Source organism: Salvia miltiorrhiza, chromosome 3, assembly GCF_028751815.1.
Source record: "Salvia miltiorrhiza cultivar Shanhuang (shh) chromosome 3, IMPLAD_Smil_shh, whole genome shotgun sequence".
Taxonomy (NCBI): domain Eukaryota; kingdom Viridiplantae; phylum Streptophyta; class Magnoliopsida; order Lamiales; family Lamiaceae; genus Salvia; species Salvia miltiorrhiza.
In genome coordinates this window covers 40,798,956-40,859,903 of record NC_080389.1, presented here as the reverse complement: position 1 = coordinate 40,859,903, position 60,948 = coordinate 40,798,956, and the positions used below count along the sequence as shown (strand labels likewise).

General features: G+C 36.6%; 5 protein-coding genes and 2 long non-coding RNA genes across 16 annotated transcripts in view; 2 read left to right on the top strand and 5 right to left on the bottom strand.

Annotated features, from left to right (window-relative positions):
• Positions 1 to 712: 712 nt before the first annotated feature.
• On the bottom strand, positions 713 to 1,127 carry LOC131016727 (uncharacterized). The gene is made up of 2 exons (XR_009099198.1): positions 1,066 to 1,127; positions 713 to 974 (listed from the first exon to the last, which is right to left on the bottom strand). It is a non-coding gene; the product is annotated as an uncharacterized LOC131016727 (long non-coding RNA).
• Positions 1,128 to 3,711: 2,584 nt separating this feature from the next.
• Positions 3,712 to 8,795, bottom strand: LOC131016725 (mitotic-spindle organizing protein 1B-like). Of its 5 annotated transcripts, none has more exons than XM_057945432.1 (6): positions 8,443 to 8,788; positions 6,970 to 7,315; positions 6,781 to 6,894; positions 5,573 to 5,740; positions 4,622 to 4,838; positions 3,712 to 4,006 (listed from the first exon to the last, which is right to left on the bottom strand). In XM_057945432.1, exon 5 carries the CDS (start codon positions 4,833 to 4,835, stop codon positions 4,626 to 4,628), a length of 210 nt encoding a protein of 69 aa, XP_057801415.1. In that variant the 5' UTR covers positions 4,836 to 4,838; positions 5,573 to 5,740; positions 6,781 to 6,894; positions 6,970 to 7,315; positions 8,443 to 8,788; the 3' UTR covers positions 3,712 to 4,006; positions 4,622 to 4,625. The 5 variants fall into 5 exon arrangements, 4 of the variants coding, with proteins under 4 accessions (XP_057801415.1, XP_057801413.1, XP_057801414.1 ...); XM_057945430.1 differs by having other exon boundaries at positions 6,970 to 7,320; positions 8,443 to 8,785; XR_009099197.1 differs by lacking the exon at positions 5,573 to 5,740 and having other exon boundaries at positions 8,443 to 8,795.
• A 1,792-nt stretch (positions 8,796 to 10,587) lies between these two features.
• Positions 10,588 to 11,535, top strand: LOC131016724 (uncharacterized). Its single transcript, XR_009099196.1, has 3 exons — positions 10,588 to 10,900; positions 10,992 to 11,101; positions 11,172 to 11,535. It is a non-coding gene; the product is annotated as an uncharacterized LOC131016724 (long non-coding RNA).
• Positions 11,536 to 20,193: 8,658 nt separating this feature from the next.
• LOC131016723 (protein ALP1-like) lies at positions 20,194 to 23,088 on the bottom strand. Of its 2 annotated transcripts, XM_057945428.1 has the most exons (6): positions 22,927 to 23,088; positions 22,766 to 22,829; positions 22,528 to 22,631; positions 21,789 to 22,317; positions 21,473 to 21,698; positions 20,823 to 21,380 (listed from the first exon to the last, which is right to left on the bottom strand). In XM_057945428.1, the coding sequence occupies exons 4-6, from the start codon at positions 22,311 to 22,313 to the stop codon at positions 20,920 to 20,922; spliced, it is 1,212 nt and encodes a 403-aa protein (XP_057801411.1). In that variant the 5' UTR covers positions 22,314 to 22,317; positions 22,528 to 22,631; positions 22,766 to 22,829; positions 22,927 to 23,088; the 3' UTR covers positions 20,823 to 20,919. The 2 variants fall into 2 exon arrangements, 1 of the variants encoding a protein (XP_057801411.1); XR_009099195.1 differs by lacking the exons at positions 20,823 to 21,380; positions 21,473 to 21,698; positions 21,789 to 22,317; positions 22,927 to 23,088 and adding an exon at positions 20,194 to 20,724 and having other exon boundaries at positions 22,766 to 22,917.
• Positions 23,089 to 24,967: 1,879 nt separating this feature from the next.
• On the top strand, positions 24,968 to 27,861 carry LOC131016722 (ankyrin repeat-containing protein At5g02620-like). Of its 3 annotated transcripts, none has more exons than XM_057945426.1 (4): positions 24,968 to 25,196; positions 25,314 to 25,908; positions 26,196 to 26,605; positions 26,872 to 27,861. In XM_057945426.1, exons 2-4 carry the CDS (start codon positions 25,587 to 25,589, stop codon positions 27,733 to 27,735), a joined length of 1,596 nt encoding a protein of 531 aa, XP_057801409.1. In that variant the 5' UTR covers positions 24,968 to 25,196; positions 25,314 to 25,586; the 3' UTR covers positions 27,736 to 27,861. The 3 variants fall into 3 exon arrangements, with proteins under 3 accessions (XP_057801409.1, XP_057801410.1, XP_057801408.1); XM_057945427.1 differs by having other exon boundaries at positions 25,033 to 25,196; positions 25,362 to 25,908; XM_057945425.1 differs by having other exon boundaries at positions 25,033 to 25,908.
• A 10,202-nt stretch (positions 27,862 to 38,063) lies between these two features.
• LOC131016721 (probable membrane-associated kinase regulator 4) lies at positions 38,064 to 39,266 on the bottom strand. The gene has a single exon (XM_057945424.1). The coding sequence runs from the start codon at positions 38,817 to 38,819 to the stop codon at positions 38,166 to 38,168; it is 654 nt and encodes a 217-aa protein (XP_057801407.1). The 5' UTR covers positions 38,820 to 39,266; the 3' UTR covers positions 38,064 to 38,165.
• An 18,461-nt stretch (positions 39,267 to 57,727) lies between these two features.
• LOC131016720 (phosphatidate phosphatase PAH1-like) overlaps positions 57,728 to 60,948 on the bottom strand; it is a 6,071-nt gene continuing 2,850 nt past the window's right edge. For all 3 annotated transcript variants that reach the window (XM_057945422.1, XM_057945420.1, XM_057945421.1), the window contains exons 3-10: positions 60,718 to 60,948; positions 60,353 to 60,437; positions 59,384 to 59,470; positions 58,956 to 59,028; positions 58,560 to 58,603; positions 58,330 to 58,458; positions 58,135 to 58,233; positions 57,728 to 58,028 (exon numbers count right to left, since the gene is read on the bottom strand). The exon at positions 60,718 to 60,948 is cut by the window's right edge and continues 436 nt beyond it. In XM_057945422.1, coding sequence (XP_057801405.1) covers positions 57,969 to 58,028; positions 58,135 to 58,233; positions 58,330 to 58,458; positions 58,560 to 58,603; positions 58,956 to 59,028; positions 59,384 to 59,470; positions 60,353 to 60,437; positions 60,718 to 60,948 — 808 coding nt within the window. In that variant the 3' untranslated portion in view covers positions 57,728 to 57,968. The remainder of the gene's footprint in view (positions 58,029 to 58,134; positions 58,234 to 58,329; positions 58,459 to 58,559; positions 58,604 to 58,955; positions 59,029 to 59,383; positions 59,471 to 60,352; positions 60,438 to 60,717) is intronic.

Below are 60,948 nucleotides of genomic sequence, written 5' to 3'. Positions count from 1 at the left end.
GCTAAAAACCGTCATCTATGACATCTGAAAACTGTCAAGTATAGTGGTTTAGTGTATAGTACCTATTATAGATGACGGTTATAAACCGTCATGTATACTCAATATTTATGACGGTCACATAATTATACTTGACGGTTTTTGACCGTCAAGTATAATGTTATACATGACGCTAGTAGTATTATTCTTGACAGTTTCAAACCGTCATGAATAACATAATATATGACGTTTTATGTAATTATTTTTGTCATGTATGTAACATTCTTGAGGTGTTTTTATATATATATATATATATATATATATAGGGGAGGGCTAGAATAAAAACACTCTTAAGTGTATAAAATATAAATGATTTTCAGCCCTTAGATCATTAAGATCTACGGTTGATTCGTAACCCTGTTGGATGAATTCGTGGTCCTGAATTCGAATCCCAAAGGTAACAAAAATTTATTTTTCGTAATTCGTAACTCTGTTGGATAAATTCATACGTGTTCTACATAAAATTCATACATTAAGAAACGTTTATATTTTATACACTTAAGAGTGTTTTTATTCTAGCCCACCCCTATATATATATATATATATATACTTGACACTTTCAACCATCATCTATGCTCTTACAAAATTTAAAATATGTATTTCTCTATTTTATTTATTTTTCTCTATTTTAAATTTATAAATGCCAATAAATAATATAAAATAAAAAATTTACACATATTGAAGATGCCCATTTCAACATTGATAATAATCAACCATCCAACATTTACAAATAAGATCCATTACAACATCTCCAACATCTAAAAAGCTACAACATTCTTCAAAACACACTAATATCATCCTCCAAATGAAAATCCTACATACAACACCAACATATCAAAATATTTCTATAAGGCTTTCAAATTAAAGGACATCACCACGCATGAACTTCTCCATACCTTCATCAGAGTTCCTTGCTCCTTGTCATGTAGGCCTTCATCCTGTCATATTGAAAGCTCAAAGTTATATAAGAAAAATCTAGTAACTGATTAAAAACTAGATTAAATAATATCATACAATATTTTCAACGACCTTCTCAATTCTTCAATCTCAACGCTCCCATTTACCAAAAAAAGAGGGGGAGTAGAATTAGGGGTGAGCAAAATAACCGAAATCCGAATATCCGATCCGAACCAAACCGAATTTTAAAATTTGGTTCGGATTTTTCGGATTTTCGGATCGGATCGGATTGAATTTTAAGCAAATTTCGGATTTTCGGATCGGATCGGATTGGCAGCTTAAAAATCCGAAAAAATCCGAAATCCGAATTATATTTATAATATAATTAATATTATAATATTATAAATAAATATATATAGTTATTAGTTTTTAAATAGTTAAATATTTCTAAATTCTAACCCTATACTCCCATTTTGGTTGATTATAATTAATGGCTTGTTAATTATGACCTTAATTTAATTGTAATTATCTAATATGTTAGGTTGACATCTATTTCGGATTTTTCGGATTTTTTCGGTTTTCGGATTTTTTTTTACATTTCGAATTTTTTTTCACATTTCGGATTTTTCGGTTCGGATCGGATTTTATCCGAAATATTTTGGATTTTCGGATTCGGATTTTCGGATAATACGGTTCGGATCGGATTTAATTTTAGGAAAATTTCGGATTTTCGGATCGGATCGGATCAGGCAAAAATCCGATCCGAAATCCGAATGCTCACCCCTAAGTAGAATAAGCCATGTAGCTACAGAAGAACAGTGGTAATGTTAAATAAGCAAACAAGTACTCGTCTATGCTTGTAATCATTCAAAAAATAAGAGCACAACTTCTTAAAAATAATTGTAAGCACTCAAGTTGTAAGTAAATGACTAAGTGAGTAATAAAAGAATACGTAAAACTAATTAAGCATAGATCTTACGCAACATGACATACACACCATCATTTGTCTAGTATAAAACAAAGTTAGGAAATCTTTTCATCACTTCATGCATGGTCCATGCTAATTGGTCTTGTAGTTCCCTTAAGTCAAATGTTACTAAGAAGCTAAAATTGAGAAAGATGTGATTGAAAAGTGCACCTTTAAATGCAAGATCAAGACTCGCCTTCTTCTAGGTCAAAATTTCTCCGTTGAAGCTCTTGAGAAGCCATTCCCTATCATGCAGCAATCCTGAATTTTTTGTGGAAATACAGAGTTCAGAATCATGCTGCCAAACAAATATATACTCAATATATATTTACTGGAGGAAGGAAAGTATATGTTAAGGACCTAATTAAATCAGATAATTAGATTGCCATTTACCCTAATTATATTTTCTACAAATAATTTATTAGTAAGATAACTTAGTAACAAGCATAAAACTTTTCATCATGTTATAATCCGGTTACAAAGTTAGCACGAAGAGTGCAAAAACTAAAGTCAATGTCAAATATGCTGCATAAGAGTGCAAAAAATGAAAATACCTTCCATTTCACTACGAAGTCAGCCTATGCATATATTTGATTCTTAGATTTAAGCATTTCAAAAGGAGAATTCCCTGAAGGCAGGAACTGATTTTAGCACTTTATCCATTACAAGATTTTATGAAAGGCGATTTCTGGCTTAAGTTCAATCTAGCTAGTGATTAATTCTTTGAAAACATGACGATTCATCTCAAATAATATAGTGAAAAATGTATTTTCAAAATGAACTTATCAATCATCTCAGAACACTACAAAAAAAAATTGAAATTAACTACGGAAAATTCCGTAGCTAAACCGTAGCAAAAAACGATTAACTACGGAAATTTCAAAATTTACCACGGAATGACGAGCGTCGCGATATGCTTGGTCGTACTGTTCACCTGCTACGGGTAATTCAGTCGTTAAATTTAACAACGGTTTAATAACGGAAAATACCGTCGTTATTTTACTTTTTCATTTTTGTAATTTTTTTACATTCCGTCATAAAGCCGTAACCATAAACATATTTTATTTTCATTTTTTTTAAAAGCCGTCGTAAAGCCGTAGCCATAAAGATATTATATTTCATTTTTTTAATAATCCGTAGTAAATCCGTAGCTATATACAAGTATTTTTTTCTATTTTTTTTAACCTTTCGTAGTAAAACCGTAGCTATATATAGATTTCTTTTATATTTTTTGAATAATCCGTAGCAAAACCGTAGCTACATATAGGTATTTTTTTATTTTTTGTAAATATCCGTAGTAAATCCGTAGCTATATACAAGTATATATATATATATATTTTTAATATTCCGTAGTAAAACCGTAGCTATATATAGTATTTTTTTATTTTTTTTAATATTCTGTAGCAAAACCGTAGCTATATACAGATACTTTCTTTTATTTTTTTTCTGTTCCGTAGCAAAACCGTAGCTACATACCGGTATTGTTTTTAGTATTCAGTAGTAAAACCGTAGCAATATATATATACTTTTTATTTTTTTTATATTTCACAGTAAAACCTGTTTCTAATAAATACAAAATCAATGCAATATTTAAATTAATAATCATCTCAAAATCAAACTAATAAAATATCATAAAGGATACCTGTTTCGTATTAGAGAATGTGCCTGCAAATGATCACAAACTATAGAGCATTCGATGCTCATCCTATCTTCTTCTACTGCAAATTCTTATTCCCATCTTTTATTTTAAAACATTTGCATATATATATATACACACCTTAAATGCTGCATTAATAACAAATAATATCATCTTCAAGAAATCGCATTAAATTTTTATATAGTAGTATTAGAATATTTTCAGAATACATTATCTGAAGCCTATTACGTTGCCAACCATCTATACTAGTATATCATTGATTACATGTTAAATTTGTAATCCAAAATAATAGGACACGGCGGCTGTAGCATAAAAATTTGCCTTGTTTTTTCATTCTTACTACATTACAAAAAAACTTAAACCATTGCAAAGTAAAATGCAGCAGAGTAACCTTTGCTTCCAAGTCATCTTCTTCTTCATAGAACAATCAAGAGGCCATGTTTACAACCCTGCAATTTGGACGAAAAACAGAAGGAAAGTCAAATGCATGCTACTACAACTACAACTAAGAAATGGAACTATTGGTGTCATTCAACTTTAGCAATCACAGTTTCCAAGTAGCAATCCTCAATTTCCTATCGGTGTCACGCCTAAATATTTTCGAATGAAACTTACTAGGTTTTACACACGTCATCTTGGAAGTGGCTGTCTGTGGCAGAACACAAATTTTGATTGCTCAGATGATCGGCAATGGATCTAGGAACTTCATATAACTATTGTTGTGTTTCTCTTAGAAAACTATGGATTTTGTTTTCTAGAAAAACTTGTTCGAAATGTGCAAAAGTAACACCAGGGATGTGAGAGCTAATAGCAGCAAGGCCACATTGGGACAATATTTTGGATAATATTAAGCATAATCCGTCCCAATATTTTGATTTCTTCATCAAGTATAGATGCAAATAGAAAATTTAGGCGCAATAAAATTTACTCAAAATCATCAAACATCCTTCCTCACATTGGGACGGATTATGCTTAATAGTATGGACATATAACAAAACTAATCTACCCCTTTAAAATACACACGCAAAAGAAAAATAAAATAAAAAAAACTAATTCAGCAATACCTGGTTATGTTGCTGTCTCGGCTGAAGAAGGAGGCGGCAATTCTCTACGAAGCTCCTTAACTACGGCGGCCAAAGATTCTGGGTTGATACCCATTTCACAGAGAGCGATCAGAATCGAAAGAGTGTGGCGATCCAAACCAGTTTCGAGAATGTTAGACATGTGAAACGCTAAGTCCAGAGAATCCCGTGCAGTTCTTGCTGCTTCTTGATCCATGCCCTACGCCAATTTTTTTTTTGCTTTTTAGACTTTTACACAATCAATCAAAACCTTTTTAAAACTCGATCTACCAGTGTGAGCAAGAATGAAGATTCGGTTTATGCAACCGAGAATTCATCTTTTGGGGGAAATTCGAGTTCGGCAATGTAGTGGGCCGAAAAATCATGGCCCATTTGTGGAAAACAATGGATACACATAAGTTCAACAAATCCAAAATGACAGGGAGAGTGGAGGGCTGGCAAACGAAGGAGAGGGAACAAAAGTGCCCTTCTACATTTTAACAACATATGCATACACGTATATGTCATGCATGTGCCAACTTACATATATTATAGATTGTTATTTTGGGCTACTGAAGCAAAGGTAGAAAACAATACACCTCTTTTGTCACCTCTATAGTCTTGTAATCACATTTATCAGAAACATGGCTACAATGTAGCGATCCACTAATTTACAGAACCTAAAATTTCACTGGAACTTCATATCATAAATCATGATTATAGTTTGGGGGTGAGTTCATTCTGAGCAATCATGTTGTCATTCCCCTTTTTCACTTAAACTGGAAACACTTGATGTCCCTTACAAAATAGTCTTTTATAACCTCATATTCAAGCAAATTTACCTATGTGAAGCCCTTAAGCGGCTTAAGTTACTCATATAATCTTATTTTCATCAGACCAATGTTATGTCATAAGAATGAAGAAACATATGAAACTTCCATGACAAGCACTTACGAATTATGTGGCTTCCCAAGAACTATTATGCATCAATGATTGTGTTGATGTCCTCATCTTTATTTCATTCAGTGTTTACAGAATAACAAAAGAGAGTTCCTCAGTTATGAAATAAAATTTATCTAAGTTGGCCGGTTTCAACGAAATTGAGTGAGTTGTATGACGTTCCTGCAAGTAAAATTGAACATGTACCTTTCTTTAGAATGAAGCATATACCCTTAACTATTTGTTCTACAAAAACACACGCCACATTTTAGTTGAAATGGCTGAGAAGCAGATTCTAAAAATATAACATAAGAATTTATCTATACATTAGGAGTCTGTTACAGTACTTAACCCCAACATAATGAGCTACATTTCCCTAATTAGGACAACAGCAAGATGCTAGAAAAACCAATAGACTAAATATTCTAAAAGAGAGTTGATGTAATTTCTTTATAATATTACAGCAAATGAACCGATTAGATAATACAGCACAAGCCACTGCTTAGAGATCATCTTAACCAATTCCATTTAGAGACACCCATTTTCTGCTTTAATAGTAAGGAAGAGCATAAGAAAGCAGTTATTATCAACAGAGAGCTTCTTAGGAAATAAAGGCAGTGACAAAATTACAATTCCAAAGCACTAACTAATCCCCATTATGGTGAGATTCTCATTTCAGTTATAATCATTATAGAATCAATTGGAGATAACAACAATAGATATTACTTAATCTACTTAACTTTGGACTTTATTATCAGGTTGTGTTTCATCTGTAATCAACTAGCCCTACAATAAGTTCCAAGCTGATCTATCTCTAAACACAGGAGCATAAATTAGTCCTGCAACAGGTTCGCAGTTCAAGACAATTCGATTTACAGAGCAGTTCCACACATTTAATAGTCTCTTTTAATTCCAGTTGTGAAAATTCCAATTGGTGGAATGCAAGATCATGAAATAGCTCATTAATTCAACGTTGTAAATTCTTATTGTCTTCTAGTCTCAGTTTCAGAGATTCTAGACCAAAACAAGAATGAGGAAAGATGAGAAATTAAGTCATGAGTTTCTACTCTCCTTTCAACTCTCCTTTCTTCAACATCACTCAACTATAGCCTCTACATTGCAGTCCCAAACTGAAGTTTAATATTTTCCCAAGCTATACTTCTCTCCCATCTAAAAGATTCATCGCCAAAAAACAAAAAAGTCATATTCAAGGAAAAGAATACCTGGCTTGAATTGAAGAGGAGAAAGCTACTTGATCGATTGTGTATTCTAGCAGTAAGAGATTGTGTATTCTAGCAGTAAGAGCTTTTAGTTGGCCGAATGATCGGTCTTCAGATCTATAAAACAATAACCAGACAACGATTATCATTGTTCCAGCCCTAACTGAAATGAAATAGGAGATAAAGGCTCACCATTGTTCCAGCAATGGCAGCAGCAACTGAAGGTGACGATGGGGAGAAGATGCAGAGATAGACGGCGGATATCGGAGCGGGCGATGGGGAAAACGGCGGATATCGGAGCGGACGGCGGGGAAGACGGCGGAGATCGAAGCGCGCGGCGGGGAAGACGGCGGAGATCGAAGCGCGCGGCGGGGAGATCGATGGCAAAGGGGGCGGGAGCTGAACTAGAGAAGATGCAGAGATAGACGGCGGATATCGAAGCAGGCGGCGTGGAAAACGGCGGATATCGGAGCGGACGGCGGGGAAGACGGCGGAGATCGAAGCGCGGCGGGGAGATCGACGGCAAAGGGGGCAGGAGCTGAACTAGAGAAGATGCAGAATAGGCGACTATTTAGAAAATTCAATAAATATTATCGACTCTTTAACAACGGAAATCTAATTTAGAAAATAAAACAAAAAATTCAACATATTTTAACTACTATTATTTAGCTACGGAATATTAATTTTCATAAATAAAATTAAAAATTCAGTATATTTTAACGACTATTTAGCTACGGAATATAAATTTTAATAAATAAAATGAAAATTCAACATATTTCAACGACTATTTAGCTACGAAATATTAATTTTAATAAATAAAATGAAAAAATAAGTATATTTTAACGACTATTTAACTACGGATTATTAATTTAATAAATAAAATGAAAAAATCAGTATATTTTAGCGACTATTTAACTACGGAATATTAATTTTCATAAATAAAATAAAAAAATCAGTATATTTTAACGACTATTTAACTACGGATGATTAATTTAATAAATAAAATAAAAAATTCAATATATTTTAACGACTATTTAGCTACGGTTTAATAACTAAATATTTAAAATTAATTAAAAAATCAAAATTAATATGTTTCCGTTGGTAATCCGTAGTTAATTAACTACGGAATAAATTCCGTAGTTAAATTCAGTAGCTAATCTGGCGTTTTCTTGTAGTGGAATATAATTTCAAGATTGGCAAATAAAATAATTATAATCTATATATAAACTGCATAGCAAACTGAAGTTCTACTAATACATAGAAATCGAGAAAAAATATATAATAAGTCGCAAAATTTACAATGTTAAAATATGTAAGACGATTGTGCCACAATAACACAAATCATCCTTGATTATATCCGCCACCTATTATGAAATACAAAGTAAAGAAGAAAAATATCAGCTTCGAGGAAAACTTTAAGTGCTTGGACAGAATGTACCTCATCAAAATCACCCGGAGTTAACCTTTCAATTGAATAGATAGGTTTGAAAAAGATAGATTGAAATAAAAGTAGAGAAAAGATAAACCAATCAATTGAACAGATAAACCCTAGAATAGAAATTCCCAAGTAGCAATACAAAATCATAGCATAGAATCAAAACCTTAGACTATCACGAACATAAATTTGCAGGAAGCAACAAAATTAGGATTTTAAATCATCAATACCTAGAACAGAGCAACGAACATTGGAGCATCAAACGGCGGAGCAGTGACGACAGCGAAATGAACGCAGAGCATCGACAATAAAGACGAAGGGTGGCGGGTTGGCGACGAGGGAGGATCCGACTGCCGAGCGTGAATGTGTGGTTGAAGCCTGCCGCGGACTACCTGTGTCGTGCGGCTAGGCCTGCTAAGAGCGGGGAGTGGCACCGTGGCGGGGGTGACCGGAGGCAGCGGCGGCGGATCTAAGAGTGGGAGATGCGAGTGAAGAAGAGAGAGAGAGAGGCGAGAGAAGAGAATCGAAGAGAAACAGCAGAACTAAGTTCTAATTTTTAAATAGGATCTTTAATTTTTAACATTTTAATTTTTAAATAAGATCTTTAATTTAACATTTTAACATCATATATTATTCTAATTTAATCTTTCTTCGATTTTCTCCCTCTAGTTATACAATCTCTCTCTAACTTATAAGCTCAATTATTCATATATTTTGACAATTTATAAGCCCTTTAAAAACTACATCTTATAAGCTCTTAGAAATAAGCTAAGCCAAACACTCTTTATGTTGATAAGCTAATTGTGATAAGATTAATAAAATCTTAAGTAATAAAATACTAAGTGATAATTATAATTATATTTATTTTGATATATTTAAAATAAATATGAAACTATATGGACTACATAAATTGGTTTAAATGTGAAATAATATTGGAGATGTAAATGCTCACAAATAGGCCGCATCCACTTACTGTGAAGTGAAAACCATTCCCTCATATCCTTCCCCCTGAGAAATTAAAATCAAGGTTGGATAGAGCCTTCACAAATGGAATATAGCTCATCTAACATCCCAAGATGACCTGAGTATGTGTACAGTGATCTTCAAATCTAACGTTGAGAGAGGTTCATGATAAAGGTAGGGTTGAGAGAGATTTTACCACACTGTGATCATGAAAGTAGCTTTTCATTGTCGCTCCAACGTGAATCTAACTCGAAAACCAACCGAGCCGACTACAAAGAAATCGAAGAAGATGAAGACGGAGATTACTTCACTACAAAAAAACCGGAGATTACCGGCGGCGTTTTGCCGTCGGTAATGAGGGGACGGCCGCCGGAAATTAGTCTACCGGGGGCATTACCGGCGGCGTCTCGCCGCCGGTAATTTTCTCGTCGTTAACACTATTACCGGCGGCAAAACACGCTGCCGGTAATTAACGGCGGTAGGTACCGCCGTTATTTGTCCTCGGCGGAAGGCGGAGAAATGCCGGCAAATTACCGGCGGGGTTTTGCCGCCGGTGATATTCACCGGACGGCGGCGGTGAATATCACCGGTAATTGTTGCACGTACCGGCGGTAAAATGCCGCTGCTAATTACCGGCGGTATTTTCCCGCCGGTAATTTTTTTATTATTTATTATTTATTATTTATTATTTATTATTTATTATTTATTATTTATTATTTATTATTTATTTAGACGAACTTCCCAGTCGGTCACCCATCTTAGTTGTGCTCTAAGTCAAGCACGCTTAACTTTGAAGTTCCTTTCGAATGGTCACCAGTACAGAACACTCGTATTATTGATATATAGAGTACCTATTAATTCATTTAAAGTCTAATTCAATATACAAAATCATATATATATTCATAACCTTATAATATATCAAGATGATATCGATGAGATGCTGTTAATTACGGATCGAACTCGTTTTTGTCTTTATTTTTATGTCGCAAAAGAATTTATTTATTAATTTAATATTATTATTAATTAATTAATTAATTAATTAATTAATTTTTTTTATCAATATAGTTTATATACTCCATTAGTATTTTATGATGATAATTATTGTATTTTGAATTTATTTCCATACGTCCTTATTTTTATAAAAAACAAGGAGATAATTTGTTTTAAGATAAGTAATTTGAATTTATTTCCATTCGTCGTTATTTTGAATTTATTACTTTGTTACGAATTAATTGTAATGTTGTTTGAAAACATGAAATTAATAGTTGCTCAACATAACATATATAAATGTAAAAAGAAAGTGCAAGTGTAATTTTGTTCCTAAACATAGACAAATAGTTCCAAAACATGAATTAATTACATAGTCCAAAACATTAATTCCAAAATATAAAGTGCTGCTCAAGGTAGCTGACCCGACCGCCTCATGAACGCCTCGATTTCAGCCATACGCTGCTGGAGGGCCTCACGTTCTGCTTGTTCGGCCAGAAGGCGCTCTTCAAGCGTGGAGATCCGTGTCTCATACATCTGCTGAGACATCATGGAAGTGCATGTGCTTTGAGAAGACCCCCTACTAACCTGGCTCCTACCGGCACTTCCAGTGCTGTAGAGCCGGGACCTGTCGGGCCGTACGACCTCCAAGTAGATCTCAGGCAGCCGATCCTCTCGCCCAGTCTCAACAGCAATGCGACGAATCTCCGCCTAATTCAGACATAACAATTGAAAATTGTATTAAAATAAATACATTTCACTATGAATAACTAATATTTGATTAAACTAATTAACCGCTTACATCAATGTCCGCATCCCTCTGTGACAGAAAAGATCCATCCTCGCGCATGTGGAGGCGGAGGAAAGTGCTATAGTTCTGTGCAGTCAGGGGGAGTCCAGTGTCCAAGCTCTGTCCATGCATGCATATAAGATAAACAAGTTATTATTTGTGATATTATGTATATACTTATGAATTTATTTGATAATTACTAACCAGACTCTGCTGCAGGACACGAGTGGACCGAGACCCTCCCACGTGCCTGCTGATCCCAGTACCGGGTCCATCGGGCTCAGACATCCGGTTCGCACGTGCTCGCTCGGAAACGGCCTGAACAGCCTCCTGACTCCAGTATGCCTTGAGTCCTGTCCAGAATTCGGCAGACATCCAGACGGGTCTATCCATCTCCCGACCCCTGCATCGGTATGAGCCCTGAGCTTCCTCTTGTAGTCGCTCATCATGTCACTGTACCTCTTGCTGGCTTTAAACTCCCACATGGCCCTGACCTCAAGCTCGTCCGCAGGCGACCAAGAAAACTCTTTCTGTTGAATGAAATAGTTAATTTAATATATAACATTTTACAATAGATTATCAAATATTTTTTATATGCACTATAAATTCAATTATACCTGTAATTCAGCATAGTACAACTCCTTCACATCCGGGGGAGTCAACCTCCAAGTGTACCCGCCTGGGTTATCCACCCTCTTAAATGCTTTAGTGCAGGCTTTGGCCAGGCCCACTGGCTCCATCAAAACACTGTGTAAAACTAATTTAAGGATTTGTTTGCTGTACGAAAAATAATGATTTAAATTAAAATACTTACCCATTGGGCATCCTCTGAAAGACAATCCTCCCATGTGCTTCCCTAGGCGCGTTGGCCCTGATGGTGGCAGCTGGAGGGGCGATGGGCCTTCTAGCCCGTGAACTACTAGACGCCTGAGGGGTCTCAGGAGTCGCAGAAATCCCTGTGCCGGACCCATCAGATGTGTCATCAGTCGGCTGGTCATTTGGATCAGCCCGACTAGATGCAGCAAACGAAAATATACTTCTACGACGAGACATGTTACCTGTTTCAAAATGATTTATATAAGCATTGACACACACAAAATATGATGAATTACTTGAATCTAACGAAATTTCGACAGCATAACCCCCACTATCCATCAACCAAGCAAACAAATACATTATCAAATACTGGGTGCAAACAAATACATTATCAACTACTGTTAACAAACAAATACATTATCAACTACTGAGTGCAAACAAATACATTATCAACTACTGAGTGCAAACAAATACATTATCAACTACTGTCATCATCACTATCGTCATCATCAGATGTTAACGGTTGATCATCTGATTCTGGTTCATCGTCATCGTCAATGTCGACGATTCCACCGAGGGGATGAAGAAGAAGTGGCTGGTCAATGTCTATAGTTGTGTGGGTAGACATAAGAGTAACAACCTCTTCTTGGAATGGTTGATCTAATGTTGAATTAGATGCGTCAGTTGAGACCTGAACCTTTGATCTTGCGTTGACCTTGCATGCTGACCACCAGTTTTTCTTTGATTGGTTTATACTGGGATAGGGGCAGTAAAAAACTTGAACTGCCTGACTCGCTAAAACAAAGGGATCATACTTCTTGTATCTTCTTGTATGGTTCACTGAAACCAACTTGAAGTCCGTATCAATAGAAGTTCCCTGAGCCGACAAGTCAAACCATTCACATTTGAACAAGACTGTCTTCTTAATTGGATACCCCGGATACTCCAGCACGCAAACCTCCTGCAGACGCCCATAAAAGTCTAGCACATCTCTGTCATAGACCGAGCCTTTAATGCAAACTCCACTGTTCACAGTCGCACTGTCCCTATTAATTGATTAAATCTATCCCACAATATATAATATCATATCATTTCATGATAAACACATACTACCATACTTAAAATTCAATTAATCATACTTCATTTAACAAAATTATTTAACATAATTAATAAATCTCTAACAAATTCATACTTAAAATTAATCATGCTTTATAATTAATCAAACAACTTTAATTAATCAAACTCCAACTAATTAATTATTAATTAGATTGTAAAAACAAATTTCAATATAATTTAACTCATTAAAATTAATCACACTTCACATATTCTAAATTAATTAAAATTAATCAAATTAACATTAATTAGATTCTAACAAAATAATATTAAAATACAAAGTTTAAATTAATTAATCATACTTTCAAATATTATAAATTAATTAAAATTATCTAATTAATATTAATTTTAATCTAACAAAATAATTAATAAATAAATCAAATAATTAACGAGAACGAAAGCGTACGGTAGTGGTCGGCGGCGGAGCGGTAGCGATGGCGGTGTCGGCAGCGGCGTCGTTCAACTAATTAATTAAATTTTAAAGAAATATATTAATTAAATGTGAAAGTGAGAGAGAAAGAGAAAGAGAGAGAAATAATACCTGCAGGGGTGGCTGGCCGGCGGCGGTGGACTGACGGCGGCGGTGGCTGGCGGCTGGCGGTCGGCGAGGAGGTGCGGCAGGGCAGGGCAGGCAGGGCAGGGAAAGGGTTTGAGGTTTGAGGGTCTGCGTGAGTTCTGTGAAAGAAAAGGGGATCTGCGGTTTTAATTAAAGAATCAGCGGCGGCATTTTGCCGCCGGTAATTCACGCATTAATTATAAATTAAATAAGTTTTAACATACCGGCGGTGAGCCGCCTCTAGTTACCGGCGGCATCGTTACCGCCGGTAATGCCGATGGTAATTAACGACGGCGACAACGCCGCCGGTAATAACGCCGTTAAACAAGGAAACCGACCCGCCTTCTTTCGGCGTCGTTGGCCCGCCAGTAATTACCTGCGGTAATTTTGCCGCCGGTAATGGCGCAGGTATTTCGCGGTTTTTTTGTAGTGCTTAGAGCTGGAAAAAGACGACGAAGGATGCACCAAGCCGACATCGGAGCGGGTTCCGGTTCAGGTCCACGGTATAGTCGTCAAGTGAAACAAGAAGATGAAGGATTCTGTGATCGAGGCAGAAGTGGAGCCTCTATTCGGGGCTGCCAACAGCTGCTAGGGATGGGGAATGTCATCATTGATGTTTTGGTGTTTATTCCAAATCGGTGGTATTATTATTGGATTAATTAATGGTTTTTATTTCGAAATCATTTGATTCATTATTATAATTTGTTGTTCGAAATTTGGTATTTTGAAGAATTATCGTAATTCAATTGGCGATTTTTGGGATTTATTAAATTCTATTTCTATGTATTAGGGTTAAATTTTTGGTTCGCCTGCGCCGCCGCCTCTCGCCTCTCCGGCCGCCGCCGCCTTTCGTCCTCCCTCTCCCCCTCTATTCGCCTTCACAGTGTTTGGGGGCAAGATCTGGTTTTTGAGTGGATTTTGAAGGGTTCTGGTTGGCGGCGGTGGTGGTGGTTGTTGGCAGATTTGAGGGACAGAGGGGGTGGCTGATGAGGGAGACGAGGGGGACAGAAGGAGACGAGGGTGGCGGCGACTTCGCCGGAGGAGGGGGTGGCTGATGCCGGCGACTTCGCCGGAGGTGGGTGGCAGTGGATGAAAGGAGGAAGAAATTATTTTAATTAACTCAATAATTTTGATGGGCCCCACTCAATTAAAACATAACACTTCATTTCTTAATCTCCGTGCCGAAACAAATGTAGCCAACTTTAGCGGGACGGAGGGAGTATTTTTTAAAAAATCATAAATAAATGAAAAATAGGAAGAAAAAAAACAACAAAAATGCTGAAAATAAAAAAGAAAAATAAAAAAATAGAAAAATAAATAAATAAAATGTTGAAAAGAAAAAAGAAAAAAGAAAAACGAAAAAATAGAAAAAATAAATAAAGAAGACGCTGAAATGAAAAAAGAAAAACGGAAATATAGAAGAAGAAAAAAAGCTGAAAAGAGAAAAATAAAAAAAATAGAAAAATAGAAAAACTAAAATGCTGAAAATAAAAAAGTTACAAAATGATGCATTTAGCGGATTTCAAACCTGGGCAGTTGTAAGGTGAAAATGATACTTATATAGTTATATATTTATTTAGGAAAATAATTATTAATCACTGCATCATAACTTCATTTTTATATTTATTTAGGAAAATAATTATTATATATTTTAAAATCAATTCATAATGTGTAACTAAGGATGTCAATCGGGCCAGCCCATCGGGTTTTCGGGCTAGCCCTATCGGGTTCCGGGTTAGTCGGGTTGGAGATTTTTTCGAGTTGTAAATCTTCAACCTAACCCTAAACTTTCGGATTTCGGGCTAGCCCATCGGGCTAATCAGGTCAAAGCGTAAAAATAAAATTATCATTTGTATTTTATTATTCCTAATGATCTAATGTATAATGTATAAAATATACATAGATATTAAAGATATAAAATATATAGAAAAACATGAAATGCAAAAATATAAGATATTCAAGATTACATATATAAAATAATATTAAAATGAAATAGTAAAATTTAACATGTATCAATGCACTAGAATCAATCTGGATTATTACTGAATTATTAGTTGATTTGCCATGCACGTCTCATTGACAGGAAAAAAAATCGGTATCACTTTAAAATGAGATACTAATAATTAATTTTTAACTAATGAGATACTAATAATCAATTTCTACAAAAAATCCGTAATTAATTTCACTTTTTTTAATGAGATTGCAAACACACACACACATATATATTCTAACTAATTAATTTCACTTTTTTTAACGAGGCTACATATATATATTTAAGCAAATGCCGTAGATCTAAACATAGCAGAAGTTGTAATTGGATGCATCAGTCACAATTCCGTCAGCCCACCGGGCCAGCCCATCGGATTTTTAGGCTAGCCCTATCGGGTTCCGGGTTAGTCGGGTGCCGGCTAAGCGGGCTGGAGGTTTTTTCGGATTGCGATTATTCAACCCTAACCCTCTAATTTTATCGAGTTATTCGGGTCAGCCCACGGATTTTGGGCTGTATTGACATCCCTATTTGTAACCTGTGACTCGCTCCCAGGCACGCCCCGACCCGTAACGTGCCTCGCTTCGACCCGTCTCTTACGTGGGACTAATTCTTTATTTTTTTCAATTATTCGACCCTGGACCTTAAGGCCGGTTTAATAGGCATTATGCATGTACTCGTGCATGCAATTATAATATTTTGTGTGATCACATTACAAAAATAAAAGTGAACAAAATTTAGCATGAATGAAATTATATTGATATGAAGCGCCCAGAAGAGGACACCACAACAGTTAGGAAAGATTAGAGTAATAGAAAGCTGTCATAATTCATGACTCATAACAGACGACTTTTTTACTAGCCTACAAACTACTGGGCCCCATTTGATAAGAGTGGGAGTGGGACCCGCCCCCACGAGAGGACCGCGTAATTGGAAGAGGCGGGCTTGACCTTGACTCCATGCCTTTCGGGTCAACGTCCTCAAAACCAGAATTAATAGTATATATTTTACCCAATTATATTAAATAAATCAACGGTTCACATTTATTTGGTCTTCTTATAATTTGAAAATGTTGATTATAAGGACGACCTTTTGTTTTTATTCTCTTCTCAAGACTGGATAAGTTCAGAGAAGGCATGTAAATACTCAACATAAATATTTTACAAAAATATAAATTTCACGATTATTATTATTATTTGTGGAAGGAAGGTTTTGATGAAGTTGACGATTCACAAATTTAAAAGTTTTTAATGTTTATAATAAATTACAATCACAATTTCAAAATTATATTATAAATAATATTTCAGCATCTTAAATCTCAAGCAGCACACAATAACACATTTCAGGCCGTGTTTGATTTGGCAGTCGGTTTAAGCCCACTTAACTTAAACCACTTTATAGTAATCTGGATTAGGGTGTAGCGGTAAATGGGCCGCGTGTTTGATAGGAATCATTTAACCTACTCTTAGCGCATGCGCGGTGTTTGAATTGCTTTGGTAATTGCAGGTTTAATAGATGATATTACTATATTATCCTCGTCATTTTTTCTTATTTCCACGCGTATCCTCAGCAAAATCCCGCCGAGAATGTGAAGCGTCTGCTATTTCGCGGGCTTGCTCGCCTACTTATATCTCCAAATCGATGGAGATCTTCACATCTGCAGAAACAAAGTTCGAAGAGAGTTGCAAATACCGTTCTAGGTGGAGTTTTCTTTGGATATCGTTGCAGTCGCGATGGCATCGGCGCAGCAAGGTAACTTATGGAGCCATAAGTTTTGCTTATTTCTGCATGTTATTTGAGTTTTTTTTTTCATCGACAGTAAACTGATGCGCCATTGTTTTTGTTCTATTTAAGTTTGTTGTTTGCATTTTTTTTTATCCAGTTAACACTACTTTTTCACTTGTTTTCCAATCCGTAGTATGGTGAATATGCATGCCAGTTTTTATTTTTCTTTTTACTGCTTTGCGTTGAATACTGATGTTGCTGTCTTTAATCTATATTGTAGTTTGGATTTTTATTTTTTTTCATGTTTAAGAATCGTTTCTGTGGTGGATATTATGCTAGTTTTCATATTTTCATTTGCTTCTCAATGAATAACGTTACATGATTCCTAGGGAGTTGTGGTCTAGGCGGTGGCCGTGTTAATAAGACGGAGAAGACACGGAGGAGTTGGACATGTAAGGAGGAGGAAACACTAATCACTTCGTTGAAGGAATTGGTGGTTCAGGGCTGGAAGTCGGATAACGGCTTTAGGGCGGGATACCTAACTAAACTCGAGGAGGGGATGAAGGCTGTGTTTCCAGAAACGGATCTAAAAGGAGTCCCGCACATAAACTCCAAGATATGTGCATGGAAAAAGAATTACTATAGCTTGTCACAGATGTTAGGGCGTAGTGGATTTGGGTTTAATACCAACGGAGACTATTTGATTGATTGCTCGAATGAAATGTGGGAGCAAATAGTGAAGGTACTCTTCAAATTTCTTGCACAAATGTGTTATAGTTTCTAAATGACATTGCTTAACTATGGTTGCTGATACTTCTCCAATGCAGTGTGATCCTAATGCAAGGCTGATGAGATACAAGCCATGGCCGATGCTAGATGATTGGAAAGAGGTTTTCGGGAAAGACCGAGCAACCGGGGAACAAGCTGAGGACTTGCTGGATGCAGTCAACGAGATGCAGCGTCGCGAAAATGTAGAGGTGAACACTCCCGATTCCGATTACCATGTCAATCTTGCTGACACGCCGGAGCATGAAATTGTCGAAGAAAGTGTAGGACACAGCAGCAAGGGGACCACCGCATCTGCTGGTGTTGGCAGGAAGCGCAAACAACCGGAAGATATGAGTGCTCTGTGTGAAGTGCTTCGTGAGATCAACCGTACCACAGATAAGAGGCTGGAGAACTTGGCAAATAGGATTGGCTATGACTTTGACATGGGAAAGGCTAGGCAAGAGGTCTTTGATCAGCTTGGTGACATCGGGGGCTTCACTTTGGAGGACAAATTCGATGTGTGCGAGCTCCTCGCAGACAAGACGGAGCGTCTCGAGATTTTTCGCGGCCTGCCGACGAGTGCGAAGGAGGCATATGCGAGGCGTTTCCTTGAGGGGAGGTTCAAGTGACTTCTGATGGTAGTGGTTTGAAGTTTTTTGGTAAAGACTTGGCACATTTATGCTTGGTGCAGTCTTAATTATCTATTTTGATGCTTTTGCATAGACTTTGATGCATTTCCAGTTCTAGTAGTATTTAATAGTTGGTGAACTTGCCACGATGTAGTTTTCCATTTCATAACATTTGTTCTTGTTGTTGGAACAAATGTGACATTGTTGGTGTGTTCTTGCTGATATCTATTTGGTAATTTCCTTTATTTATATTATGTTCTCTTTGATTTTTTATATCATTGGCACGAGCAAACAATTCCTAGCATTGCTAAAAAATCTAGTAACATGAACTAGGCACATCCATATGAATAAGCTTCATCACCACAACATACTCCACAAAAATATTGGAAACATTTTACCATAACTGGTTGCTACGAAAACAAAAGGTGACCATTCTCAAAACCAAATCTAGAGTTCAAGGTTGATGATAGAATCATCATCTTCAGGAAAGAGCTTGCGGACAACAGTTTTCGGTTCTTTCACGATTGGGGAAGTGTCGTCCTCATCATCGGAGAGAACTTGAGTTCGCACTGTAGAGCTTATAGTGATTACTTCATGGCCTAGTTCATGTTTGAGCTTTTTTATTCCAAATAGCGAACACATCTTGTAGTACTCCGGCTCACCAACGTAGTAATAAGCTTGCGCCCACACATTCTCCTTCGCAAATGATACAATATTATGTCAGTTTCTAATTGAAGAAATGGTGACCAGAATGTAAAACAATAATGCAAGAAGGAGGTAGCACACCAAGAAGATTTTATCCCACACTTCATCAAGCGCGATGATGCGATTCGAAGGTTGATCCCAATGAGTGTCGGGCCTATTCATCAGTTTCACGTAAGTGTTGAATCGGCCCTCCAACGTTATCAATTTTTCTTTGATGTCAAAGGTTGTGAAATCTTTGGCAAACATATCGTTGAGGTCGCCAGTTACAGTAAGGATTGCATGTATGCTGTTGATACCCCATCCGGCTGAATAACGTCAAAAGAAAAGTAGTAGACGTTGTAGTTTAGAGAGAAACAGTTCATCAACATTGTCACTGAAAATATAATGCTATAGCAGGAAGCTTACGAATGATCCCTGTGTCTCTTTCAATCTCAAATATCCTTCGCAGCAGCATCGAGTCCATTTGCCTCTTCCATTCGCCCCCATAGAAGAACCAAGCTTGATCTGGAATATCTTCGAAAAGCATCTTCTTATTGTGATAGATGAATTTTCTGTTGCATTTGAAATAGGGGGTTGGCCTTGGTATTTATAGAAAGATATAGGAATATTTGGAGAGTTATTTCTTAATTGCAGCGTTTAATTAGGGTAGTTGGGGCAATCAAATTTTCTGCATTTATGTTAATGGCCGTGTAGCAGTAAGAAAACAGAGCATAATCAAGTCAAAATCTTGAGTTTCATTGGGCGAATTCTGCTCTCCAAATGGATTAACTTGCAATCTTTAACAATGCATTGAATATAGTCATAATGGGTTGAGTTGTATGGAAGATATGGAAATAGGATTTAATACAGAAGCATAATCACTCGAGTGTAATCACAAAATGTCTTTCCAACATAAACTAGTCTTTTATATATAATATAGATTGCAACATAAAATCAATTCCTATCGTATTTCAAAACATCCTCAAGTTCCTTAACTTTAGCAATAAAGCATTCGAGACGATCTCCATAAAGTTACAAAATAGATTGAAACGAAGTTCGTGCCATCCTAAAACGAAATTCAGTTACACAAGTTTAGCCACAACAAATCCTATCAACATAAACACGATCGCCATGAATATAAAATTATTTTGCTCGTCGGTGTCTCTCCTCACTCTCCCAACTTCAGGTATTGTGTCTCCTGCGCCCAGGCCCAGGTCGTCTCTTGCATTGTCTGTGTAGGAACTGGCAGGTCGTGGAACAGAGGAATTGGAAAATGAGGCAACCGGCGGTGGTGCGCTGAAATATGATGCCTCGCCTTGGCAGTGGACCTCATCAAACCAAAAGAACTCTCCGACATGGCCACCTTTGTGAGGGCATTTGTAATAATAACGACCGGCATTTCGAGCCTTCACTCCTGCGCACCGCAGTAACATCCTTCCATTTCCACAAGAACAAAAAGGGGCAGTAAACCAACCACGATTATCCATAACATACCTATTCCAAAACACCAAAGAGTGAGCAAGAAAAATTCGTGCAGAAAAGGTATAGAAAGCAACAAATACCAACATCTTCCAAATATTGAAAATCATGGGCAGAAAATGTCACAAACAATAATTTCTTGTCCTCACAAAATAATGGAAATTGAGGTTCAAAAATAAATGACACGACAATTTATATATCCCAATGAAGTCAGTGCATTGCAACATATTCTTGCCACATTGATCGGGCAATGGCATCACGCTTCGCAGCCCATTCGGGAGACGACTCAACTGCATCCACATACTCTCCGTGCTCCGGTTCATTGAAAGCATTATCATGTGGTAGATTATCGAATGCTTGTTCGATAGGATCCACGTCCATCTCCGTTCTAATGAAATTATTCAATAAAAAACACGCCATAATAAGTCGATTCTGGACCTTCACGGGATAAAACGTAGAGCTCCTCAAAATCCCCCACCTCATCTTCATAACACCGAAGGCACGTTCAATGATATTCCGAGCCTTCGTGTGGCGCATATTGAACAATTCTTGAGCGTTTTGTGGGCGTACGGCTGTAGGTCCCCACTCTTTGAGATGATACCGAACCCCTTTATAGGGTGCGAGAAACCCCTCGGAATTGGCGTATCCATTATCTACGAGATAGTAAGAGCCTACACCAGACCAAACAATGCAATACAATAAACTTGAAGTACTTTGCAGATATGCCATCAATAAAACACTATTATATATGTCCACAACTTACCCCTAGGCACCTTCAATCCATTAGGTCGGTTCAACGCGTCGCGCAAAATCCTAACATCTGCGGCTGATCCCTCCCATCCCGGCAAAACGTATACAAACTTCATATCTTTGTCACAAACTGCAAGTGTATTTGTTGAAATCTGTCCCTTCCTTGTTCGATACCGCGGTTTATCAATATTTGGCACCATAACATTGATGTATGTGCCGTCTAATGCACCTAAGCAACCCTGTAAACAATGTAATTTTGTAAATTTTTCATAAAAATCAGAATATAGACATATATAGCTTAATGCTTGTAAGAATGCTATATCACATACCTTAAACCATTTCCAACGCGGGTCGGTTGAAGCTTCCTGTACCGCGGTGGGCCTTACCAGCAGTATACCATGGAGACGCAAGACAGCTCTCAGCACAACATGAATATAATGTGACACGGTCTGCCCACTTCTCCAAAAATCGAACTTAACAACACGATTCTTTTTGTGGTGAGCAAGTACAGAAAGAAATAACGCAACTTGCTCCTCCACAGACACAAACCTACCATTTTTCAGCCCACACAAGTCTCTCAACAACAGACATAGCCTACCGAATGTATTTCGGTCCATCCTCAAATTTGTTAGACAATCGACATCGCTAAAACCTATAATTCGATTAAGGTGCTTTACTTGATCTGGGATTCTATGCAGCATCCCATACGGCACAGCTAGAACTCTACGCTTACGTTTCTGGGACCTTGCCCTATCAACAGCATCGACAACGACCGAAATTTGCATCATCTGATCATGCAAAATTTCCTCTACGGCCATATACACACAAGCATTCTTACGCCGTATAATATCCATCAGGCTGGGCATACAACATTCAAAAATAATTCACAAATGCATAACTTAAAACACAAGAGCAATGCGATGTGCATACATTTTATAGCAGCAACAAAACAACAAAGTCACCATTCCAACATTTACACAACTTCACAGTAAGACACTCTTGAACTGGGAAAGAAAATGGAATTGAAACACTCGTCAATTGCAAAGAAAATGGGCTTGAAACACTCACAGAACAGATAACAGTAGTCCGTTGAAAATTCAATTGAACAACAGCCGACCACCGCTCGACGGCAATTGAAGTCGGCGACTATAGACCCAGCAAATCGCGCACCCCTGCAGTCCAACGCAAACACCGGGTAATGAACATTCAAGATGACGAGTAAGGAATGATAAATATCGTTCCAGTTGCTCCAAAAAACTTGACTCAATTGAAATTGAAATCCTTATTCATAGAGACAGAAAAACACCTGTAGATCGAAGAAGAAGGTGTGGGGCGGCGCGAACTCGTTGCACCTTGTTCCCTTGAAATTTCTGCTCACAATTGCAAATGAGCGGCAGATGGGAAAATGAATATATTTGGAATTTGAAAAGAGGGGCAAATATGTGAGAATCGAAATTACGCAATAACCTAGATTAGCTAACCAGGGGGGAGCCTCAGTTAGCTTTCCTCGAGAAATCCATCATTTTAGGCCGGGCCTAGTGTTTTTGAAGGGCTTTCAGCTTTATTTTACTTGGAGTTCAAACGCAAAAGTTAGCCCATTAAAGGAGCTAATACGCCAATTACAAGGAAATCAAACTGGCCCTTAATGTACACAAAAATTATTGTAAACATCAAACAAATACATAAAAATTTTAACACATTAAACATGTGTAAGCTTTTGGTAAGACCTCATCCAATATGTGCCTGCCCATCAATTTCTATATTAGATTCTGCTTGTCACCTGAGTTTATTAACTTTTAATTTATTAAATGATAGTAGTAGAATAATAAAAAAGCGTTTAAAAATTATGATTCAAAAATTTGCCTAATTTAAAAGGTTACAAATTAAGATACAAATGTGAATCATTTGCATCTCTTTCGTAGTTTTGATAGTTCTTATAATAGCAAAATATTACCCTATACCTTTTTTTTTTTCTTTTGCCTATAGTGTAATTTGGGTATTAGAGATTTTCACGAAGAAATCGGATATAACCACTACGCCGTCCGACTAAATTTGGTCACCTTTCTATTTTAGTTTATCCCACTAAAAATGACATCTTTTCAAAATAAGGCATTATTTGAACTTAATTAAGCCCATTAGGTTAAGTCCTAATCATCCCTAGCCGCACTTCATTTCATCTTTCTCTCTCGTCTCTCTCTCTACCCACCGCACTCTAAGGCGACCATTTCCCCTCACTGCGGCAGCGCTAGTCCCTTACGATGTTGTCGTTGTTTCCAAATTTAGGGGAAAGCTTGAAGGTGGGGGTCAGTGGTGGCCAGAAATCAAAAGAGTCATTAGTTACAGCACGACAGTGGCAAGGAGTCATCCTTATCACCAGAAATCAGGGAGGGTGAAGGATAATTTTGGGGCTAGGGTTCAAGCGGCGGTGGAGCTCGTCATTGTTGGTGTGTGTTTGTTCTGTTTGGGGCAAGAGACAGAGAGAGAGAGAGAGAGAGAGAGAGAGAGAGAGAGAGAGAGAGAGGTATAGGATAAATTTGAGAGCCTCATTGCCGCTGCTATTGTTCCACCGATTCTCCTCACCGCGACGACCCTTTCCCCTCACTGCGGCGGCGCTCATCCCTCAGGCGGCGGCAGTGGTGCTCGTCGATGTTGAGTTAGTTGTGGAAGACTAATTGAGAGATGAATTCCATATTTTTTATTCTATCATTTTGCGTTGTAAAATATTTTGAACTTAGTTGGGAATTTTTTTTCGCAAATTCTATCTAATTAGGATTCTCTTGAGTATTATGTCTAGTGATTCTTTGTGTTTGGTATGATCAAATTTTTAAGCTTTTCTCTAATTGGCTGAAGAAGAAAGCGCCCAGAAGAAGAAGAAGATAGGTTGAAGAAAGTCTTAATTAATTCATTAATTTTGGTGGACCACACTTAATTAAATTATAATAATCCTCTTCTTAATATCTATGTGCCCAAAAGAAAGTGGTCGCTTTTAATTGGATGGGTGAAGTATTATCTACAATAATGCTATTTGGACAAAATGTATTCTGACAAAACATAGTTAAATACTTTATAAAATAAATTTATTTATAAATTTTGGTTCAAAATGAAAATGAATTTAGCTAGTTTTATTATTTTCTCCATATTATAATTTTTTAATAACCTTTTCAATTTTTATTATTTTTAAAGTACAAATGGTACAAAAAAAATTGTTAAAAAATTACAAAAAAACTACAATACAGAGAAAATAATAAAACTAATTAAATCATTTTTAACATTGAACCAAATTTTTTAAATAAATAGATTTTTGAAATATTTTAACCTTTTTTTTTAATAAATTTTTATCCAAATAGCACTATTCTATTATCTATTCTCCTGAAAAATAATCGGTAAAAAAAAGTTTAAATATGGAATAAGTTTAGCTCGTGTAAAGCAAGCGGTCGGTTTGGGAAAGCAGTCACATGCCGCTAATTAACTAATGATTGTTGTACTCTCTTTTTTACGTTCTACGCGATAAGGTTGTTTCAGTTTTTTCTCCTTTTTCTAATAACAGGAATAATAGGGCTGCAAAGGCTTTTTTTTTTTGAATAAAACAAAGAAGCATCAACCCATGTGTTGGCTTTTTGTTGCCACTCATTTTGTGACACTGTTACTTCAACTGTCTATCTCATGTATTTCTGTATCATTTTCTCTCTCTCTTCCCAAAACCTTATCCCAGAGCGAGTGAATTCTTGATATTACAGGTGATGATCTTGCAGCATCTGCCGTTTCCTTTAGCCATCTTTTTTTCCTTCTTCTACCTATTCTGTAACCGGATCATACGATTGAAACTTCTTATGGTTTAATTGTTTTGGTTTCAGATGCAGAGTTGATCATTTTTGTGAGGTTTGACTTGATCGTTTCTGCAGAATATTTTTTGAACAGAGCAAATGATTAATGAGTGCTGAGTTGGAGCGTTACTGATAATGTGAATACTATAGAAATCAAATCAGATAAAAATACACCGCACGTGTGTTCTTGATCTGGGGTTTCTCAATCTCGTCGAAATTCCACCCAAGATTCCACCGCCGACACAGAAATCTTGATCTTGATCTGGGTTTTTGCAAGAGAAAAAGGGGGGTTTAATTAATTTGATGGAAGCTAAGCCGCAGAAGCAGATAAAGAAGCAGCTAACGGGGAAAAGGGATGATTCAGCTCTGCATTCAGCTGCGAGAGAAGGGAATTTGGAGGTGGTGGTTGAGATCATCAATGGCTGCGGCGGCGGAGGAGAGGAGCTCATTGAGCTGCTGTCGAAGCAGAACCAGTCCGGCGAAACCGCCCTTTACGCAGCGGCGGAGTGCGGCCACGTTGAGCTGGTTGAGGAGATGATCAAGCACTATGATGTTGGCTTTGCAGCCTTGAAGGCTAAGAATGGTTTTGATGCCTTTCATATCGCTGCCAAGATGGGCAAATTAGGTCACCATCCTATTCCATTTTGTGCTAACTTCATTACTATGTGTGTCTTCATCTTGATTTTTGGTTTGTGCTATGCTTTTAACATATCAAGTAATCAATATTGTTGAGCATGTATGTCTAGTCGTAATTAGTTTAGATTTTCTAGTTCCAAGCTGTTTTTTTGGGCACCCAAAAATGGAACTTATTTGTTGATCCCCCCTAAGTAACCTAGCTATTTGGAAACTAAAACTAGAAAAAAGATGAGTTTTGTTTCCAATTGAAATTGTTGAGTTTTGATTAATTAACAGGAGTGTTGAAGGCTCTGATGGAGGCGGATCCTGAGCTGCTGGCGACGGTGGACCAATCGAACACGACGGCGTTGCACACGGCGGCAGCGCAAGGGCACGTTGAGGTGGTGAGTTTCCTGTTGGAGAGGAATAGCAGTCTTGCCACAATAGCAAGAAACAATGGGAAAACGGCACTGCATTCTTCAGCGAGATACGGCCATTTGGAGGTGGTGAAGGCCATTCTACGGAAAGAGCCCGGGATCGCCACGTGGCAAGACAAGAAGGGCCAGACGGCCCTTCACATGGCCGTCAAGGGCACCAGCACTCATGTCGTCGATGACCTCATCGCCGCCGATTCTGCTCTTCTAACAATGCAGGATGCCAAGGCCAATACCGCATTGCATATAGCCACAAGAAAGGCTCGACCGCAGGTACCTTCTTACTCTCTTCGTCCCATTACAAATGTTCCATTTTCCATAATGACATGTCTCGTTACAAATATCTCATTCCTTATTTGACAATATATTCTCTCTCTATACTTAATATTTAAACAATTTGCACCAATCAACTTTATCTACTTTCTACACATTTTTTAATCTTCGTGCCCAAAAGCAATGAGACATTTGTAATGAAACGGAGAGAGTATTTCATTTCAATCTTCATTTTCTCCTCTAATTAAAATGCGATGCTTGTGCAGATTCTGGAAGCTCTGCTCAAACACAAAGAGCTAAACAAAGAAGCCATCAACAAATCAGGGGAGACCGCCTTGGACACGGCCGAGAAGACCGGGCATTCGGCGGTGGTGGCCCTCCTGCAGCAGTCCGGCGTGAAGAGCGCGAAATCCCTGTCGCCGCCGAGCGCGGCGCGGCAGCTGAAGCAGACGGTGAGCGACATCAAGCACGAGGTGCACGACCAGCTGCAGCACACGCGGCAGACGAGGCGGCGGGTGCGCGGCATCGCCAAGCGCCTCGGGAAGATGCAGTCGGAGGGCCTCAACAACGCCATCACCTCCACCACGGTGGTGGCCGTGCTGATCGCCACGGTGGCGTTCGCGGCCATCTTCACGCTGCCGGGGCAGTACGCGGATGACCGGAAGAATGTCCCCAAGGGGCTCTCCCTCGGGGAGGCCAACATCGCCCCCAATGTGGAATTCACCATCTTCCTGATATTCGACTCGCTGGCGCTCTTCATATCGCTGGCGGTGGTGGTGGTGCAGACGTCGGTGGTGGTGGTGGAGAGGCGGGCGAAGAAGCAGATGATGGCGGTCATCAACAAGCTCATGTGGCTGGCCTGCACGTTCGTGTCGGTGGCGTTCCTGGCGCTGTGCTACATCATAGTGGGGGAGGAGGAGCGGTGGCTGGCGGTGGGGGTGACGGTGATTGGGAGCTTGATCATGGCAACCACGCTGGGGACGCTCTGCTATTGGGTGGTGATGCATAGGATTGAGGCCTCCAACCTCAGGAGGTCAGCTAGAAACAGCCGCTCACAGTCGTGGTCGGTGTCGGTCATGTCCGACTCCGACGCCGCCGAGGAAGCCTGCAATAAGCTCTATGCTCTCTGATAAATTCATCATATATAATACTATCATATTGCTTCCCTTCTCTTCTTCTTACTTTCTGTTTCCAACAATTTAAAAAGATATTGGTGGGCAGACGTACAATAATAGTAATTTGGTGGTGGAACTAAATTCAATTTTCGGTGACTAAGAGCACCCGCAACGGCCCTACTCGAATGCTTACTCGAGTAGGGCGTTGCACTCGAGTAGGCCGTTGCGAGGTGCCTTACTCGAGGCTTTCTCGAGTGTTCGAGTATGCACGAAGGAAGGAATTGTATGGCGCGTGCAATGCACGTGCCTGAAAAAAAAAAAATTGAATTTTGAAAAAAAATTGACTGTTATTTTCTTGGAATTCGTGCCTTGACCGTACATTTTTTTTTCCTTCTCTTTAAAAACTCTTTTCTTCCATTTCTCCACACATCTTCTTCATCAACAATTTTCTTTCTTCCATTTCTCTTCATATTTTCCTCCTTCATGGATCCACACTGATGCATTTCAGAGCAGAGACCGGGATGCAGAGCAGAGCCGAATTTCAGAGGCTGCACAGAATGAAGATCCGGTGCACGTGCCCGTTGGTCCAGTGACGAGAGCTAGGGCCAAGACGTTCAAGGCTAATTTAATGACGTTGGTGGAGGAAATCTGGAGGCAAGAGCTGAAAAGGCCAATTGGAGAAGGACCGACGGATCAGAGCTTAAAGGTGGTAAACCTTATTGCTTACCAAGCCGAACCACCAGAGAAGTCTCGATTCCTCTGGCTTTGCCAGAACAGCGGAATCATGTCGTCCAGAGAAGACTCGATTCCTCTGGCTTCGCCAGAGCAGCGGAATCACGCCGTCAGCGAAGACTCGATTCCTCTGGTTTTGCCAGAGCAGTGGGATCATGACACCTGAGAAGACTTGATTCCTCTGGCTTTGCCAGAGCAGCGGAATCAATCCGTCCAAGAAGACTTGATTCCTCTGGCGTTGCCCGAGCAGAGGAATCATTCCACCGGAGCAGACTTGTCATCGTAATTGGTGGCCCGATCTCTCCGCCGATTATCATCCCGATATGGGAGGAATCAACTTGGAGGAGACCCCAGCAAGTGCCGAGGATGCCCCAGCAAGTGCCGAGGAAAGTGCCTCCAAACCAAAGAAAGGCGGCCGGAGGAAGGAAATCGCCCACAAAATCAAGCACGACAAGCCGGCGGTGGAAGGAAGGCTCCGTCATACTTATCTTCCCGAGCATACGGATCTCATCGTCCAAGTTTGGGCGGAGGAGAAGAACGACGCCATCTGTGGGACGGATCAAAAGGGGGAAGCGTATTGGGGACGGATCCGCGACCGTGTCAACCCCATCATCGGTGTCGAGCTTAAAATCCGGCAAATTCAAGGCCATTGGGCCCGAGTGAGCGCGGATGTGCGTCTCTAGAAAGCTATTTCGGTGGAGACGCGTAACAATTGGCCTTCCGGCCATTCTGACGATATGCTCCGTGACAAGGCCCAAATCCTCTTCAAGGCTCGAAGCCCACAAAAGGCCGCATTCAACTTTTGGAACGGGTGGAAAGTTCTCCAGAACAATCCCAAGTTCAAGTCGATGTACCTCGCTGGATACGTGCATGCCTCCAAGAGGACAAAGACTACGGAAGAGGGCGGCTTTACCACCTCGGCGTCGGGCGAGGAGATATCCTCTTCCCGGCCCTTTGGCAACAAGGCGGCGAAGGCGGCGACGAAAGCGGTGAAGGGGAAAGGAAAGGCGTCGGCGTCGCAGATGAGCTCAGAGCCTCCACCCGAAATAGTGGAGAGGTTGGACAGGTCCGACCAACAGATGAGGGCATTCATCGCCCAGTACACCAGGAGGAACGATATCAAGGAGAGGGAGCTCGATATGCAGCTCCTCAACACGGATACGACGCACATGACGGACGTACACCCGTCCATGGTCGCCGACGTACTCAAGTGTCGTGGTCTAGACTATGATTTTAATTATGTAATTTTAATGATGTTTTAGGTGTTTTTAATTTGTATGTAATTTTTAATGATGTTTTAGTTTAATGGCATTTTTAACTATTAGAAAAATATGTTATTTAAATTTGAGTAAAATTATTTTAAATGAAAAGCATAAAAATCAAAACTAAAAAAATCAAGTAGGCTATCAAGTAACCCCAATGCAGCACTACTTACTCAATGTGGTCCCCCACTATCAAGTGGGTTATCAAGTAGGCTATCAAGTAAGCTCATTGCGGATGCTCTAAGTAATGGTAAAAAAAAGGGTTAATTGCCGCTAAAACTATATACTTTTTCAAATTTTTGGTTTTTCCCATGACAAAAAAAAAAGGTGAATTAGAATCCATAAATTGGAAAATCGATAGGAATTTTTCCCCGCATCCGTTTTCCTGCCATCACCGAAATGATTATGTTCTCATGTGTCCACATTTATTCCAGGTGTTAAAATAAAAGTATGACTTGGCTGCTACATAAGTTGTCTTTTCCACCTCTGCAATTCCCCTAACTTCCCCTAATATTAATGAAAATCCTCTGAAATTCTCACAAAATCAAAAAACCCTAAATTCCTTCTAACACTTGCGATTTTCAGAGATTCTCTCTCAGTGAGAAGTCAATACTACTGTGAAAGCTTCACTTTTTACCTCTGAAATTCTCACAAAATCGAAAAACCTACCTTTAGCTTCCTACAACAGAGGAATCGCCTAAACGGATTTTTCTCGGTGTGTGATATGCAGTGGCTGGCTGGTATTCCATGGACACAATGTTCGTTCCATTGATTTCTTCCTGAATTCGAGCTTGTACTGAAGTTTTGTGACATGTTTCTCTAAGAACCCTAATTCGGACTGGAAAATTGGAAATGAAGCAAAAGCCTTAATTTTGGGTTAATTTGTACACAACCACGCTTAAAACGGCGTTGTTTTATTTAAAAGTAAACGGCGTCGTTTCATTTAACGGACGACGAAGACACGCTGGATCTCCGACTACCAGCTTGGATTAAGTTTGGGGGAAAAAACGGACGCAGGGGAAAATTCCTATTGATTTTGCAATTCATGATTCTAATTCAGATTTTTTTTTGTCATGGGAAAAATCTGAAATTTGAAAAAGTATATGGATTTAGCGGCAATTAACCCAATTTTTTTAAAAAAATATATATATACCCTCCGTACCCCGTATTTATACACATAATCTTTCAGCACAAATTTTAATAAAAAAAGTGTTTAAAAAACTTGTTGAGTATATTTATAATGAATAAAATGTATTGATAGTGGATAAAATATCACATTGAGGAGACGTTTACTTTAAATAACTAGCCTTGATAGATAAAAATAGTAAGGTTAATATCTTAATTATTTACTTAGACAGATTGAAACTTTAGGATATTCCAAGAGCATTGATTATTTCTATCGTTTAAGGTAATTTTGCTTGATTCTTATCGCATGGAAATGGTGAGACTAGATAAATCCTACTCTTGAGGATAAAAATAATCAATCATGTATATAATCAAATCATACAAAATAAATGTCCCCTTGGAGTATTAATAATGGAGAAAGGGTCTCACCTTAAAGAAAAAATATTAAATTATGTGTGAGATAGTTATCAAAAATAGAAATGGCACATATTTGAGGGATGTACCAAAAAAAAAAAAAAACATAATTTTAAGGCAATGAGGGAGTACTAAATATAAAATAAAATAATAATAAAAATAGTTGGGGATATTGTTAGAGCATCACCCAAGAGCTTAAGGGGTTTTTCAGTTGTCCCTACTCCTAGAGAGCTCATCCTTTATAGTAGGGCGGTTCCGGGCCTGAACCACCCGGTTCACGGTTCACCAGGAAGGTGAATCATAATCGGCCCGTGAAGAAATTGAGAAGGGCCAATTTCGAACCGGACCTTGAACCGGCAGTTCAAGGGTTGGCCCAACGGATTTTTTATTTATTTTTATTTTTTTATGCATTGTGTATATTTTTCTTATTAAATTACATTATTTAATACATTATATATAACAAAATTGTTGATAAAACTATAAACACATTAACACCCAAAATTCGCATTTTTATTAAATTTAAAGTAAGAAATTACTAATTTACATGTACAAATAAATTACTCTGGTCCGTCCCATTACAAATGTCTCACTTTTCATAATGAGATGTCCATTACAAATGTCGCATTCCTTTTTTGACAATATATTCTCTCTTTATACTTAATATCTAAATAATTTTCATCGATCCACTTTATCTACTTTCTACACATTTCTTAACCTTCGTGCGCAAAAGTAATCGGACATTTGTAATGGGATTGAGGGAGTACAATTTTCAAATTACAAAATTGAACAAGTAAATAAAAGTTACTAAAAAGATTTACTAGTACTACACTAATAACTAATATTAAATTTGAATTTAAAAATAATAAAAAAAAAATAAAAAAATCATAAATTTTGGGTGGTTAATCGACAGTTTTCAGCCCGACGGTTAATTGTCGATTTCAATCCACGCATCTTAGGCCCGTAACCGGACCGAGGCCTTTGGTGGTTTTGGTTTCGATTCCGGCCCTTGGTCAATGGTCCGGGCCCGAACCGTTGACTTCAGGTTGGTCCGGGCCGATTTAGGCGGTTTAGGGTCGAACTGGGCATCACTAAGTAGGGCTTTTAAACCGGGTTCTATAAATAAATATTAAATTTAAAAAAAATTATTAAATTTAAATTCAACCATTATAATAACTATTTTTTAAAAATAAATAAAATAAAATAAAATTACAATAAATAAAAAAATATATCAATTCTAGCCTTGCTGTTTGCAAATTTTCGCAACCAAATTGTTATGGATAGCAAATTCTCCTAGACCAATTATTGGCTTGTCTATGTCGTTGATTTGGGCGTCGCTAGGTTACGTTGCGTCTGGCTGAAATTTTTAATGGAATTTATAATTCTATTTATTGCCTTAATGTATTCCCCAATTTTCCCTTTTGTCGGCTACTCGATTTGATTGCATTTCTCCTTGTCACACTTCGCCGCCTTTTGGCCTATATACCTAATTGTGATGCTCGGATCTGAGGACGTCGTCGTATACCCCGTCCCTCCCTCCGAACTCTTCGAGCTCTTCAAAGAATAAACATCATCCATGGACGCGAATCTTTGAGATTCGCGGAGAATACGCAAGCCCTAAGGTATTTGAATTGAGCCTCGTTCTGAGTTCGAAAACAATCTTGAGGTTGTCAAGTGATTTGGTCATCACTCATGTCGCTCCCCTCAATTCACTGACCCGTGCCTAATTCGCACGACCAAGCCCCATCAATTGTTCCATTCACAATCCATTTTTCGGAGATGAGAAGAAGAAGAAGAAGAAGAAGAAGAAGAAGAAGAAGAAGAAGAAGAAGAAGAAGAAAGAAGAAGAAGAAGAAGAAGAAGAAGAAGAAGAAGAAGAAGAAGAAGAAGAAGAAGAAGAAGAAGTGAAATAAAATGTAAAATGAATGAGGATGAAAAGGTATTTATTAAATAAAAAGAAATTAAAGGTAAAAAATGAAGAGTACCATTGCAGCCAATAGATATTTTATAAAAAAAAAAAACTAGTATGTCCATCCGTGCGATGCACGACAAATATCAAAATTAAACAATATATTTAAATAGATAAATATAAATTTTAATAAAATTAAAATATAAACAAATTCAAAATATGTTTTAAAAATAAAATAAAATAATATAATCCTCATCAATTACTCAATAAAATCCTGAATTTGAAAACGTAAATTTTTCACTTTATATAAAGTGTAATGATATATATAGTCATTAAATAAATTTAAATGATTTGATAATGACAATTAGCATTACACATTATTATTATTATAGAGTATTACACGTCATAATAAATAAATAAATATTTCCATACACAAACATAAATAAAAAAATTGTAAAATTTTAATGAATAGAGATAAAATAAAATATGTTAATTTTTTTATAATTTATTTGTTTTAAATTCATTTTTGATAATTTTTGTATCATATTAAAGATCCTGTCACGAACTTAAATTTAAGACACACATTAAATATTTTTTTCATGAATCAAATGTGATGATGTTTAGAAAAGATTTTTTTTATATTAAGAGAGAATAAAGAAAAAAAATAATAGAAAAATTGATGGGAGAAGAGAGAGAGAAGAAATGGAGGGAAAAAACTCCCTTTTAATATACTACATAGATGAATAATTCATGAAATAGTTGTTGCCTTCAAAATTAATATTTCTCTAATTTTATTTTATCGGTCATGTATTGCACGCGTCGCTTCCCACACCCTACTCACACACTCGAGACCCCCCGATGAATAATTAATAAAAAGCTATAAATTAAATGTAAAAAGTAATATATAATCATGGGATCAATTAGTTCTAATTAACAACAACATTGATAGTGAAACTTGAAATGAGAAAATTAAAAATGGGATAAGCATCTAAACAAAAATTATAAGATTCTGTACTGCAATATATTATTTCACCTTTTGTTTTAGTATCATCACAGGCTTACTAGAACAAAGGCCCAACTATCATGGAACTTGTTTCAACTCTTTTTTTTTTTTTCTTTTCCGTTTTTTTTGCATCAATGAGAAAAATATCAAAGATACGTAAAGTTGTCTCACATGAAATTCCCCAAAAATAATGAGGCATGTGCAAAAAAGGAAGAAATGGTAGTGTATGCGCAAGAAAATGATGTTAGGTGGTTCCTTGTATTTTCCCTTTTTTAAGGGATCATCAACAAACTATAGTGGATAGTGGACTGGTCCAATATTTGCATAGGCTGTCTAAGTATATTAGATAGAATTACATGTGCAAAATTTCCTTAAAAACCAACATACTAATCCAAGTCATATTCCAATAGAAAAACGATTAACAAGTTATCTATTTCTGGGTTGTCAATAATCATTGAAGCTAAAAGCTTTGCCATATATAATTGATCAATCACCGAGCTCAATCCAACTCTCAACTATGCACCATACAATGGAGAGAGAGAGAGAGAGAGAGAATTTGCTAGCTCACATTGGTCCCAAGTGACCTTTTCCTCTCCTATTTTAAGCTAAGATATTCCCTCAACAACTTTTGCTACTTTGTATTGACAAACAAAAGATGTTGGTACACATTTATCACTTCTCTTATAAGGTTCATTTTGGAAAACATGCACCCCACATCTTAAAAGTAAAAGAAAAATTATTATCATAGTTAGTTGGGAGGCATCATTGGTTGAAGCTGGATTTTTTTCTCACATGATCCACCAACATAATAGATCAAAAGATCCAAGATACGTATCTAATTAGTTTTGTTTAACAAATGCATACTTATATGCAACATAACAAACTTACTAAAAGGGTAATTAGTTGTGCTTTGTTAAAAAATAGACACGCACCAAATGCGATACCACCAAACCCTTGAGCTAGGGAAAGCTAGCTAGTGTGTGTGAAAGTTGTATACACCCTTCTTTTGAAATGTAACGATTGTATACTTTTTCTCAAAGATAACAACTTGCCTCGTATGAATGTAGTGAACAGAATGAACACCCCCATAACAAACTTAAAAGGGTGTTTGGCTAAATTCATTTAATTAAAAAACTTATGAGTCGTAAGATCTTACAAGATGTTTCAAGAATTTATAAGATTTTATGTCCTAAAAGTTTGTATATGTGAAATACTGTTTGGAAATTGATCTTATAAGCTAGACAAAGAATTGTGAGTTAGAGAGAGCTAGAAAATCTTAGCTAGAGAAAACAAATTCAAGAAGGATGAAATTGAAAGGATACATAATGTAAATAATAAACCATAATAAGGTTATTTTTGTAATTAAAATAATTGTTGCTAATAAGATTATGAACAAAAACAAATTAGAATTGAAGAACTTATTTTTTGGAAAGCTTATTTTTACAGTTTATAATTAAGCTGTCTAAAAATTTATTTTGTTAAACACTTCTCAAGAGCTTACAAACTTTTAATTAAACAACTTATAAGCTATTTTAACAAACTTATAATAAGCTCAGCCAAACGCTCCAATACAAAAATAATTATTAAAGGGTTAACAGTGTTTTATGTCCCGAACTTTCAACGTTTTCCACAAATGTTCCGAACTTTTATTTTCTCCTAAAAGATCCTGAACTTTCCATTTTTCCATAAAATGTCCTGCTATACAAAATTCGATGACAGAAAGATGATAAAAAGCCCCAAACATTCAGCGTTTTCCAACAATGATGGTTCTCAATATGATTTTTCAATAATGGCGGTCCCCAAAATATATCCTCCATTCAACCTTTAAGTTTGCTAAATGTCTTTGATTTGTACTTCTATTTTCATATTTGACTTTCCGTTTCAGAGTGAAAATTATTTTCCGTCAATTCTGATATCTTCTTATTTTAATCTTTTTTTTGTGGTTTAAGATATGCGTTTTATCTTACTTTTATATCTTCATGGTAGTCAGATTTGAACATTTATAGTGCCCAATTTCATCCTCATAGGCTTTAGTTTACAAAATCACAAATATGGCATGTACTTATTTGCATTGCTTTGTTTAGATTATTCGATTTTGAAACTATGCAATTCTGAATGTTTAGATTCTTCTGTGGTTATATGTTTTGCTTTTCAACTACGTACCTTTATTTAAATGCAAATAAGACTTTTATTAAAAGTAAAAGGGCAAATTGCATGAAAATACCCCACTTTATTTCAAATTTGATTTTTTGGCAATCTTTTTTTTTGTTGCAAAAATTTGAACGAGCTTTCAATTTGTTGTAATGTTCGTCCGGAGATACCTTCCTGTAAGGCTTTCATTTCATTGCATCCATGTAGTGATATGATAGACATTGCAACCAAAAATTGAATGGAAGGTATCTCCGGACGGACATTACAACAAATTGAAAGCTCGTTCAAATTTTTGCAACAAAAAAAAAGATTGTCAAAAAATCAAATTTGAAATAAAGTGGGGTATTTTCATGCAATTTGCCCAAAGTAAAATAAAAAAACACACAAATTAAGTAGAGATGTATCATATAAATGAAACTTTTTTTCAAAGCAAATCAGACTTTTCTTAAAATGATAAATAAATGAGATTTTTATAAAAGCAAATGAGACTTTTGATCTGGTCTACGAATCTAGACACGGGTCGAGTCCAATCTAGGATGCGGAGCCTCATCCGCATACATGCGGGTGGCCCCATCCAAATTTTTGTGAATTTTAAATACAAATATAAAATTTAGCAAATTTATTTGATTTGTATGCAGACCTAACGTCATTTGCGAAATAATAAAGCTATGCAGCCACATTGTGGTTGCCCGTACACTACTTAAATAAGAAAAATATTAATATTTTTAATTTATTTTTTAAAATAAAAAAGGGATTTAGTTGTTTTATAGTGTTGTCTACATTGGAGTAATTTTATCTTTATTTTTTGGTAATTTTATTTTTAGTTTAATTTTTAAAAAAATTGCAAGAAAATAATTAATATGTGAATAATACAATAAAATATATACTAGCTCCCTCCGTCCCCCAAACAATTTTTTATATTTCACTTTTGGAACGTCCCCCAAATAACTTCACATCCATTTTGGGACATTACCTCACCATTAATAATACTTCATTTACTCTTGCTTTTCAATCTTTCATTATTTTTAATACTAATTATAACACTTTTTCACCAATTTCAATACTAATTACTTCATCCGTCCATAAAGATTGCGTGTTTATTACTATTTTCGTCCGTCCACAAAGGGTGTGTGTTTTCTTTTTTTAGAAATCTCATTTATACTTTAAACCTCATTCGCACTCAATATTTACAAAATATTCACTCTTTACTTTTATAATTTGGTGGGCTCAACACTACCTTTTAATACTACAATCACATCTTTCAATTTTTTTATTAAAACTCGTGCCCTCCACTCCACCACACACCCTTCGTGAACGGGGGACTATTACACTTTTTCTCCACTACCAATACACTTAGCAATTTTTCTTAAAATCGGTGCCGTCTCCTAATAGGAAGTTATTTGGGGGACGAAGGGAGTAACTAAATTATTATTTTTATTTTGAAAATAAATTAATTTTTCTTTCTAATTAACTTATCTGTGGGCAAGCTGCTATTTTTCCATAAATTATATTCCAATAATCTTTGTATGTATAGGGGTTTAGAGTTTACGCTTTAGGGTTTAGGAGGGTCTAATTGGAGAGTGTGAAAGCCGCATACTTTCCAACATTCTGACTGCTTTTCATATATGAAAAGCTTGGACTGCTTTCTCTTTTCTTTCCCTACACCCCTTTCACCTTTATCATGTTTTACTTACCAACATCATAAAACTTTAAAATAAAAAGGTAATTGCTTTATTAGCAGAAACTAAGGTACGACAAATCTTTTGGATATCAGAAGATGAAATTAATCACAAGAAACTGCAAAGATGATGAAACATCCATACAAAATTTCAATATTATAACATGGACTGGATCACTCACATTTTGAAGACGAGAGAGAAGAATCAAGCATAGATTTCTTGCAATGAGCAATAGCTGCATCAATGGAAACCTCAATCTCGGCGGCGCTGCTGGTCCGGCGGAGAAAGTGCAGCTCATGCGAATTGAAGGATGAGGAGGCCGTGGAGGAGGTGGAAGATAAATCCGCACTACTGATGGCGCCGGAAAAGGATCTCCTGTGATCATCGATTTCATTCTTCTTGATCAGAGTGGCGAGCTTCTTCCCGAATCTGGAGTATTTAAGATCCGATTTGGTGAAGAAAGATTTGAGGTAGGCGGTGGAAGATTTGAGCTTGTGGGCGAGAAAGGAGTGGTTGATTTTGAGCTTCTTGGAGGAGGAAGAGGAAGTGTTTCTTGGGTGATTGCTGAATTCAAAGAGAGCGTCGCTAGGGTTGAGGTCGCAGCTCGCTCTGCAAGATTCTGATGGAGAAATGTTGTATGGGAGCATCTGGCGGCGCGGCGGGAGGTGGAGGGGGAGGAGTTTGCCTTTGTAGAAGAGTTCGTCGGCGGCGGAGGTGGAGGTGGAGGTGGACAAATATTGGAACTCGAATTCTTTGAGTTGGGGGGAACACCTTAGCTCCATGTCTATGTATTCTTCTTCTTCTGTTGCTGCCACATGAGATTCCATTTTTATCAACTGCTACTCTTCTTATTTTACTCTTGTGTGTGTGAGAGAGAGAGAGAGAGAAAATAATAGACACAAGTCACAGTGAGAGAGTGTGAAATAGCAGGCTAAAATTTATGTGTGTGACTGAATCTTCACAGCTTATGTTTGTGTGTGTGAAAATGGCAGGCTGAAGAATCTTTGTTATTTCAGAGAGAGGCGCTAATTAAAATTAAATAATCTATATATGTTGTTATTGAGTGTGTGAGTGAGTAGCAGACTGAATCTTCACACAGTTATGTCTGTGTGAAAATAGCAGGCGAGAGAGAGAGAGAGGAGTTATGGGGAGGTGAATTTAGAGAAGATGAAAAAGCATCCTTTAAAGATCGAGGAGTGGTCCTAAGCTAGAATAGAAAAGGTATGATTATTATTTTTCAATAACATGTACTACAAGGAATATTTCTTTTATGAGCTAAATCTCCATCTACCAATTCCATTTTATTTCTTTCAATTCTCGCACCATATTACTTTATCATCGTCCATCGATCGATGGTTAATTGAGTCACATAATAATAATAATAATAATAATAAATACTACTATAAATTAATATCTATATATTTGATTTTCAATTAATAATTTGGTCTATTTAATTCTACAACTCTAGTACCCTTTTAAACTAAGTAAATCCATTTTAAAATAATACTCAATAAATTAATTAGCTCTATGAACTAATATATTTCTTATGTCCCAATTTGGGTCAATTCATAAATCATCAATTTTAATAAAATAAAATAAAATAGATTTTTTAGAGAACCTCTTTATACATATATAGGTCCCATAACATTATAAATTAATAATTATTAAAATATTAATATTATTAATAGTATGGTAACTTATTAAAATATGATCTTATTGTTGAATCATAATTCACCTAATTGATCATCATTAGGATCTCCAATAATATCAGTCACAATGAATTAGTAAATACATGTATTTATTTAATTTAAATATTATCTCTCCTTTGTTTTTACACATTATAAATAAATAAATTAAAAAATTTATTAATTTATCGATAAATTAATAGAATATTAATATATTGCTAATTTTTGGATAAAATTCATAGATCCCAAACTTATTAATTTATAATTTTCAAACACATGCATTTCAATGTATGATAACATTTATATACAATTTAGTGAATATGTAATCCGTACCCTATTTATTTATATAACATTGAGCTATTGTCATCTTCATTTATCTAGCTAAATAAATAGATTTTATGGCATATTTATCTTTTTTAAGATTTTAAAAGGACTTCCAATATATATCAAATAGATTTTGGATGAGGAAATATAATTAATTAATATATTTTTGTAGTATTTTAATATCTAAGAAATTAATATATTTTTCTAAATATATAATACTATAATTTACACACTTCTACTAAATATAATTTATTGGATAGATATATTTATTTATAAGCATTATCAATAGCTATAGATATATTCCACATAGATTTAGTATAATATCTATTGAATTAATATATTCTTATAAATATAATATATAAAATAATATTAAAATAAAATATATAATAGGGATAAAATAGACAATCCACATGTTGCGTCCAAGACTCTTTTTATATTAGTATCCCTTCTAAAGTCAAGTAAAGGGTCGGGCAGATGTAGTCGCGGAGTTCTGATGTATAGCTGGAAGAGTTCAGACTCACAAAGAAAAAGAATCGGGTCAAAGAGCTGGATAAGGAGATTCAATCGCTGGAGACTAAGAGCAAACTGAAGAAGACCTCATAAAATAAGAAATAAGAAATAAGAAATAAGAAATAAGAAATAAGAATTAGGAAAAATGTATGAATTTTATGTAGAACATGTATGAATTCGCTATATAAAAGTATGAATTGCGGGAAAAAAAAATTTGCTACCTTTGGGATTCGAACTCAGGACCATGAATTCATCCAACGGGATATCAACCGTAGATCTTGATGATCTAAGGGCTGAAAATGATTTTTATTTTATATCTTAAGGGGAAAAGGTGCAGATCCACCCTTCTAGTGGTAGCCCTTATAGCGTATAGCTCCCCTTACTCACTGTGTGTGCAAATAGGCCCCAGAAGTCTTGAAATTCGCTCAAATACACCCTTTTGACTAACAGACGTTTTTCTTCTGTTAGTCAACCTTTTTTATTTTTTAATTAAAATGCGGCGCCCACCGGTTAGCATTCAGGCCTCCTTCCTCCTCCGATCCGCCGCGCCCGACATCGTGTCCGACCGCGCCGCCCTCGTGGTCCTCTGCTCCGCTGTGGGGGGCCGCGTCCTCCTCTAGAACCTTTCGAACCCCACCCCCTGCGCATAGTCCGGAGTCAACTGCTCGCCCGACAATTCCTCCGTCGTGGAGCTCCACTTTCCCATAATGGGGCTTTCCGGCGAGCTGCATGCCTCCCAGAAGCTTCTCGAACATGACCAATCTGCGAACGTTCAGCCTCCGCTACAATGCCCTCTTTGGGCTGCTGCCGCCGGACCTCTTCACTTCCCCCACCTCTCTCTGCAATCTCTATTTACAACACAATTTCTTCACCGGCCAAGTCCCCGAAACCCTATTTTCTCTCACTTCGCTAGTGCGGGTGAATTTAGCTGAGGACAATTTCTCCAGTCCGATTTCTCCAGGCTTTAGTAATCTAGCCAGTTTAGGCACGCTCTGCTTGCAGAGGCAGGGGGCGAGGGAAATGGTCAATCGGTGGCTCTTCGTTGGAGCAGCAACCACGGTGGTCAGAGATACGAGAAAAAGAGAGGGACCGGAGGCGGCGGCGCCTCGCCGTCGCCAAGAGGGAGACCGGAGGCGGCGCGTTCGCCAGTATAGAGTCAGTGGATGGGGACTTGGGTTTAGGCGGAACATCGAAAGAGAGAGAATGAGATGGAGGCGTGGCTAACGACCATGTCTCTGCCGGAGGCGGCGACGCCGTGCTCGTTGGATTTCGGTGAGTTTTGAAGGAGGCGCGCGGCGGCAGTGTGGTATCGCCAGCGGCCGCTGCTGCAACGCGTGGGTCCCACATTTTAATTAAAAAATAAAAAAGGGTTGACTGACGAAAGAAAAACGTATGTTAGTCAAAATGGTGTATTTGGGCGATTTTTAAGACTTCGGGGGCCTATTTTCACACACAGTGAGTAAGGGGAGCTATACGCTATAATGGCTACCACTAGAAGGGTGGAGATCTGCACATTTTCCCTATATTAAGAAGTGTACTTATTTTTGCCCTCCCCTATATATATATATATATATATATATATATATATAGGGGGCGGTTATTCAATAAACCACCCTTATTTTAAGAATTACGAACTAGCAAAAATGCATGAATTTTATGTATAACACGCATGAATAAACTGTATAAAGGCATTAATTGCGAAAAATAACTTTTTGCTACCTTTGGGATTCGAACTCAGGACCATGAATTTATCCAACAAGGTGATGAATCAACCGTACATCTTGATGATCTAAGGGCTGAAAATGGTTCCTAATTTATATTTTAAGAAGCGTTCTTATTTTAGTCCTCCCCTATATATATATATATATATATATATATATATATATATATATATGGGAGGGCTACAGTGAAAACACTTATTAAAATATAAATATAAACATTTTTTAATGTACGAATTTTATCCAACAGGGTTACGAATTCATCCAACAGGGTTACGAATTATGAAAAATAAATTTTTGCTACCTTTGGGATTCGAACCCAGGACCACGAATTCATCCAAAAGGGTTACGAATCAACCGTAGATCTTGATGATCTAAGGGCTGAAAATTGTTTATATTTTATATTTTAAGAAGTGTTTTTATTTTAGCCCTCCCCTATATATATATATATATATATATATATATATATATATATATATGTATATATATATATATGGGTGGGATCATGTAGTATCCACTCCCCTCATAGTATATAGGTCAAAATTTGGACCACACAATGGGGGCACGTGCCACACTCCTAGCGCGCCACATGGTAGCAGCCTCCCAAGGGCTTCCAAAGCCTTCCTAAGCCAAAAATACGGAGGAGTAAAATGGTCATTTCGAAAAAAAATAGTAATACTTTTTTTTAACCGAAAATCCATTTTTTTCCCGTGGCCATCGTCAAAATTATGCATATGATTGTGTACCAATATGCATAAACATAAACCCAAATATGCATAATGCTGGATAGAAATATGCATGGGAAAGTATCAGTATGCAAATCATCTGGTGTCTCTTGATGTCGAAAAATGCTATGCATATTTGTGTGTAATGTTATGCATATTTTTTTATGTTTTTGTTTATGCATATTCGTGTTGAACTCTGTGTATAATACTATGCGACACCGTCAGGTAGCTCTCGCCGCTAGTCACTTGACGGGTCACACACTGATACTTTCTCATGCATATTTGTGTTTACCTTTATGTATATTGGTGTTCAATTATATGCATAATTTTGACGACGACCCCGGTAAAAAATGAATTTTTGGTATATAAAAAGAAAAAAAATTTGAAATGACCATTTTACCCCTCTGCATTTTTGGCCTGGAAGGCTGCTGCCACATGGTGCGCTCCTAGCGCGCCACATGGCAACAATATGTGGAAGACCGCTATATACTATATACTAGGATAAAGGGGTGGATCTACATGATCCACTCCATATATATATATATAGGGTGCGGTTATAGTGAGAACCACAATTATCGTGAGAACATAAGAACCAATAAAATTACTGCATCTGCTATACAAATTAATGCATCCGCTATTAAATTTAATGCATCCAAAAAAAATAATTTTTTTGCTCCCTTCAGGATTCGAACCCAGCATCTGCATCCATCCACCAAGATGATGCATCCACCGTAGATCTTGATGATCGAATGGCTTAAAATGGTTCTCTGTTCTTATTTTATTAGTGGTTCTTATTTGAACTATATATATATATATATATATATATATATATATACACACACACACACCACAACCCCCAAAAAATCAGCATTTATTCACGCCATGTTCAACAGATTTGATGAATGTTCATCAAAAAATCAGTTGAACATATCAGTAATTCCGTTGAACGTTCATCAAATCCGTTGAACATGACGTGAATAAGTTGTGACCGTTAGATTATATAAGATCAACAGCTGAGATTTGATCTCTGTTCTTTGAATATTTAGTGGTCTCCATTGAACTCTTCCATATATATACTCCATCCGTCCACTAATTCAAGACCTAAGAGGCAAAACACGGGTTTTAAGAAAAAATGTATTTTTATTAGTTGAGTGGAGAAAGGGACCTACAAAATGTATTGTTTATTGGTTGAGTGGAGAAAAAGTGTATTATTTATTGAGACCCACCAATTAAAATATGAATAACAACTTACTAAAAATAGATAGGCCTTGAGTCGGTGGATGGACCAAAAAGGAAAGTAGACCTTGAATTAGTGGACGGAGGGATTGTATATATATATATATATATATATATATATATAGGGTGTGGTTCTAGAGAGAACTACATTATTTATGAGAACGTGAGAACCATCAAATCTAATGCATCCACTGTAAAACTTAATACATTCGCTGTTAAAATTAATGCACTCAAAAAAAATAAAAAAAATTGCTCCCTTCAGGATTCGAACCCAGGATCTGCATTCATCCAACAAGATGATGCATCCACCATAGATCTTGATGATCGAATGGCTTAAAATGGTTCTCCGTTCTTCTTTTATTTAGTGGTTCTTTCTTGAACCTCTCCCTATATATATATATATATATATATATATATATATATAGGGGAGGACTACGGTAAAAACACTTCTTAAAATATAAATATAAACGTTTTTTAATATACGAATTTTATCCAACGGGGTTACGAATTCATCAAACATGGTTACGAATTGTGAAAAATAATTTTTTGTTACCTTTGGGATTCGAACCCAGGACCACGAATTCATCCAACAGGGTTACGAATCAACCGTAGATCTTGATGATCTAAGGGCTGAAAATCATTTATATTTTATACACTTAAGAGTGTTTTTATTCTAGCTCTCCCATATATATATATATATATATATATATATATATATATATATATATAGTCAAGTTAAACAGAGAATGATTATATATTTCATTTTGAACAAGTCTATACATTTTACGAACAGATCAACATAACTAACGAACAGTCGTATTTAGTAAAAAAAGAGAAAGACTCGCCACCAGCAGGATTCGAACCCGGAGCAAATTGCTGTTCATGCGGTATATTGATTTGTTCGTAAAAATTGTAGATCTATTCATTTTTATTTCACGAATTCTCTATTCTCTAAATATTTAGCATTCTCTGTTTAACTTATATATATATATATATATATATATATATATATATATATATATTGGTTTCTGGACAGTTTTGCAATAAGGCCAAATCCAAGGTTTTCTTTGGCAAAGGTGTTTCTGTTCAGCTGAGACGTCGACTACAGCGGGATCTGGGTTTCTCAACTGGTTCCCTTCCTTTTATCTATTTGGGAGTCCCCATTTTTGCTGGTCGTGCTTCTGCTGCCCGTCTTATCAGCACTCGTGATCGCATCATCGCCCATTTTCCTAGATGGCAGGGCATGCAGTTATCTATGGCGGGCCGTCTTTGCCTCGTCACTTCAGTCATTCAGAGCGCGGCTGTTCACAGTATGCTGATATATCGTTGGCCAACTAAGCTTCTTCATGATTTGGATAGAGCTTGTCGGTCGTTTATTTGGACTGGCTGCACTACTTCTAGGCCTAAGTCATCTGTGGCTTGGAATCGAGTTTGCGCCCCCAAGACTCAGGGTGGGCTTAATGTGAAATCCTTTACACACATCAGCCAGAGTTTCATGTTGAGGTTAGGCTGGTTGCTGATTACTGCGGACTCGATGGGTTTTCAGTTGTTTCGCCAACGCTATCTGGATGCGTGCCTAAGACCTCGCTCCCCTTGGTTCTCTTCTACGATTTGGTTGGGCACCCGAGCTGCTATCCAGACTCTCGTCAGCGACACTCATTGTTCTATTGGTTCTGGTTCTACTATTCTTTTTTGGACTGATAACTGGTTAGGGTATCGTCTGGTTGATAGAATCGGCATTCCAGATACTTTTCATCATGCTCTTTTGCAGCCGATCTCGGATTACTACTTTGATTATACCTGGCACTTTACTTTGAATTTTTTGCAGATCTTTCCGGATATTGCCTTTGATATTGTCTCGGTTCCTATTAGCGAGGGAGAGGATCGAAGAGCTTGGACCCATTCTCATTTTGGTGAGGTCTCCGCGTCGCTTGCTTCGGATCATATTCGTCCCTGCTTTCCGACCGTTGATTGGGGTAAGTGGATTTGGGCTCCGTTTATCCCAATGCGGCGTTCCATTGTCACTTGGCGGGTGATTCTGGGGCGTCTTCCGACTGCTAGCTCTCTTCGTCGTTCGGGGCTGGTTGGTCCGGGCTGGTGCCCTCTCTGCCGGAATGCGAATGAGGATATTGATCATCTTTTTTGGGACTGTACTTTTGCTCGACAAATTTGGCGCTCCCTTTTCGGCTGGTTCAGGGTGGATAGTCCGTTGATTCACGACATTGGGAGTCTGCTTCTCTGGGCAATGAAGGTGCAGACTAGCAAGCAGGTTGTAAATCTTTGGCGAATGGGTGTTATGTCCACGATTTGGAGCATCTGGAATATTCGTAACAGAGTTGTATTTGATGCGGCTTCGGTCTCTGAGAGGGCACTTTCGATCCAGATCAAATCTTTTATTTTGGAAACTTCCCAATTATGTACTGGTGAGATGGCTAACTCTGTTGAGGACTTACTGATTCTTCATGGTCTTGGGGTGCCAAGCAGACCTCGTCGCCCGACCTCTTTTGTTTATGTTTTCTGGATTCCGCCTCCGACTCCTTGGCGCAAAATCAATATTGATGGCTCGGTTCATGGATCCCCTCCTCTGATTCACGCTGGTGGAGTTATCAGAGATTCTTCTAGCGTTCTGGGTTGTTTTCATTTCTCTGCTGGACGTGGTTGGGCTTTTGAGGCAGAGCTGCTTGCCCTCATCATTGCTTTGGAGCAATCTGTCAATCATGGTTGGAGACACGTTTGGATCGAGACTGACTGCGCTTATTTGGTGGATCTTTTCAGTTCTCGGTCAGACACGGTTCCTTGGAGGTTCTTCAGCCGGTGGCGTAAGGTTCTCTCTTCCCTTGCTGGTTTTCATTTTATTATCACTCACATCTACAGGGAAGGGAACCGGGTTGCGGACTGTTTGGCTTCTTCTGTAGCGGAGGAAGGCTATTGGAATTTTACGATCCCGGATATCCTACAGTTGGTGAAGGATGACAGGCGGCAACTTCCTTACATTCGGGTTGTCAATTGAGGTGTTCTTCTTTCTTGGGTGTTCCTCTCCCCTTTTCTTGCTTGCGTTTTGTTTGTTTCGTTTGTTTGTTAGTGATTCTGCCTGTCTGGTGTGATGACTTCTCCCTTTCGCACTTTCTTGCCTCTCTTACTTCTTTGGTCCAGCTTGGTCTCCTTGGGGCACTGGTTTGTGTTTGTTTGGGTTGTTAATCTGGTTCTTTTGGTCCTGCTGTCCGGGTGTTGGGAAGGTTTCCAAAGTTTGGGTAGTCACACTTGGCGGTCCTTGCTTGTCGTGATTTGTCCGGTTGATGCTAGCAGGAGTGTCTTCACTGCGATAAGCTTAATATCTTCTCTGGTTGGTATTGGAGTTTGCTGCTGGTCTTTGCTCCTCTGATGGATCCCTCATTATGAGCATGGGAAATCACGCGGGAAAACTTGGGTTACCACCAATGGTTTCATCCCGTGATCTTGACCTTGAAAAGCACGTTTTGAGCATATGCTTAATAAGTTTGAGAATTGATTATAAAAGTAATTGCTTTAGGAGATTCACTGCTAGCGGAGAACTGGGTCTGATCGTCTTGTTTGGTCTTCTCGCTGTGATGTCCCTTGCTTTTGTTCTTCCCTTCATCTGTGATGGTTGGATCTTTTGCTCTTGGGTTTGGTTGGTGCTTGTATTGAGGTTGTGCCCCTCTGGAGTTCAACATGTACTGAAGTTTGTTTGGTGGCCAGTTTGTCTTGTTTGGTTGGGTCTTCCCTCGATGGGCTGGGGCTCGTTTTGTGGTGTTGTCCCCTCTTTTTCCTTTTCTGTGTTTGTTTGCTCTTTTTGGCTGTTTCGGTTTCCTCTTCCGTAGGTTGTTGGTTTTTGGCAGATCTGCGCTTTTTCCCGTTTGCGCTGATGCGGCGTCTCAAGTGGTTCCGGAGGTGACCAGAGCAGGGAAGATTCATGATGCGTTCGGTGGGCATCCTGTGCTGCACGCTCGGCTTGGTCCGGCCAATGCAGATTTCTCTGGATGGCCAGTGCAGCCCCCTCGGGTTTTGTTGTTGGCTCTTTTGTGCTTGAGCTGTGTTTCTTCCGGCTTAGGGGGACGAGTCGCCGATGGGTTTTGGTTTGGCCGTAATCTGTGGCGGCGAATTTCCCGTCCCCCTGAACTGTGATTTTGTTTTTTGGTTTTTCGTTAGGTCGTGTTGCGCCTTTCATTGGTCCCTTGCTGTACTGCTTTTCGTTACACCGGTTTTGTAACAACTTTTCTTTCTTTCTTTTCAATAAAATTTTCATTTCAGCATATGGGGCCGCTCCAATGAGACCCCCTAATTTTAGTGAGATCTAGGGTACGATCTGGTGCGTTTATTTTATCAATCCTATGGTTGATATTGTATCTGGAGGGTGATTTTTTTTTTGCAGGGTTCGAATCTTGGAGGAAGCAGAATATTTTAAATTTTGTTATTCGTCAGTATATACTGCATTGTTCATCAGTATATACGGCCTTGTTTATCAGTATATATGTCTTATTCATTACGAATTTTTTAAATTTTATTTTTCATCAGTGTATACATCGTGTTCATTAGATATACATTTTGTTCATTAGTATTATATGTCTTATTCATTGTATTCATGTTACACAAAAAATATGGGGTCTCACTGGAGCGCGCCCCTATATATATATATATATATATATATATATATATATATATATATATATATATATAGGGGAGCGCGCCAGTGAGACCCCCTATTTTTCGTGAGACACTGATGTCAATGAATAAGACATATATACTGATGAACAAGGGCCACAAGGCAGTATATACTGACGAATAACGAAAATTAAAAAATTGGTAATGAATAAGACATATAAACTGATGAACAAGACAATATATACCGATGAACAATGAAGTATGTACTGATGAATAACGAAATTTAAAATATTTCGCTCCCTCCAGGATTCGAACCCTGAGAAAAAAAAATTTCCCTCTAGATACAATATAAATCATAGGATTGATGAAATAAACGCACGAGATCGTGTCTCAGGTCTCACTAAAAATATGTATATAGGAGAGAGTTCTATGGAGAAGCAAATATTTGCAAAGAAAGGAGAAGCAATCTCAGCCATTGATCTTATTTAATCTGACGGCTAAGATTGATTCGCGCCATGTTCAACGAGAATTTGTGTTGAACATGAACAGCCATCGAACCCCCCAGCCCCCAAAAGTTCATGACATGTTCAATTGCTTCTCTATTTTTTCTTTGATATGTTCATGACATATTCGATGCTTCTCTATTCTCTACTTTTTTTTGCTTCTCCATAGAAACTAACCATATATATATATATATATATATATATATATATATATATAGGGTGTGGTTCTAGAGAGAACTACATTATTTGTGAGAACGTGAGAATCATCAAATCTAATGCATTCACTGTAAAAATTAATGCATTCGCTGTTAAAATTAATGCACTCAAAAAAATAAAAAAAAATGCTCCCTTCAGGATTCGAACTCAGGATCTGCATTCATCCAACAAGATGATGCATCGACCATAGATCTTGATGATCGAATGGCTGAAAATGGTTCTCTGTTCTTTTTTTATTTATTGTTTTTTCCTGAACCTCTCCATGTATATATATATAGGCCAAGGTTCAATGAAGAAGACCTAAATGTAAGAAAGAAGAGAGAAGTAATCTCATCCGTTGATCTTATCTAATCTAACGGACATGATTTATTCACGCCATGTTCAACGAATTTTTTCATTGAACATATGGGGGGTCGAAACCTAGAACCCCCAAAAATATTGTATATGTTCAACGAAAAAATTTATTGAATATGGCCTGAATAAATCATGTCTGTTAGATTAGATAAAATCAACTGATGGGATTACTTCTCTCTTCTTTCTTACATTTAGGCATTTATATATATATAAGGAGATGTTCAAGAAAGAACCACTAAATAAAAGAAGAACGGAGAACTATTTTCAGTCATTAGATCATCAAGATCTACGGTGGATGCATAATCTTGTTGGATGAATGCAGATCCTGGGTTCGAATCCTGAAGGGAGAATTTTTTTTTTAGTGCATTAATTTTAACAGCGAATGCATTAATTTTTACAAAGGGTGTGGTTCTAGAGAGAACTACATTATTTGTGAGAACGTGAGAACCATCAAATCTAATGCATTCACTGTAAAAATTAATGCATTCGCTGTTAAAATTAATGCACTCAAAAAAAAAAAAAAAATTGCTCCCTTCAGGATTCGAACCCAGGATCTGCATTCATCCAACAAGATGATACATCCATCGTAGATCTTGATAATCGAATGGCTGAAAATGATTCTCCGTTCTTTTTTTATTTATGGTTCTTTCCTCAACCTCTCCCTATATATATATATATATATATATATATATATATATATATATATATATATATATATATATATAGGGGAGGGCTAATATAAAATATAAATACACTTCTTAAGATATAGAATAAAAATCATTTTCAGCCCTTAGATCATCAAGACATATGGTTGTTTCGTAACTCTATTGGATGGATTTATGATCCTTAGTTCGATTACTAAAGGTAGCAAAAATTTATTTTTCACAATTCATACCTTTATACAGCGAATTCATACGTATTCTACATAAAATTCATACATTGAAAATTGTTCTTATTTTTTATTTTAAGCTGTGTTCTCATGGTAGCCTACCTCTATATATATATATAATGGAAACAAAAGGGATGAAAAGAAAAAATTGTAACTGAAGCGGTGTGAATTTAATTTGACAAATTATAATTAGAACTTCATTAAGGTGCATAAACAGCGTATTTATAGAACTTTTATTATTATGGTTTTTTCAGTCGATATCGCACCATATTTTAATTAGTTAAATTTTATGAATAATATTTGCGTGCAAGAAAGCAAACAATTAATTATTGAAAAAATCAATATATCATTTTTTTAATATATTAATATATCATTTTGTTTGTATTAATACTAAGTTATTAATTATTAATAGCATAATTAAGCAAGAGATTTATATAAGAATTAAAGAAAAATATCAAGGCTTTTGTTTGGTAAATTGAATTTTGTAAAAAGGGACAAAAACACCAAAATTTCAAAGAAAATAAAAGTTAAAATTCAAATCATCAGTGTCTAATATAGTGGATCTGCTGAGGCTTTATAGGAGTTGTATCTTTCTACATGTGTCCAAAAGCAAGCAATTTAAATAGAAGTGAGGTTTGAATAATGCAGGCATATACATCCCCTGCAGCACCCACAGCTTTCTCTGCAACTATAAATGAATAAAAATAAAATAAATTTTATTAATTAGAAAAGATAACAAATAAACAAATTGGTAAACAGCCCATTCCTCAAAACCTGGTTTTTTGCACCCCCTCAAAACAATTAATAAATGTTGCGACCAGAAAAATGAAGTATTGTTGTTTGGATCTCCTCGTTGCTTTGGTCAAATCATGGGCACTTTGTCTTTTATGAATCAAGAATCCAAGATGCTCTATGTATAGCCATATTTATCTTTTTATTTTAATATTATGAACATATTTTAACTATAAATTTGTATTCATAACATTGATATAAGATATGTATAAAATACTACTACTAATCATAGTAATTAGTGGGTGTGATACCTCGTGTATTCAAACTTCACTTCTATTCATTTTTTTTGTATACAACAAAACTTTGAAATTTTGGCACCATACACACGATCTTTATAATATGTGTGGTTTACAACATTGATTTATATTGATCAACTTAACATTAAAATGATTGCAATGACATTGTTTAAGATGATAGTATAATGTTAGCTAGCTCAGTATTACTTTTTCAATAACCAATCAACTTTACTTGAGTTCACGTCTTCGATATTGTAAACCACACGAATTACAAAGACCGTCTCTTTATGTCAAGATTTGAAATACGTGCTGGAAACTAAAATTAAAAAAAAAAAATATATATATATATATATGTAAAAATGGTGTTTGTATATCTAAACAGTACTTATCTTAATTAATAAGAGTGGGCTTCAAGTCTTTGACATTATTAATGTTATCTAAACATTGTGCAATGAAAAGTTAATGCACTGTACATGTGTGGGCAAACAATAAAGGGTTAATGCCTAAGACAAAGATCTTGAGTTCAAGTCATCTGACACAATTTTTATTTTATTTTTTTTTATTTAATACTATTATTTTATAGGAAAAAAAATAAAATAATGCACCCCAATAAATTGGCTTTTTATTTTCTTTTTAGTGCACAATTTCGGCTCTAACTCCATAAAATAGTGGAGTTGAGTTGAGCATCACTTTCAAAGTTGGGTAATCGCATAAGTATAATTATCGATAATTATTTTGATATGATGTTTTATTATACATAGATATGTGTGCCTAATATTGATGATTTTGGGTTTTCATGCGGTCAAGGGCCAATTGTCGTCTAATCATGCTTAAATATATAGGTTTGATAACATGCATCCAATATAATATTAAACCTCCAAAATAAGTAGTTCAACAGAGCGCTAAAAAGTGAAACCCCTGCAAAAAAATAAAATAAAATTAGCTCTGAAAATTTTGAGGACTAGTTTTCTTTTTTCTTTTTTTTTTTGGATTTTCAAAGAGTCTTTTTTCCACATCCACTGACGAATTCAGATTGTCGATTTAGGGTGTGTTTACTTTGATAGAAAAGGTTAAAAAAAATATATTTTCCATCATTTTCACATGTTTCTTATGATGGATAATTTTCTCCGATCAGGTTGTAAAATTTATTCGGACAGCTCTTTTTCACTCATTTTCTCACAAATGTTGGATACTATTATCCTATTGAGAGGGTGTGAAAATATTTTTCAACATTTCAATTTTTTTTATCCATCTATTTCTAACAAAGTAAACACATGATAAAAAAATGAGAAAAATATAATATTATCTCACATTTTCTTATCCATCCTTTTCAAATAAATTTTTTACTACCAAAGTAAACACACCCTTACAGGTTAGACTCGAACCATTTATCAGAATATATAAAGTTCACCATGTGCATTTGATAAGTAAAGAAGATCAAACCACACTTTTGAAAATGTGATTGGAATATTAAATTAATTAGTCTTACACCCAATATAGATTGTTATAGAATAAACCAATACTAATGTGCTGTGGTTGGGATCTTGGGTTTGGGTTGGAGCGTCTCCCCGTCTCTTTTTCAATTTTAGGGTGCGCTTGGAGTTGGGGTCCGAGAAGTCGGGCTCTATTAGTTGCTCGGCGATCGGGGAGGGCTCGCTGCCTTCTTCTTTCGGCGTCGAGTTATTATCTATGTTTTGGTTTTTTTTGTTGCATCTTTCTTCTTCCCCTCCTTCGCAACAAGGGATAATTCTTATTTTATTCTTTCTTGTTTTGGTTTGAGTTTTTTTGTTTCGTTTGGTCTGCGAGAGCTAGGATTACTTGAGGCGATGGTCAGGCCGGAGCTCTCGAATAAGCCTCAACTCAGCTCTCCCGCCATTGCTCCTGTCTGGATTTTTCGTTTTATTTAGACGGGTACTCTTTTTCCACTTTAAGGCTTTTCCCTCTGAATTTTTCTTAAGAAGGTTTAAACGAGACTCCGCCCTTAATCTGTTTGTTTGTGTTTCAAGGATTTCTAAGGTTTTATCTTTTCGTCTTTCTTCCAATAAAATTTCAATTCAGTAAGCTCAACTAATAATAAATTACGTATAAGCAAAATAAACCAAATTTATTATCAAACAAATTCCAACATTCCACGTCAATTCTCGAACGCCAGAAAATTTTTACTGGACACAATTAAAAAAATATTGATAAGTTGGGTATCAATTTAATAATATCAAAATATTGGGACATGATTGATAATTTAACCAAACGATGAGACAAAAAGTAACATTTACCCTACATTTTAAAATATTTGTATCACATTGTAACAACAATTAACAACAATCTTCAAATTTAAGAAAACCAAATAGTACATTTTTACGAACAATAAAGACATGTGATGAAGCATCGAACAATAGATGAGATTTGTTGAAAATAATCGTACACGCATATTTTACAAATGAAATATAGATTAAAAAAATGAAAATAATCATACACACATACTCCCTCTGTCCCACGAATCTTGACACATTTGGTTTCAGCACGGAAATTAAGGAATTGTAGATTAGTATTTTAAGTGTGTAGTTAATAAAGTATAAAAGTGATAACGTAGGAGGGAGAATGTAATAAAGAGGAAGACTTACGTGCGCGCTGAACAAATTTTGCGCTCACACAGTGAGCGCGGATCTTGGATCTATCCGACCCGGATCCGGGTCCATTATATATATTAAAAAAAAATTTGCAATGACTTTACTACTAATTATATAAAATGTGAATGGAACTAGAAACAATTTAGAAGGTAGCGTAGTTGGTTTGGGTAGTAATTTTAAGCGACGGGTGTTGGGTTCGAATTTCGGCTCCTGCACTTTTTTTTAATATTTTATTTCAACTTTTAATTGTCTAGTGTCATTTAGATATTTTTAAAGTGTTTTTTATTAACAAAAATAGTGTCAATGTTATAGTTTATATATATGAAGCATACTATTTTTAGTATTTTATTTCAACTTTTGTCTAGTGTCATTTAGATATTTTTAAAGTGTTTTTTATTAGCAAAAATAGTGTCAATGTTATAGTTTATATATATGAAGCATACTATCTTTAGTATTTTATTTCAACTTTTGTCTAGTGTCATTTACATATTTTTAAAGTGTTTTTTATTAACAAAAATAGTGTCAATGCTTAACTTTTATAATTGTAATTTTATTAACATATAATGTGAGCAAAACACTCCACGTTTTTTATAAAAAAATAATGATTGTAGTTTCTTTCTTTTAAGTATGTAATTTCTTTATTAAAATGCGAGATTTTTTGTAGTTTCTTTCTTTTAAGTATGTAGTTTCTTTCTTTTAATACTTGTAGTTTCTTTCTTTTAATATTGGGTTAAAGTACATATTCACCCCTGAAGTCGACACCCCTAGAGCATTGGGCTCCCCAGACTCGGTCGTGGCGCGTTGACCTCCCTGAACTCTCGGAAAAAGGGTGCAAATAAACCCCTCCGTTAAATAACGGAGGGGTTTATTTGCACCCTTTTTCCGAGAGTTCAGGGGTGTATTTGCATCCTTTTTTCGAGAGTTCAGGGAGGTCAACGCGCCACGACCGAGTCTGGGGAGCCCAATGCTCTAGGGGTGTCGACTTCAGGGGTGAATATGTACTTTAACCCTTTAATATTTGTAGTTTCTTTCTTTTAATACTTGTAGTATTTTTCTTTTAAGTATGTAGTTTCTTTCTTTTAAGTATGTAATTTCTTTAATATTTGTATTTTTCTATAGGCGAGACACTATATCATTTGAAATGACACTACGACATTTCAAATGACACTATGACATTTCAAATGACACTACAAGATTTCGAATGACACTATCATATTTCAAAATGGCACTATGACATTTCAAAGACACTTTGAATGACACTATGACATTTCAAATGACACTATGTCATTTGAAATGACACTACGTCATTTCAAATGATACTATGGCATTTGAAATGACACTATAAGATTTCAAATGACACTGTGACATTTGAAATGACACTACAAGATTTCAAATGATACTACAAGATTTCAAAAGACACTATAAGATTTCAAATGCACTATGACATTTCAAATGAAACTTCAACAATTGAAATGACACTATAAGATTTGAAATGACACTATGACATTTCAAATGACACTATAACATTTCAAATGACACTATGACATTTCATATGAAACTTCAACAATTGAAATGACACTATAACATTTCAAATGACAGTATGACATTTCAAAGACGCTTTGAATGACACTATGACATATCGAATGACACTATATCATTTGAAATGACACTACGACATTTCAAATGACACTATGACATATCAAATGACACTACGACATTTCAAATGACACTATGACATTTCAAATGACACTACAAGAATTGAAATGACACTATGGCATTTCGAATAACACTACAAGATTTCAAATGACACTATCATATTTCAAAATGACACTATGACATTTCAAATGACACTATGACATTTCAAATGTTATAAAAAAAGATTTCAAATGACACTATGACATTTCAAAGACACTTTGAATGACACTATGACATTTCGAATGACACTATGTCATTTCAAATGACACTACGTCATTTCAAATGACACTATGACATTTGAAATGATACTACAAGATTTCAAATTTCACTATGACGTTTCAAATGAAACTTTAACAATTGAAATGACACTATAACATTTCAAATGACACTATGACATTTCAAAGACACTATAACATTTCAAATGATACTTTAACATTTCAAATGATACTATAACATTTCAAATGACACTATGACATTTCAAATGAAACTACAACAATTGAAATAACACAATAAGATTTGATATGGCACTACTCCGACGTACAAATGTTACTATAACATTTTAACATTTGAAATGACACTTTTCATTAAAATGAAATTATAACACTATATTCATTACGTAAAAAATTACACTGTCCAATTAACCTTGGATAAATCAATGGGAAAAATGTTTGCAGATCGAGAAAAGATCAAGAAATAATTGTTAAGTAATCAGAATAATTAAAAGCGAGACATGATTGTTTTTGTTTTGTTTGAAGTCAGCGAGAGAAGATAGGGAGAAGAATATTGATAGAATCATAGTTTCATCTATTAATGTATATGGTGTCATTTACATATATTATAAGTGTCATTTATTAATGTATATGGTGTCATTTACAAGTCTGGATGAGAGATTCAGCATTTATCGCACTAAACTCAAACTTATGCGATATATACCCTTGAAGCCATCTCATAGCCTTCCGCAACCCGAATAGGATGAATTCCCCGTTCCAACATCTTCTGCGCTTACTCTTTTGCAACCACAACGCCGCCGCCTCCGCCCTCAAGGCTCAATCGGTGAAGGCCGGCGCCTTCACCATCTCCCTCTCGCTTAAAATCGGCGGGCGGTCGTCCGACTGGAGCCGCCGTAAACATTAGCAACTTCACCTTGAGTCCGCCGGCGAAGAAGGAGGAGGACGGCGCGGCGTTGTTTGCGTGTTCCTTTGAGAGAGAAGAGAAAGATGATGAGCGAGAGAAGAGAGAGGAGTACTGGTTGTCCAGCGGTAGCGACAATTAATTTTTTCTTTTCAATATATATTAAATTCAGCGCGCACCATGTGAGCGCAAAAAATACACGGCGCTCATTTAAGTTTTTGTGTGTAATAAAAGTGATAAAGTAAGAAAGAGAAGATAATAATTATTACCTTATTTGGAAATGTGTCAAGATTCGTGAGACGGCCCAAAAAAGAAAACGTGTCAAGATTCTTGGGATGGAGGGAGTATTTTACAACATTTTTGCAAGAACTCCTTCCATTGCATCACGGAATATATTAGCACAAAAGAGATGCAAAATGTTTACATGTCCAACAAAAAAGAAAAAGACATAAAGGGATACAGAAACGAAGAAAATGGAAGTAAATGGGAAGAATAGATTTATTAAAGATATGCATCAATTTAGTACGGCATGAATGGTCTATGGTTACATATAGATATGAGTTTTTTACAGTTAATAACACTAAATCATATGTTGAAGTAAAGAAAGAAAAAGTGACGAATACAAGAATACTGGTTACCCAAAAAAATATGTCCCAGCATCTCCAGCCACTGATACAGTTCCGCATTCGGGCCTAACCGGGCTCGAACTGGGCTTCTACAAGTTATCCACATCAGGCAAAGGAACTTTCCAGTAATTCCATGAGTTATAATCTTCCTGCACGAATGTAAAGTTACAACAAATTTAGCATCAAGAACCCCAAAACCACGATTTCTTGAAGAAGACCAACTAATTCGACTCTCTGGTATGGCGTTGGCATTACCTGCTCGATCAGTGATGTTGGCGGGAACATGTCATTCACCAGTGTGTGCAATGAAGTGTATGATTTCACATCAATACGACGATTAATGGCCACCTCCCCCTGCAAGATCATAAACAATAACCATCACCTAAAGGAAACTCCAGTGTTTCTTTCTTCTTTTTTCTTTTTTCTTGACTAAATCCTCAAAGACTGTACCTTGGGGTTGATTATGAATATTTTGCCCTTTGGAATCCCAATTTTCCGGTAGCTGAGCTCGTCGGTGTCTCTGTTTCCAAAACCCGCGTAGAATGGATTGTAATCAGGGGGAAACAGCGCCTTAATATCCTGGAAAATGGGCACTTTATGTTGTATAACTTAAATACGAAGATGTGTAGGTTCTTTGCTGATAAATCTAACATAACTACATGATGGATATTGGCATTTACCTCCAAACAGGCAATTTTAAATTCATGTGGAGCTCGTCGTATAACTGGCACAACACAACATTTCTATCAGATACGATGGGCAAAGATGCTTCTACAAATCTTGCAGTAGTGAAAGGAATGGAGAACATGAAAATGGATTTATCATAATTCACAATAGATAGGAATCAAACTAATCAAGAATGGCATTACCATAAATGGAACTCTTGTAATGCCACTAAAGTTTGAGCAACAGCATTTTGCAATTAGATTTCAAAACCGAATGTAGAGTTGTATCAAGAAAAGAGATTTTCACATACATGTAACAGCAAGTTGATGCTTTGAGCTGCTATGCACAATAATGACATTGTTTGATACATAATAAGATGGGTCCTGATTATTTAAGAGAAAGGATATCACCTTCTCGGTACAATGAGGGAAACAATCCATCAGGGGAAATGACAACAGGTCCATTCGGCAAGCTTTTCCCATCCTGCCCGCATTGAAACAAAGTAAGAAACACAAAAGTCGCAAAATAATACGAGGTTAAAGTTGCACGCTCAAGAAACACAAGAACATATGTATGATCTTGCACAGCTCGGATATAAGATAAATGGCATGTGAAATCACTGAAGGAAACAAGAAAGAGCGGAAGTCAAAGTTACCAGTTAAAGTAACATGGATTTATGTACCAAACATTACAGCAAATCGTGACCAGTTTACCAAGTAAGAACTTATATTGGCTGCCTAAAAGTTCTACAAACATATCGCGATAAAAAATGCCAAACAACAAATTCCCTTGAGCTTCTTTAAGAGCTACTTAGACTCAAGGTCATATGAAATTATACCTGCTTCAGGTTGAATAGGAAACTTTTCGTTAAGTATGCTTGAACAATTGCTCGTGCACTCAGAAATAAGAGCTGGTACCCATTCTCCTGTAGGAAAAACCATCAAAGTAAAACAAACAAAAAAATATCCAGCTTGTATCATGCAGTCCTTGAGCTATCCTAGTATGGGGGTCGCTCATATTTCCATTAATCAAATTCATAAATCAGATGAATTTAGGCTTGAGGCTCAGAATACATATCATTAACCGGCCTGACCAAAAATATTTTAGAGAGAACTAGAGACTCCTAGGAGTTTGTTGTTTTTATTACAATATTACCGCTTTGTTGACGTTTTGCAAGATTTCCTTAGCACTCTTACAAATATGTCCCGCACTCAGATTCTCTCATGCCTCAAGCCTTATAAGTTACTATCTCGAAATCTGACCAGTCTCACCTTCCTAGAACTATGGTAAGCTAGAGTTTACCTGTAAAACTGTATTTACTATTATTTGCACCAGTTGTTGTGGTGTTTTGGGGAGCATTACTGTCACACAAACCAATTAAAGACAAGCTTTGGTGGGAAAAGGCAAAACAGCTCTATCCAATAATTTACTCTGGTTTAGAGAGTCTACTTGTCCAACAAAAAAGTACATCTTTATCAAAATAGCTTCACTCTGTTATTTATTTTCAAGAAAATTTGGAGATAGTGGTTTCAGTATTTAGTTATAATATTAAGAAAGCCAAGATAATTTCTAGCTGGATCGAAATCCTGTTAACCAGTACGACATTGTAACCTATTAAATACCTTCAAAACCAACACATGTATACTACGAGAAATGTTTTCTTGTATTTGGGCAGCTCAAGGTAGAAGTGTTCTCAGGGAGAATTATAAGATCTAGACCCCGTCTGTTCTGAATGGATGAAGGCCAAATATAATACAGCATATAACGATGGCTTTAGGTACAAAACCAAAGCATTTAAAGAGACTACCTTTATTGCAGAAAAAAGATGAGCGATCCCAGAATGAGTCCAATCTTTTCCTACCAAAGGCATGAACTGGCCAAGAACATCAGACCTAGAAACAGGTAAGACAAGATTGCTTTAGGAAACTAACAAAGCTTGTGGAATCAGTTATCAATCTCTATCTTTGTTTTATTACTTTTAGTCCAGAAGCAAGAAACGCAAAACACTATAGTGTTCAGCGAATAACAGTCAGCAATAACATACTTTAGACAAATATACCATCTCAGTTTACAAATTTTGCAGCTTTGTTGGCAACATTATACCTACATCACCAGTAGCCCTTTTGGAAGAAAAGGCTAAAGATTATGAAATGAAATATAAAACAGACTTACTTGGTAATAGTCCCATCTACGTCCGAAATTACAATTCGAGTATTCCACTTCCACAAGTATATATGAGCTTCAACCTTCTGGGATCCAAGAACTCTGGTGGAGAATTTGAAACTCACCATATTTTGTCCCTCTTTGAGATTCAAAGATGCTATCTGTTCAGTAGTGGGAGCATTGGTTCTTATAAACTGCTTGCGAGGAGACTCACTGGCTGTACGTGCTGTGGGAGTCATA

What these genes read in the sequence shown, in the direction of transcription:
- LOC131016725 (XM_057945429.1), bottom strand. Translation starts at nt 8,471, where the DNA reads ATGCTCCAATGTTCGTTGCTCTGTTCTAG. An exon ending in TGTTCGTTGCTCTGTTCTAG is followed by an intron (nt 7,316 to 8,442) that starts GTATTGATGATT and finishes TCTCTAGTTCAG; the next exon opens with CTCCTGCCCCCTTTGCCGTC.
- LOC131016723 (XM_057945428.1), bottom strand. Translation starts at nt 22,313, where the DNA reads ATGGATATTATACGGCGTAAGAATGCTTGTGTGTATATGGCCGTAGAG. An exon ending in CGCGTTGGAAATGGTTTAAG is followed by an intron (nt 21,699 to 21,788) that starts GTATGTGATATA and finishes CATTGTTTACAG; the next exon opens with GGTTGCTTAGGTGCATTAGA. An exon ending in TGGATTGAAGGTGCCTAGGG is followed by an intron (nt 21,381 to 21,472) that starts GTAAGTTGTGGA and finishes GGTCTGGTGTAG; the next exon opens with GCTCTTACTATCTCGTAGAT.
- LOC131016722 (XM_057945426.1), top strand. Translation starts at nt 25,587, where the DNA reads ATGGAAGCTAAGCCGCAGAAGCAGATAAAGAAGCAGCTAACGGGGAAA. An exon ending in TGCCAAGATGGGCAAATTAG is followed by an intron (nt 25,909 to 26,195) that starts GTCACCATCCTA and finishes ATTAATTAACAG; the next exon opens with GAGTGTTGAAGGCTCTGATG. An exon ending in CAAGAAAGGCTCGACCGCAG is followed by an intron (nt 26,606 to 26,871) that starts GTACCTTCTTAC and finishes ATGCTTGTGCAG; the next exon opens with ATTCTGGAAGCTCTGCTCAA.
- LOC131016721 (XM_057945424.1), bottom strand. Translation starts at nt 38,819, where the DNA reads ATGGAATCTCATGTGGCAGCAACAGAAGAAGAAGAATACATAGACATG.